The sequence below is a fragment of the Dasypus novemcinctus genome, chromosome 1, assembly GCF_030445035.2.
Source record: "Dasypus novemcinctus isolate mDasNov1 chromosome 1, mDasNov1.1.hap2, whole genome shotgun sequence".
NCBI classification, from domain to species: Eukaryota; Metazoa; Chordata; class Mammalia; order Cingulata; family Dasypodidae; genus Dasypus; species Dasypus novemcinctus.
The window spans coordinates 46,673,780-46,734,727 of NC_080673.1; the positions used below are offsets into that span (position 1 = coordinate 46,673,780).

At 38.8% G+C, this 60,948-nt stretch overlaps 1 non-coding gene across 1 annotated transcript; it reads right to left on the reverse strand.

Moving 5' to 3' along the window:
- Positions 1-37,645: 37,645 nt before the first annotated feature.
- On the reverse strand, positions 37,646-37,803 carry LOC111758966 (U1 spliceosomal RNA). The gene has a single exon (XR_002793077.1). It is a non-coding gene; the product is annotated as a U1 spliceosomal RNA (small nuclear RNA).
- Between the last annotated feature and the right edge of the window lie 23,145 nt (positions 37,804-60,948).

Below are 60,948 nucleotides of genomic sequence, written 5' to 3' on the forward strand. Positions count from 1 at the left end.
ATTAAGATGTTATTTAGCCAAAACTGTGGTTTTAAAATTTGACTTCACATTAAAATGATGTGGGAAGCTTTTTCTTAATGCTCATTCCCAAGTCTCTCTCAGCTGCTTAAATCAGAATCTGTAGATAAGGCTCAGGCGTCTGTATTATATATGAATATACATATATGAATAGACTGTCTAAACGTGGCTGAGAATAACTGAATGAAAGATATTTTTAAAATGTAAACAAATACTTGATAGACTTTACTCCAGTGACGGTTGAGAGAAGAAATGCATAAATAATTAAAATATAGTTTATTTCATTCTAGCACAGATAGCACTATCTATGATTGCCTTTGTCTGGAAATATAATTTTAATCACCATTATGAGCATAAATAAGATGACTATTTTGGACTAAGCAGTTTCGGCTCAAAATCATTCAAAGACTTGCCATTTTCTATAAAATGAGGGAGGTAAATGGATGTAATAGAAATATATGGTGATGTGGAAATGGATTTGAATTCCAGTTTACCACTATCTAGCTAAATTACTTTCTAAGAAAGTTACCTACCTTCTCTGAGACTTTGCTTCCTTCTTTGTAAAATAAGATAATCCTAAGTGGTTCACACTGCTGCTTGCCTCCCTTATGTTCATTCCTCTTTTTCTTCCTATTTTGTTGGTATGACAATGTGTTCAGGAAAGAACTTGATTTTCCAGGCTCCCTTGAAGCAAGGGGTAGACAGGTGGCACATTTCTGATGAATGAGTGAGCAACGAAGAGAGAAGTAGACACTGAGGTCAGGGGGATATTGGGGATAGCAGATCATATGAAAACTTGAAACTGTTTTAAGGCTTTGGATTTCACTCTGAGTGAAATGGAAAACAGAAGTGTCCTTAGGAGAGGTCCCTCTGGATGCCATGTTGAGGCTAGACCTGAGAAAGGCAAGAGTAGAAAAAGAGAGACCTGTTAGGAGGCTATTGCAGTCATCTAATGAAAACACATGATGGCTTAGACTGGGACGGTGAGCTGCAGAGGTGACACAAGGTGTTAGATTCTAGATATATTTTGAAAGTAGAACCAACAGGATTTGCAGAGGGAATGGATGGATGCGAAGAGTGTGGTTAAGGGAATTAAGGAAGAATCCAAGGGTTTTGTTTTGCTAAGCAATTGTAAGGATGGGATTTCTCTCGATTAAGATGAGAAAGGCTACCAATGAAATGCCTTTGAGAAGAAAGAACAGGAATTCAGTTCTGTAACTGTTGAATTTGATATGCCTATTGGAAATCCAAGTGAAGATGTGTGGTAGATAGTTTTATATACAAGTCTGAAGTTGAGAAGTCTGTGCTGGAGAAATAAATTTAGGAATTCCATGTGTTTAAACCGTGAGATTGGATGAGCTCGCCAAAGGAGTAAGATAAAGGAGGAGAAAAGTGTGCCATTAAGAAATCAATCTCAGTCCCCAGCAAAGGGACTGAGAAGGAAGAACCTGTGATGTAACAGGAAAACCAAGAGGGCGTTTTGTCCTGGAAGTGAAGAGAAGAAGGGAACCAGCATGTCAAATGCCACTGAACAGTGAGTACAACACAGGCTGAGAATTTACCATTGGATTTAGCACCATGGAGGTCACTGGTGACTTTGGAGAAGGCATTTTGGTGGAGTGGTGGGAGAAAAAGCCTGCTTGAAGTGCCTTACAGGAAATGTGAGGGGAGGAATGGGAAATAGCAAGCAGTGATGTTTCAAAGGGTGTTTTTTTTTAATACCCTCCCCACCCCCGGTGGTTTTTTGCTTGCGGTCTGCTCTCTGTGTCCGTTCGCTGTGCGCTTTTCTGTGCCTGTATTTATTTTTAATATATCCCTCCCCCCACCCCCTTGTGCCTTGTTTTTGCTGTGTGTTCTCTGTGTCCATTCGCTGTGCACTCTTCTGCATTGTTTCTTGTCCCCCTTTTTGCTGAGTCGGCTCTCCGTGGTGCTTGCAGGCCAGGCGGCACTAAGCAATATGCGGGCGAGCCTGCCTTCACAGGGAGGCTCCGGGACACGAACCCAGGGCCTCCCATAGGGTATACAGGAGCGCAACTCATTGAGCCACAGCCGCTTCCCAATTCAAAGGATTTTAAAGCAAAGATGTATTAATAAGATGATTACTAGTGGGGAAGAGGGATTGGGGCAAAAGAAAGTTGGGTGCGTGTGTTTGTGTGCACCCACGTTCTTGTGCCTGCACATTTAAATGTTGGAGAAAGAACATCATGACGGTATGCTAATGGGGATAATCCAGAGAGAGTGCAAAACATTGGTGATGTGAGGAAGAAGAGAAATCGCTGCAGTGATAGTTCTAAGTAGGAGAGAGGGGAGGCAATGCAGGGCATATTTAGAGGAAAATGGAGTTCTTTACAGAGGTCATTCACAGCATAAGGCACCATGGAGGATATGGAAAAAAACAAAATACAAAGTGTATTTTCTCAAAGTACTTACATTTTGGCTAAGGAAACAGGGCATTTTGGACCCCAATGGCCCCTTGGAGGATGCCCCATCAGATCCTCTTTGTTGTCTGCATTGTAAAGTTTCACTAACATTGATAGCAAGATGGATACACTACTTTCCTTCTTTGTTATGTTCATTAGACTGAGAATTCCACATGAGGTTTCATTCACCATTTAAATTCACCAAACCAGAGTACTACCAGAATCAAACTATATTTTATGGTTGATTCATGACAATTGTATCATTTGCCTTCAAGGTTTCAATAAACATTTTCCAACTCCCTATAATTTCAGGTCCTGTATATTAGGTGCTGGGTATGGTGAAATGGAAAACAAACTCCCTGTACTTAGGTAAAGAGAGACTGAGATAAGGCTGTACTGTAAAATAGCCGGGCTGGCGAGAAAGGGCATTTTAAATTGAGACTAAGAAAGAAGAATCAGCAAAATTTGGTCATTGAGGGGAAATGGAAAATGGGTGAGATTGAGGTGTTCAAAATTATTCTTAGAATGAGGCAAATGCTAAATCTCAAATTCTTTAATGGATATCTAAGTAGTGATAAATTATTATTCAGATATTTGACTTCTTAAATTAACTTGATATATAGTTTTCCTAGAAATTAATCAGTTTCATAGAAATTTCTCAACTTTTAACATAGAGTTGTACATAATATTCTGTTTTTGATTAATTAATGTTGATTCAGTTTAGGCCTTTACTTTGATCAAATACTGGTTTTAACACTTGGTCATTTGGCATACTATTAAAGTATGTATTCAGTGCACCTGTATTAAATATATTACTTGATTTAAGAACAATTAGCATACATCCAATATTCCTTCCTCTCATCCAATGACATTGTATGGTTTTCATTATTTATATTTGTCTTACATGGTCTTCCATAAAACTCTGATAATTTGTTTCACATAGAATTAATTCAGTCATCTGTTCTCCATTTTTTTCTATTTTAAGGGGTTCTAAAACTGTCCCCCTCTTTCTTTTCTTTGCCCTTCTCCATCCCTCTTTAGTTTGTTTGTAATCGCCTTTATGGGTCCCTGAAGCCCCAGGTCTAGAAGCAGATACCATATATGTGTTTTGTGGCTTCATTCTGTGATGATAATAGAAATACCACAGATATTGTCTCTGAGCCAGGTACAGGGCTTCACCTAAGCAGTATCCCAAACAGCTCCGGTCGTAGCATTCTTTTCTAGCTTCCAGTCACATGGCAGAGAAATCCCCATGTAATACTCAGTTTCGTGTACTAAGCCACCTCCCTTGCAGTACTTTTGCTTAGTCATGGTGACAACAATCAAGAGATGAACTCCCAGCCTCTCTCCCTGCCTCTGGAACTCAGGAGAAGCACAGATTCAACTCCACTTTCTTACTTTACCCTTCATGGTTTGGATCCATAGAGATATATCTTGTTTCTGATTGTGACAAGACTATTTTAATTTTCCCTTTATAATTTAAGTATCATTCCTATGTTTTTAAACTACGGAACTGATTTTATAATGCCATTTAGAACAGAAGAGAAGCAATTGTTCTTATATTTCTCCATTGTAATTGATTGCCTTATTGAGCTGTCTTATTTGTTTTCATATTTTTCTATTGATTCTTTTAGGTTTTCCAGGCAGAACGTTTTCACCTGAAAACCTCACCAATATGGTCTCTTCTTTTTAATATTTACATAACTTATTATTAATATTATATTTTCTCCCTTGCCACAACTAGGACTGTATGTGTGAGTGGCCTTACCTTTTCAAAGTACCTCAATGAAGCCAGATGGCTGGAGAGAGCTGGAGGAGGGCATGAGGTTGGACCATCTCTATGGGGGATACTAATCTAGTTGTAGGTATCTTTTATATCTGCATAAATGAATGAATGATTGTACAATTCATGAGACCCAAACTTTTCCTTAAAAACTCTGTAGACATGTCACATTATCATTTGGTGTTTAAGGTTAAGGAAAAAAATCTAAGAACAGATAATTTTTTTCCCTTTTTCTTGATTCTCTTTGTGCTCTCTCTTTATTCTTAGAATTAATTTTTTTCCCTGAAATATATCTAAAGGCTGGTCTTTCTTCAATAATACTATCTCAAATGTGGTAAGTCTCTTTTTTTTTTTGCAGGTTCATACCTTTTTCCGTTCAGGAATATGTCTGTTATCTCATCTTTGATTATTACTTCCTTTCCATCTAGTCTAGGTACTTTTTAAAAAATCCCCACCCCCCACCCTGCCATGGCTTACTTGCTGTCTGCTCTCCGTGTCCATCTGCTGTGCATTCTCCTGTGCCTGCTTGCCACCCTTTGTTGGGTCATCTTGCTGTGCCAGCTCTCCACAGGCATGGGCTGTCAGCTCTCCATGGGCACAGGCCAGCTTGCCTTTGCAAGGAAACCCTGGGATGTGAACCCAGGGCCTCCCATATGGTAGACAGGAGCCCAATCAGTTGATCCATGGCCCCTTCCCTCGTCTAGGTACTTAAAAAAAAATCATTCTTATGTTGGAGCTCTGTTTTTGAGTTTTTATATCATTCATCTGGTCTCATTTTCTGTCTTATCTACTCTCTTCTAATGAAGATTTTTAATGTCTAACAGATTTTCTATTTCCTGGGAGAAATATTTTATCTATGCCATTTAACCATTCATTTTTCATTTCACTCTGTTTTTCTTAAATGCATATTTTATATCACATTCTGCCTTCTTGAAAGCATAGAGTATCTTTCTGACCAATTTTTTCCTCTAATACCTTTATCAATATTATTCTCTTCCTCTGTATCTTACATGATACATTCTTTCTTTTTTAATGCAGAAGAATTTTTCTTTCTCTAATTAACCCTGAATGAAGAACAGGCTGTCCAAGTAAATAGTATGGGAAACTGCCTTGCAATCTCTCACTATCTCCTTTCAACTGGCTGGTTGATAAAAGTTGACAGTATTTGTTCAGTAGGCAGGCTGCCAGAGAAGAAGGTAGGAAGGAAATGGTGGCCCTTGTTCAGTCCTAGCAGGGGAATATTTTTTCTCTGGTTTTGGAGGAGCTGCTTTCTGTATCCATCTTTCCACTAGGTCACTCCACACCAGCTACATTATGTGTCTGTGCATAGCCTTCTTTATAATGTGACCATCCACATCCAGCGATGAAAGTCTGCTCCTCACAAATCATGTAGAATTCTTGCCTATTGCAGGTGTACCCATTTTACAAGCCCTTGGGCCTTTCTGCACCATTGCTTTGGATGCTGCTGATTTCAGTGGCAAAGGAGCTTTCCAAATGGTATGTTGCTTCTTTCCCAAGATGCTTTCCTATTACCAGACCTTGCCCCTCTAAGTTAGGGGGCTTTTGCAAGGATCTAGTCTATTCTTTCTAAGGTCACCTCTACTCATTTCTACAGTACACTTCCCTACTTTCTACCACTGATGCCACTTTTCCCTCTATGTTATGTTCAGTGGGAGAGTTACATGCACTTAAGTCACCATTTGTCACCATTTTCCCCAGAAGTCCAGATGTTATTTCTAATAGAAGGAATCATGTCACTTTCTTAGGGAGAGTTTTCCATAATTATAATTATACATTGATTATTAAAATTGCAATTATTCAAGTTATATTGTCTCTATCCCCCCTACTTCATGGATTTATCACTGTCAGGATTGCTCCTAAAATTTTCAGTGTTCAGGAATTTCTTTTCTCTTTGGCATTTCTAGCACAGAATGGATAATAATAGGTGAAGGCACTAAATATAGTCAGTTTTCATTATCACATAAAAAAGTGAATTGGGAAATAGGTAGAAATTTTCTTATAACAAGGTGCACTCTAGGGAAACTCTTTTTATTTTTCTTTTATTGAGCACTCAAATCTACTTATTCAATTCTTTTCACACACATTTTCCATTAGACTTGAGCTCTGGTAAATATTTGGAGGCTGTCACAACTTTGGACAGTCGCTAAAGGAAACTACTGAATTTTATCTAGTTCTTTTTGCATTCATTTGATGGTGTGAAAACCAATTTTATTCTACTTTACATTACTTTTGATAAAGGCCAAAGGTTTAAATTTCTATAAATAACTTCTTTCAGTTCTGTCCTAGATATTAGGATTCCCATGGGCATCTTTTATTTTTTTCTCTCTCACATTTCTACATTTTCCAGACTGTAAGGTGTTGTTGTGTCTACTTATTCTCCAGGGATGAGCTCTCCAGAGAAGTTGCAAAATTATTTTTTAATTAAAAAATCTCTAGGTAGCTTATAGTAATACCTCAGCTCCCTCCCTGTATTCCTTAGTTCAGACAGCCAGAAGAATAAACTGTCCCAAATGGCAGTAAGATAATATATGTAAAAGAATATGAGCCTGTTTCTTTATTGCCAATGCATTACAATATTAATTTCTTTGGTTCCCTCAGAGTAGAATTCACTTAGATTGGAGTCATTATAACCTTTCCTTTTATGTACTTAATGACCTAGATTTTTGTTTGGCTCCAAAATCTAAACTCTGTTTCAGATCTACCAGGGGTCTAAGCTTCGTGCTGACAGGACACCGCATGTGCTAGCATTCAGCTTGGTCATGCCCTAATTTAAAGTCTGCTGGTTAAAGTTGCTGAGCACTGCCAGCCTTATCGGTGTACTTCTGTGAGGCGTGTGGCATTTCAGTGACACCAAGCCAGGGACCAAACCGTTCAGACATACCATTCAGCACCTCCCTTCACAGGGCCGGGATTCACATTCCAGCTTTGGATCGGTACTTATATGGTCTTGGGGAGAAGCAGAGGGGTTTGCTGCTCCAGAGTAGAGTAATCGTTCTGTCCAGCAGCTGTTGAAGTGGTCATGTACTAACCGCCTTCATAGAGATACGTTGCTCAAGAAAAATTAGGGATGAACAGTGGCCCGTCATGTACAGTAAGACCTTCACAAACCCTTAGGTCTGAGGTTTCAGAGGAACCCGTGGTTGAAAGGGGTGGCAGCCCAGTAGGAAACAATTTGAAAATAGGCCTTGCAAGCATCTGCCTTAATATTCCAAACTACACATACAAACGATGGCATTCAGGGGCCACCTTTATCAAAATCTGACTTGCTGTGATCAGACCTCACTGTATTCTTGAAACTTCAGGGTGTGAGAGAAGGTAAAGGACTGGCGCTCTGGCCCTGATTGGCTCAGGATGGGTTGGTCATGACCTGTGGCAGTGGCCCTATGCCTGCCAGTGGTAGCTCTAGCTCTCTTGGAAAGAGAGGATCTCCTAAGTGTCCAACCAAAGGTTTTGATTAAATGAATGATGTTTTATAATGAAATGGATTATGAAGTAACCATTAAAAATCACATTCTCTAAGAATATTTAACAACATGGTAAAATGCTCATTAATACCAAAAAGGGGGGCAGCAGGATACAAAAATTAATAAAATGTACCAAATTTTTTTTCAGTATTTACCTCTGGAGGTTAGCATTATCATCCATTTTCAAAAATTGCATGCTTTTTAAAATGTTCCTGAATTTTGACAAGACCATATATTCATTAAAATCAAGAAAAGTTACTTTGAACAAAGAAAAATGTTTAAAGCAAATATTCCAGGTATGGATCTACCAGTTCTAAACTATTGAATAAGACTTAAAGTGATATAGAAAATATTTAATTCTGATTTGGACTTAACTGGACACGCAAAAGGTTGGTTGAGTATACTTGCAGTGGAATTTAGTTCTCATTTTATTGTGTCAGTTTTGAAAATACTATAATAGTTTCCAATAACATAAAAATATGTTTTAAATTTAATAGTTTTCAGTTGGAAAATGAAAGGTTTAAGCTCATGTAATATTACAAAAGAGTCATTTTATTTGCAAAAGGAGGAAAAATCAGCTATATTTGGGCATCACTAATGGTTTTCTAGAGGTTTTGTGAATCACAGTTAAATTTTATTTGGTGTAAGTGATTATGGGAATTTTGTTATTTCACAAACAAATTACCTAAAGGACTCAATAGGTATTTTTTTTCTTGATGAATGAATGAAAGTCTATTTTAAGTCAATTCATTGCAGAACCACTATTGTCAGTGGCTAGAGTCATTGTTTGTTAATCCTTGGACTGAAAGTAATAAATAAACAGAAAGCTGAACTTACCAGTATGCAGTTTTGACCTATGAGGATGTGTATGAAGTCCTCATATATTTATTTTTTAGCATTATTTCCAGACACACAAAAATTCAGGATGTAAGTTTTTGAAATTCAGCTTTTTAATTTTTTTCCTTTATGGTACAGAGAGGATTGGGAATGAGATATCATAAATGAATAATAACAATCTCTTAACCTAGAGAAGGCAAAATAGGGCAATGCTATAAGAAAGCATTGAGTTAGGAATCAGATTATTTGGATTCTTGCTATGTTTGTGATTAATTTCTGCCTGTCAGACACTCTGTGGGCCTCAGATTTTTTATGGGTAAACTCAAAGAATTGGTCTAAAATTAGTGGTTGTCCAGTTGCAGAGGCATAGGAGAATTATAAAATCTGGCAATGACGATGGGGGAGGGGGATGGGAACTGGGGAGGGGGGTGAAGGAAGAAGCGGGGGTATCTCTGAGTCACTCCTGCTCTTTCTGATCAGATTGCCACAGTGTTTGTCTGGCAAACTTCATTTTTTTGGCTGTTTCCAAAGCAAAACAAACTCACTACTGTTGCAAACCCATTTATGAGGGAGAGGCAACTGAGCCACATATTAAAATAGGTAGAGCTTATCCAAATTTTACTTAAATATATATGATGATGTTTGAGAATTATTTTTAAAGGTTTGCTTCCTCTACAATATTGCAATTATTTTGCTCATCCTGCTTTGTTCTGGAGATGTTATTTTACTTAACATGTTATTATTTTATGTGGTTACTGTAGTTAGTGTTAGGGTAAAATCAACAGGATCAAGTTATGAGTGGTAAGTGTCCCTATAAATGAATGAGATCTGATGGCAGAAAAAATAACCCCTCATGGGAACCAGAAATTATGCATTCTGTTCTCATCACTCACTGGCTAGGGAGAGAGGAACATTATAATAGGACTTTGTGCATTTTACTTTTCCCATCAGCAAAATGGAACTAGCATCAGTCTTCATTGGGATTATTCTTAGCATCAATTAAAAGATCTTCCAGGTGCTCTCTGAAGGTGACATAATTTATCAGGATTTATTTAAAGGGCTTTGATGGCCATCTTGGGAATGCCATTCACTTGGCATTCAAGCAAACAAACCCAGATCATTTGGAATCACTTTTACCTACATGTAGCTGAACTAGCCATAACTGTTTTTCATTTTCCCAAAGAGTTATTTTCTTTGTGAGCTTAGGTGGAGAAGAAATAATGGAATTATGACCATGCTTACATAAGACACCCTACCTGAATGTTTAAAATAAAGCTTGATGATTTGGCTTCTTGTATAAGGTGACTAGCTAGTGTAAGATCTGGAGAGCCTGCCACGACCCAGGTCCAAGACCTGCTGACCTTATTCCCAGGTTTCTGCCTCTCGTGGACCATCTGACTTACAAAATGAGAGACCAGTATTTTTTAAAGACTCAGTAGTTTTCCTTGGAGAGTTAAATTTGTTGTGCACAGGAGACATATGTCCCAATCAAATCATCAAAGACCTTCTTATTAATAGAATGTAAAGTGTAAACTAACCACATTTTTTCAGAGGAACCAACTAGCTCCAGCGTTGCAGTAACAACTTCCTCAACTGCAAATAAAAATGCCCCCATAGTGTGCTGCTATACCAAAGTCATGGTGTCCATTCTCCAGGGGAGCTGTACTGTGCTCCTTTTTTTATGCAAGAGTGTTAATTCCCTTTCATTAATTGTGTAGAAGTCAAAAACATGTTTTTTCCTAAGGTATAAATTGGCTTTTCAACAAAATGTGGCAGGGAATCAGTGACAATTGTCTCTAGACAATTGAAGTGTTTAAATGCTTTGCTGTGAGAGTAGAAGTCACTCTCTGAAAAAGAGCAGATCATTTCTTGGCTGTTTCGACTAAAGTTATTTTGAGTGTGCTCATTTTCTTCTCTAGAGATTTTCTCATGTCTCTTATTTCTTCCTCTTTTGAAATCCTATGCATCATTCCAGAGCATGCTCAAATCCCACCCTTCCAGGAAAGCGTTTGAGCCATCACAGGACCACAGAGTTCCCTCTCTTCTATGAACACTTCCTCTTAGTACACAGGTAAGCATTTCCTTGATTTTTGTTTTTGGGGGAGTCATTTTATCTTTTATGTCTGTGGCAACTCCTACACCATCTAGCTCAATGCTAGGATGGTGCCAAGCAACAAGTAAGTGCTTAATAAATACTTACTGAAAAGTATTTAAAAATGAAGGAACGAACAGGCCTTCGACTGGTACACATTATCTTTACTGGTTTTAACTACATTTTCCTGAGCACCAGTTGAGGCAGGTATTATGGAAATCAGGGAGTTGCTTCTGGAATATAGTTGCGATTATGTAAACAGAAATCTAATCTTTATTAGATTTTATCAGAAATTAGATTAGTTTTATAATATTTTGAGATAGACTGGATAAATAGAAGGGAGAGATTAACTAGAAACAAGAGGTTAACTCACAGAGTCAGAGGTTGGCTGTCAAGGTTTGGGTGTTGGAGGGGTGGACGCTTCCCTGACTTCCTGATATGGGCACTCTGGCCTCCAAGGTCAAGGTGTTTATCTACTTCTTCGGAATGTCTAATTTATTCCATTGTGCTCTTCACTTTCTGAGTAACTTCCTGATTATAATCTGGTGGCCTAAGTATCTTCCCTAGAGACAGACAAAACATTAATTCAAGCATTTCCAGTTGATTGACAAGTATGTTGCTCACTGTTAGTGAATAAATTGGCACTTTGATTTATTTCTAAGTCTGTATGAACTTGTCTAATGTGAGTCAACACCTGAGAAGAAGTTCATGCTCAGTTTTCTAAGCCTTAAAGGCCAGGCTGAGAACCAGACTCCTGATTATGATGACTTTAATTAGAAAACCACTTACAATTGACACTTTGTGTTTTTTGTACCACATACCTTAATATTAAAAGCAGTGAAAAGAGGTCAAACCTTTTTCTCAGGCACTTTTTTCCTGTCAGTTTTTTTAAACAAATCAATTTTATTGATATATGTTAACAAAGCATTAGTCCATCTGAAGTATACAATCAATGGTATTCAGTGTAATCACATATTTATGCATTCATCACTTCATTCTTTGAGCTCTTTCATTATTCCAATAATAATAATAATAAACAAAAAACAAACAAAACTCATCACCTCTCAATCTCCCTATGTTTCCCCTGCTGTATATAGTTGCTATTCTTTTTCCTTCTCTCTCATATATTTGTATTTATATTTCATAAAAAGTCTAATATATGCAATATCACCCAAATTCATGTTTTACATGTTTTACATGAATTTACTATATTATAATCCCATGTTACATTTTTTAGCTTTCTTCTATAATATATATGTCCTTAGACTTTCCCTTTCAACCACTGTTATAACCATATAATAGCTCTGCTATTCACAAACACCATGATATGCTTTCACCATTTCGATTCATTTCCAAAGATTTACAAACACCTTTTTACCAGTTCTGCACAGATTAAGCCTCAGGTTTCCATTCTCTATCCACCTTCTATTTTCTGGTGACCTATATTCTAATTATTAACTCCATCAGTTTCCACAGTATATTTAGTTCATGATAACATAATCATATAGGATTTGTCCTTTTGTTTCTGGGTTGCTTCACTTGACATGATGTCTTCCAGTTTTATGCTTCATGACTTCATTTCTTCTTACAGCTGCATAATATTCCCTTGTGTGTATACACCCAATTTATTTATCCATTTATCAGTTGATGGACACCTGGGTTGTTTCCAACTTTTGGCAACAGTGAACTTTGGTGTGCAGATGTCTGTTCGTGTCTCTACTCTCAGTTCTTTTGGGTATATATCTGGCAATGCTATTTCCAGGTCACACGGCAAGTCTATATTCAACTTCCTTAAGCACTGCCAAACAGTCCTCCACAGTGGCTGTATCATTCTACATTCCCAGCAACAGTGAGTAAGCATTGCTATCTTACCACATCTTCTCCAACATTTACACTTTTCCAACTTTTTAATAGCGACCAGTCTAATAGGTATGAAATGTTATCTCATTGTAATTTTTTTCTTTCTTTTTTTTAGTCTTTTATTTTTAATGAATTTTTAAAATTTTTATTTAACCCCATTTTTTCTTCCCCTCCCCCACCCCACTTGCTGTTTTTGCCATCTGTGTCCATTCACTGTGTGATCTTTTGTATCTATTTCTCTTTTCATCGTTCTCTTCTCGTATTTCTCCTCTAGGATTCACCAGGATTCCATCCTGGAGACTTCTGATGTGGAGAGAAGTTCCCTGTCAATTGAGTCACCTCAGTTCCTGGTCTCTGCTGTGCTTCACCTTCACTCTCCCCTTCATCTCTCTTTTGTTGCATCATCATCTGGCTGCATGACTCACTTGTGTAGGCACTGGCTTACTGCAGGGGCACTCAGCTTGCTGCACAGGCACTTGGCTCACCACATAGGCACTAGCTTGCCACACAGGCACTGGCTTACTGCGCAGGCATGCTTTCTCTTCCTCTTTTTCACCAGGAGACCCCAGGGATTGAACCTGGGTCCTCCCATGTGGTAGGCAGAGGCTGTATCACTTGAGCCACATTCGCTTCCCTCATTGTAGTTTTGATTTGCCTTTCCGTAATCGCTAGCGATGTTGAACATCTTTTCGTGTGTTTCTTCACAATTTGTATTTCTTCTTTGGACAATTGGGTCTTTGACCCATTTTTAAATTAGGTAGTTTGTCTTCTAATTGTTGAGTTGTTTGATCTCTTTGTATATCAAGGATATTAAAACCTTTATCAGATATGTGGTTGCCAAATATTTTCTCCCATTTAGTGGGCTGCCTTTTCGCCCTTTTGGTAAAATCCTTCAAGGTACAAAAGTGTTTAATTTTGAGGAGGTTCCATTTATTTATATTTTCTTTTGTTATCATGCTGTGGGTATAAGGTTTAAGAAACTACTGCCCACCACAAAATCTTGAGGATGTTTTCCTACATTTTCTTCTAGGAGTTATATGGTTGTCCTTGATCCATTTTGAGTTAATTTTTGTATAAGGTGTGAGATAGCTGTCTTCTTCCCTTCCTTTGGGTATGGATATCCAGTTTTCCCAGAACCATTTGTTGAATAGACTGTTATGACCCAGCTGGGAGGACTCAACTGTCTCAGGTACTTTAATCATATTTTAAACATACTGAACACAGCAGCAGAACACAACAATTTCCTCTCAAATTTCCAGGAACATTCTCAATAGGGAGTGTGGTAACCTTCTGAACACAGTTCTGAGTGATAGCACTTAGTTTCTTGTAAATATTTGAAGAGACGTATTAAAATAAAAAGAAAAAAGAAAAGGAAACTTCAGAAAAAGTTAAAATGTACAAAAGATTCCACATTTTCTCAAATAAATTAAGTCTCAAAAACACTAATTTACTGATTTAAATTTCGATCCAAAGTTTCTTTTGTCCATGGGGTGTGCTTAAATGGACAAGGAACATTTGTGTAAAAGTAAGAATCAGAGAAAGAAGCAGTAGGTAATTATGATGATTCAAGTGTTAAAATATAGGAATTTTCTTTTTTAATTTTAAGTTTTAACACCTTCATACCAGAGGACTTAGATCAATTGGCTACTGCAGTCCCAATTTATTTATCAAGTTTTTACACTAGGTTGGAGGAGTGTGGGGGAACCCACCGGCTCCCCAAAGCAATTAGGGAAATCTGAGTAAGAGCAGAGATGAGATCTGGAGCTGTTAGAAAGGGAGGCTGGGAGACTACTGTGAAGGATGTTTTGGTCCACAATACAGCCTTGCCACACATATGCCCGGGCCCTTTAAATTAACCCCTTGTTTACCGAGAAGTGGCAAAATCAGTTCCTTTTAGTGAAAATGCTTGGCGAGGGCAGTTTCAAATTCTGATGGTCTCAAGGAAAATTGCAATGAAAAATATTTTTAAGTGTCTTCTCAAAATGTTGATAAGTGATGGCTTTGGTGGAAGAAATGCACCAGGGTCTCACATTTTCCAATTTTCTCACAGAAATTATCCTTAGAGCAGGAAATTTGAAGTTTGTCCTCTTTTTGGATATATGTGTTTTTTGGAGGCTTTTCATGGACATTTCCTCAATCCTTTTGAGAAAGACATAAATTTGGACAGTATCTTTAAAGATGTTAATTTCTTCAGATTCTTCAGGATTTTACTTAATATATTGAAAACTAATCTTTCCGAACGTTTATCATGTGGTTAGGAGTTCTATATACAGTATCCCTTTTGATCTTCTCCTCACCTTTGTGAGAAGTGTATGTATATTGCCCCTGATTTAACTTAGGTGGCTTGAAGTAGTTGAGTGAATGTCCAGGACATTCCCACAGCACATTTAATGAGCCTAAGAACTTGAACCCAGGTCTGCCTGATTTCAAAGCTCAGCCTCCAAACTCTCTATTGTTTCTTGAATAAAGTTATCGCATCTCCAGACCAAGGATTTGAAAACATTAGGACTTAAAAATAACAATCTCATAGCAGTGTGTTAGAGAAGTTTTCAGGCAGATGATTAGAAACCTTTTTCATATTTTTCAGGAAGCAACACCCAAATCATTGCTTTACAGAAGATGTAAATAGTAGGTAAACTAATGGGCCTTGAAGGTAGAAGGGTATGTTTTGGAGTTGACTTCTGACTCAGTTAGTATCTATTTTCTTTTGCTCTTATCTGACCATCAAGGACACCAGGGCATATCATGATGAAATGTTGATTTAGCTCCTTAATTGCACTGTATCAGTTATCTCATCTCAAAGAACATCTAAAGGTATGTTCGGTACTAAATGTTCAGGGAAAGTTCTTTGACTATGGAAGAGACTTTCTGCTTACCTTTCAACACATAGTTGAGCTTACTTTTTCCTTATTTGGGAGCCTTCATTTTCACGGTGTTCACAAATCAATTCCATATAAAGTAAGAGCTTTTCCTTTAAAACTGACAATTGAGGGAGTGGCTGTAGCTCAGTGGTTGAGCACATGCTTCCCATATTAAAAACAAACAAACAAAAACCTGATAATCTGGGAATCAAAGGACCTTGATCCATGTGCCAAAATTACATTATTTTGGAATGAAACTGTCATCTTCTTCAGCCAGTGACTTTGCAAACCTGAATATATTGTTTGACCAGTGAGGGAAGAGACCTGGCAGTAGCACAGGTCTCATTTTGGATTATTCCTTTGATGTGGGAGCCATAGAGTGTCAGTTAATCATTCAACAGGTATTTGAGTGTACATTAATGTACGAGGCATTGTAAGTGCCTGGGCTGTTCCTCGGAAAGACAGGAACCTCAAAAAGTCAGAAGCTCCAATAAAAAAGGAATTTTGATAAAGAAGTATTTTTTAAGAACACACTTTCCAGGTTTTTCAGGAGCAGATTCTTGACCTTAGTAGACAAGAAGATTCTACCCAGTAGAGGTATCTCTGTGTTACAATCCCTGGAAGGGGCTTTAATTAAGAGTTTTATAAAGCTTTCAGAAGGTCATGGTCTAGCCTAGGACTGGACAAATAGTAGGCACTCAATGCATTTATGAAGAGGATAAATGAAAGAATGAATGATAACGAGTGACAAGGAATGTGTGAATGTGCTGTGGAGTGTTGCTATAATATCCCATTCTCTTTTCCTGTGGAATTGTCCTGGAGTAGGACTAAAGTATATATTCTTTCCTGGTCTAGTTTGAATTTCTCTTCTTGCATTGTCCAAATTTCTGCTGGAATGTAAGCTCCACAGGGACAGGCACCATGCCCATTTTGTTAATTCATCTATCGTAACCATCTAGAACAGTGCCTGGTGAATAGCAGATGCTTAATAAATACTTCTTGAGCCAATGAATGAGTGCAGCTCCTCTTTATGTATGCCAGAGTTGTTACCTAATGCTCTCTGCTCTCCTCAAATCTGCTCAGAACAAAAACAGCTTTATTTAACCACATAGGACTGCCTATTGCTGCATTTTCTGCTCTTTCTGATCACCAGGCTGTGACTATGTTCTGGATTTATTTGCCATAATGTGGTAAAGAGTAACTGCATGTGTTCAATGTGGACAGCGTTTATGGAAGTATGAAGAAGAGCAGCTGTGAATTCTGACCAACAACTGGGGGTTGCGTGGATAAAGTAGACTGCTTATTTTGTAATTGGCAGGTAATTTCTTTAAAAGGAATGCTCAAGGCCAGGGAAGAACTGCAGCGGCTTGCTCGGTCGGCAGAGGTGGGGTCTGGCTGCAGACGAGGGGTCGGTCCAGCTCAGGACGAGGGGTCCGTCCCGCTTGGGACGAGGGATCGGTCCCGCTTGGGACGAGGGGTCGGTCCCGCCTGGGACGAGGGGTCGGTCCCACTTGGGACGAGGGATCGGTCTCACAGGGGTTGCGCGGTTCGGCTGACGGGGTCGCCCGGCGAAGCTGGCGATGATGGGGTCGCCCGGAAAAGCAGGCGATGAAGGGGTCGCCCGGAGAAGCAGGTGACGAACTGGGGACAAGGGAGGCCAGGCCCTTTTCGGGGGCTCTCAGGACTAGAGGGCGCACGGCAGAAGAACTACCGCGGAGACAAGGTAAACACGCAAGTCCACTTTATTGAGGGAGAGGCAACAGTTTTATAGGGGCTGGGGAAGGCTGATTGGTCGAAGCCACGCCCTGTTCTGATTGGTTGCTGGAGAAAGGTCAGTGGGAGGCACTGGACGGGGGAGGGGTGGTGATTAGGGATTGGCTGTCGCTGTTGCTGGGGGAAGGGGCAGGGTTTAGGGATTGGTGGCTGCTGTTGCTGGGGTGGAGGGCAGACCTGAGTCTCCCGCCCACGCCTGGGTGTTGCTGCTGTCCGGGGAGGGAAAAGGGCAGACTGGATTTCCCCGCCCACGCCTGTGCAGGGAGAAAGAAGAAGAAGGGTGCCGCCCCACAGGCATCGTGTGGCGCCATCCGGGAGGAGGGGCGGCCGCGGAAGCATGGCTGCCGAGAAGGGGAGACCCGAGCGCCCATGCCGAGCTTCCCTCAGGGGTGGCGGTGGGCCCGACCAGCCACCCTATTATGGGGGCAGCGGAATTAGGCCTACCGCGGCCGCTCCCTTCGCCAGGCCAGCAAACCACACTTCAGCCCGAGGGGTGACCGCAAAGAACCTATCTAGGCATGAGCCGAAGGGCAAAACTTTAAAAGTGGGTCAGCTTTCTACCTCTTTGACTTTTCTCTCGCTCTAAAAAAAATAAAGATAGCAATTACTGAGACTTTTAAAAGCTGGGGAAGTTTTATAAAATACAGTTTTTGAGGCCCTGCCCTGATTCATTTGGTCTGGAGTATAGCCCAGGAATCTGGGTATTTATCTGCAGGTGATTCTGTTGATAGGTTATTTTGGGGAAGGTTAGGATAGCAAAAGGAATTCAGTGAGGAAAGGGAACCTGATGCCCTTTGTAAAAATGCTCCTTTGAGACATTTCTCTCAAATCTCAGTGTGTTGTATCTTTGTGACTTGGGGTGCGATGGAGTTTTCTAGAAGGCCAGATGATACTGTGCTTTGTGAATTTCACAAATTGCTCCTCTGTTATGGAATCCCATATCCATCAGAATTTCTTTCATTGCTCTCCTCTGGGATTCTGCCCGCAGTACCAGGGGATTTTAAATGGCAATGTTTGCTCATAAGGAATTGGACTTGAAATAACCTAAGCAAAAACATTATTTAAAACTGTGATTGATTCAACTGTGTTGAATCTTGTAGTCCCTTGAGGGATGTACTTGGCCAACCTGGACATGGAAAGCAGAAAGGCCTGGGGTGTGGGTGGTGAACCGACCTTGGGTGAGCACCAACTATGTGAAATAAATTGAGTTTTGCTTATACTTTCAAGTCCCACAAGAATAAATTTTTCACATTGTATCCTTTGGCAATATGTTAAAAACATGTTCCCAGATTTCTACTTTCAAATTTTTTTTTGTACATAATCCCTACAGTCCTACCCCCTAACATATAAATTACTTTTATATCTGTTTTCTTTCTTTATCCTTATTCATATATGGATGTATTTTACATAATTTTATTTATTGGACAAATAAAATTATTCTCAATGGTTTTTTTCCTTCTCACTAAACATTTTTCTTGTTGCTTTTAATCTTCATCATTATACTTGTAAGGACTACATAATATTTACTACTTTATTTGGTTATTTAACTATTATTAGATATTAGGTTGTTTCCAGATTCCGCTGTTATAAATAACTTAATATAATGTCTTCATGTCAACAGCTTCCTCCTCCCCCACTTGAATTCTTTTCTTTGGCCAAACTCTCAGATGGGAGATTATAGTCTCAAAAGATAGGAGCATGTTCCAGGCTTCTCATAATTATTAGAAAATCCTCCATGCCTGGTTTCCTCATCCTTAAAATGTGGTTATAGTCTGTAAAGGGCTTAGGCAGAGCACTCAACCCCTGTGCGCTGCCGCCACCCCGCCGTCACCACCGCCACTGCTACTGTAATTATTTTTGTTGTTATTTTGATAAAGGTTGACTTTACTTCCATGAACGATGGCAGATATCCTAATACAGTTTGATCAGCAGAATGCTCAGACAAGTTTTTTGCTTTCTCCTTGTTCTTTCACAAGGATTTGTAGGGCTGCTTGGCGCCAGGGCTCTCTCCTTGTAAGAACTATCTTGTTAATTTCCACCTTTCCCTTTTATTTTTCTCTTGAAGCCATTTCCACCTGGGAAAGCAAAATAAGTGTTTCTTCTATTTCATAGAAGAATATATATTTTAGAGTCATAAAGCTAAATTGGAGAAGAATTGGGTGCTGGGAAAACGAAATAAAAACCATTGTCTTGAGGCTCACCTTTGGCTTCTATTTGGGTCAGATGTAAAACTCTGACCTCTGGTGGCTGTCAGCTGCAGCTGCAGGTCAGATGTACCGAGGCTGAAATGGAATCATAAAAAATGTATCCCCAGCAGTAAATAAACTGGTATAAGGTGAATGATTTTTAAAGATCTTTGTATCATTATGAAGGTTGTTTCTTACATCATTTAAGACATGATTGTTCTTTTCCTTACAAAGGAATTATATCATAAATCAATTTCTCAGAATACAGGGCTTTAAATGGTGTGCCAAGTATTGTAGTCTCCAAAATACATTTTCCTAAAATCACCACTAACACCTCTACTGCCGCTCCACCTACGCATATCTAGAAATTTTAGGGAAAGCTGGATTCCCACATTTTAGCAAGAGGGGATATTAGAGGGATTGAAATGCTCATTTTTTGTCTTCAAAACATCTTTAAATGGAGATTTATGTAATCTCCTAGTCAAATACTTTCAAACTATTTACACCCCGGGATTTAATTTAAAACAAACGAATAAAAACTAAAAGTCTCAAAAAATTTTACTAACTGATTTTCAGATATTTGTTTATCATCAAGTAAAACATGATAAACACATCATTAAAACATGCCTTAAGGGTCACAAGGAGTTATTATGAATGCATGTAGGATGGTTTTATGCTTTGGTGGTTGTTAAAATTATGTGGGTATGGAGCTCCTTTGTTTATGCTTGAGAATAAATGTTTATATTAAATTTTAATTATTTCCTTCGTGAAAATCTCAGTTTTCAAGGTGACTGAATGAATTGACAGGGCACAACTGAAAGTTAAAAATTTGGTGTTGTGTGTTTGCATGCATTTATGTACAAATATTTAAAAACTACTAGTTCAGAAATGTAAGCATGTACCTAATTGTAGCTGTGTGTTTGGGCCACACAAAAATATAGAATTGGAGGCAATTGATATTGAAAATGAAAGGGTTCTATTATTCCCAGATGGATGACATTCTTATCTGGTCCCAACCTTCAGCTGGTGCCTGTGTCTAGTTCTTGTTTCTAGTCAGGAAGTGAACTGTTAGTTGTGACATGTCCTTTGCATATTGGTTCATCAACCCTTCCCAGCATTTGTACTGGCGACCTTGGCTTCAAATAAACAGGATAAATGCCTTCCTGTTGAATAGACTCTAAATTTGGTTGTGTCTCTCAATCTCTTCACAACCAAAGTTTTAAAGCCTGACTGACCTCCTAAAAGCTACTAGTGAATTGTTATTTGAGTATATTTATTACAATTATATATTACAGTAATACATGATTTTTATATTTGCATTCTTATTGCAAAAACTCAGAAAATACCAAAATATATAAAGGAACAATAATATCCCATTTTAAATGTATTTTGACATTTTAGTTTATTTTCAATGGCCCATGGTTGTTTTTTTCATCATTTGAGCAGAATTAACAAAACTAATTAGCTAATATTTACTATAATTCAATGCCAACCACCTTCCTAAGTCTTGACATGTGTTACTTCATATAATGTTCATGACAATCAAATGAGGTAGGTACTGTTATTATCTCCAATTTTGCTGATAGAAAAAATCTAAGGATTAGGGAGGTGGCCCAGGATGTGCCACTGTAAGTGGTTGAGTGAGGATTCAAACCCGGGCCATCTGATTACCTGTCTCTTGATCGAAATGCAAATTTACAATGTCTAGATCTGCCTATGGTCTGCTAATCTGCCCATGGACCAAGCCCTAAAACCTTCACGACCCAGACATCTAGCACAGCTTAATTAAAGTCAGTGGAGAATAATTGCAAGATATTCCATACTATTAGTGAATTCCACTAATATATATTAAATTAGTATGCCTATTTTGATAATATGCATTTAACATTATTTCTTTCATATTGTAATTTAGCCCGGTAATTTTGAGCAAATAGCTTAGGGGAGGAATTTCTTCTTACTTAAACTTTATTCTAGTTCCAATCTTTTCAACTCAGTGCACTTAAAAAAAAAGTCAGTATTTTTCCTTTACTGGAAAGAAATTGCACGTCTGGAAACGTTTTTAAGCGGCTTCATTATCTTTTACTTCCTGCTTGCCTTTCCTTTTCCTAGTTCATCCCACACCGAAACTCCTACTCCCACTCAACAGCAGAACTTTTAGCTTAAAAAAATAATAATAATAACGTGTGTTCACCAAGGAGTTTTGCAGGAACTAAACTACAACAGCAGGACATTTCAGGAAAGGGGAGAATTAGGGATGGGAGGCGAAGGCATGGGCAGCGCGCCTGGTTCCCTCTGATCCTGCCTGGGGTCTGACACCAACTCGTTTATCCCCTCAGGGTCAGGGGGCTGTCAGCGAGCCGCCCATCCGTCTTCCTGAGTGACAGGCCCAGGGAGCCCGCGCTCCCCGCGGACCCGGTCGGCGCCTGCCTGCGGACCAGCCAGCACTGCCGGCAGGGCGCCGCGGTGCCGCCTCCCAGCCAGCCTGGGGCGCGCAGAGCTCTGGGGCGGGGGGCTGCCGCTCAGAGAGCCCCCGAGAGAAGGCAAGGGGCGCGGGCGGTGAGGGGAGCGCGTTACATGGTGATGGATGAGGCAAAAAAAAAAAAAAAAAAAGCCAGTGACACAGTCACTCCTCAGTGAGAACACAAATATTGCCCCAGACTGACGGAGCAGAGAATAGCTCTGTGTCTGTTCCCTACGTAAAAACTGGAACTCCTGGTCACAGGTATAACGTAAAGCCTGTGGGACCCAAGGCAGGAACTGAGATTATTTAATTGATTCAGCAACCGATGCCAGATGCTGTCCTAGATACTAGGGATGGAAAGCTCTCGTGGAGTTTACAGTGTACAGAACTGGTCTTTTTCATCTTACTTTTCTCCCACAATTAGCACAGGGCCTGCTGCCTGTCATGGGTACTTGCTAGTGTTCACTGAATAAATGAATTCAGTGGAAAGTGCTAGGGAAAAGGAGTCAGGATGATGAGGGGGTGGTAGCAGTTAAGGGGTTTAGCAAAGTAGGTTGCCTCACTGTTTCCAGGTTAAAGAGCAGCGCTGAAATGAGGTTTCCTTCCCCACAGCTGCTCCTTCACCCTTCCAGGGATTTCTTCTCCACAATCAAATGTTTCAGGTAAGCCTCTCCATTCAGCAACTAAGGACCTTCTTCAGACCTGGATGAGTGCTATCGTGTCTGCCTCTGAAAAACCATCCCTAGCTCTGGTGAAGTGGAGGACTCGTATCTAGAATGCCCCAAAAGGAGAGAGTTGGGCCAAATAGAGGTGAGTGCCGCAACGTTGTAGGAAGTGGTAGGAGTGATGGATGAGGAAAAACCTGTACCCCAGAGTCAGATGGCTGTGCCACCTTCCTATGCCAGGGAATGGGAAGACAGTGGGAAGAGAAAAAACAAGGTGTGCCCCTGAAATGTATAGTATTTAAAAGCGTTTCTGTTGCAGAGCCAGTTTCTGTACCTTGTTGAGGTACAACAAGGTGGATGGTTGTACCTCAATGATTAAGGATGCCTCTGCCCCCCACCACTTCAGGCCCTTTCTCTAAGATGGGGGCTGCAGCTGCTTCCTACACATCTTGCTCTTTCAAACTATTTGGGCAGGCTGGAATTGCTACTATTGACGGTGCAGTTGTGCAGGTTAGGGTCACTGAGACTATTAACCAGTTGCATTTGGTGGCAGGAAAGTGTCGTAGGAATTTGCCTTGACTGCAACCACAGAAAGATCTCTCTCTCTCTCTCTTTCTCCCCCCCCCCCACCCCCTCCCCCTGCCTGCCTGGGGGAATGTAAGGACTGGTCTTCTCCAGCCTTTTCCTGGCAGTTCCTGGCAGTGTTTTGAATGGGGTCAGGGATAATGAGAACCATGTTTGCTGAAGGAGAGAAGCCAATTTCCTTTATGGTGGCCTTTCCCTGCTCAGAACCTGGTGTGTGTTTGCAGCCACCTTCCTGCATGGCCCTTTGTAGTGACACATGGCCTAAAGCATTAAAACTGCAGAGTGTAGGGATGCTACAGCACAAAGTTCATGTGCAAAGCTTGGAACTGTGGCATGAGTGAGGAATCTGTTTTCAGACACCAGATGCAATTCCTCCTTTGTATACATGGATCACAGTAAACTCTCAGGCTAGTTAGCTTATCTTAGTCTTAGTGCTTTAATCTATATATTATTTCAAAAATCTTGGCTCTACAAGCACACCAAGAATGTTACAAAGTTCTGACCCATTTTTCTTGACAAGTAACAAAAGTATGTGGGATGTTTAAAATTTTGTTGTTATTCTATTCTTTGAATAGTAGCCAGGCTCCTCATTCTGAGTTCTGCATGGCCCGGCTGATTAGGTCTAATGAGGTCTAAAGAGCACGTGAGGTCCTTCGTAAAGTCACTCACATACTTTAAGCAAATGACCTTTCCTAGCTGGTGACACATATGGGATGTGATCAGATTAAATGAGTTGCATTCTGTGATTCAGTACCAAGATGGATTTTTACTGAACTACAGGAATAAGGGAGCACAGTAATAAAAAATTTAAAAAATTTTGAAAAGGTTTGTATAGGTTGGGTCTAAGCAAAATAAGGAAAGAGGCAAATTTTACCTTTATGTTTTTCCTTTTTGTGTATCTATCACTTCCTTTGCCTAAGTAAAGTATAAGATATGTGCACATACATGTGTGACTGTGTAGAAGTCTGTGTGTGTCTCCCAGGAGATCCAGTCCTAGTCTTCCAAAAATGATAGTAATTAGCCTTTACCTTCTGTGTCGTCATTGGTGAAACATCTGAAAATCCTTAGCCAAGAATGGTTCTGTAGTGCTACAGGCAGTGCAGTTTCATGCAAGAAATGTGTCATATTTTTTCTGACTTACGTCATATCTTTTTAAGAATCCTCAGTCTGATATGTAGTGGCTAATTTTAATTAGTTTTCCTTCAGAATTTCTTTCTAAATGACATAAGCACTACTTCTAACCCTTTCTAAAAAGGAAATATTCAAGTATTGCCCAAAGGAAAATATTGACCAAGACAAAAGGTCAAAGGGAAAATATGTTAAACTCTCAAGAAAAGCTATTGATTTATCAGAGGTGACCATTATACCAGGAAATTTAGTCAAGAAAGCACTTATTTTTAAAAAAGTTTAAATTCAGATAAAATATGATTTATTTTTAAAACTTAGTGAAACAAGCAAATTATTTTAAATAGATAATTTAAAATTTGCTCTGTAATTATTTGCACGTCTATATTACCTACTTCTGTTTCTATAATGGGTATAAGATACGTCAGCATTTCTACAAGTGTATTCCATCTGAAAGATTCTCAGGACAATATAATTTCATAGTATAGAAGTTTGGGAATCCCTACAAATTATATATTTCTCTCTTTGAGCAATTCAAAGACCTCTCTTCTATAGAAAAGTTCGAGGAATTCTGCAGTAAAAAGTCAAAAGTATTGAACTTTTTTTTCAGTCCAATATTCCTCAGATTTACTTGACTCAGACCCCTCCTTTTTCAGTAAAACCTGTTTTGCATTTTTGTCTTTGAAAAATGCAACAAAATAGGCAAATCTGTTCTAATGGGAAACTAAAATATGCAAAAATTGAAGTTAAAGAAATTTAAGAAAACCTAAAAATATTATAATCATGGAATGAAATTATTTACCTTATCAAAATTTCTTATGATACATATTCCTAGGTTACATATTTTTGTGGTTATCTTATATGAATCTTTAAAGAACTGATATTTTTTATACTATATATTTTTAAAATAGATGTTTCAGGGCATATAAAATGATAGACAATATCCCTGCTATATACACCTGGAAAGATTCTCCTCTCTCCATCCCTAGCTCCTCAAAAACATTGCAATCATTATTAGGAATATGAAATGTGAAAATTTCTTAAATTAAATAAGAAATCATATCCATTGGTATAGTTAAAGAATAATCTACCATTATTAACTAGGGTTAGCCAGGTATATAAAATTATTTTATTTGTTGGATACATTATTACCATAATTATTTCAAAAGGCTAATAATAATAGCTATATGATCATTGAGAAAAATTTGATAGATTTTGATAAATTTAAAATTCTGTTTTAGTATAAAACTATCGGCAAGTTGGAACTTGAAGGATACTTCAAGAGGATAATAAATTCTCACCTTTACTCTATTGTCAACATTATATTTAATGGTTAAAAAAAATAGTGATTCCCTTTAACATCAAAAATGAGATAAAGAAATCTATTACCACTAATATTTATACTTTAAACCAATGCAATAATATACAGAGCAGAAATAAGTCTACTAATAGTAAAATATAAAGAAAATAAGGTTAATACTATTTTGAGATAATATAAATTAATCTAAAAAAAAACAAAGTGATTCATCTTCCCTAAAAAAATCACAATATTTCGGAATTGACTAGCATAGATTAAATGTGAAAAAAGTCAAGAGATTTTTTCTAAATACCTAAGTATTCTATTAGCTGAGAATAAAGATACATGAATAGTATTAACAACAATAAAAAATAAAATGAAACTTATATGAAGATAACTTTAACATTGACTGAGTGCTTTGCTCTACCAAAAATAATGGCTGGAGCAAATGAAGACATGACCTACTCTTAAAGAGTAGTTTTAGTTAAATTAAAATTCTTCCTATTAATTTAAAGTTTCAGTATTCTAATACAAATCAATTTTTTAAAAACTTATTAAAGAGTTAAGCATTAATTTAGAAAAATAAGTGGGCCAGGAAAAGCTTAAACATTTTGAAGATGAAAAGTAATGGCTGAGATGATTTTACTCTACTGGATATTAAAATGAGGTTTGAGTCTGATAATTAAATGTTAAAATAGTATGGTCTCAGAAAAGAAAGGATAATCAGATGAATGGAAAAATATACTAGTATTTTTTTTTTTTTTACTGTGTATTGTAAAAGTAGTGTTACAGGAAGTTATTAGGGTTAAATACAGGAAGTCATTAGGATCAAATAAATGAAACAATTTTGAGCAGGATTTTGAAAGCTGTATAACATCATATAACCTTAGTTTTGCTTACATCATTGTGACTCTCCAAGATGGGGATTTTAAAATGCCACATTTTCATACTCATTTGAATATGAAACTTCTTTTTTTAGAAGTTATTTTAGAAGCATTATTCTTTGAAACATCTTTTGCAAAAGATTGGCAAAAATAATCTAGAAGCAGAAAATTTCGCTGAATAAGAAAGCCTTTAGGCCTCACAACACGTTTTCTGTTTATCCATTGAGTGTCCCTTGCTAACTTCTAAATGTTTCTCTTAGTCTAGAATGGCAACCTTCTCTATAACTCACAGTCTCTGCCATCATCAGAGCACCCAACTTCCCATTTGTGTTACTAGTTGGTCACACGGGGAGATATTGTAGAGCAGCATATCCTATTAACTTGTTAATAATTTTTGACTCTTAGCTGAACTCATATACCATGTAAATAGCAATGGAATGCAATTGTACAAGAGGGAATCTTAACTTACACATATCTCCTGAGGAAGTTAAAAGGCTATGCCTGAGGAATTGGTTAATTCATTCTAGCAGTCATGGTTTATTAGGAGGATCTAGAGAACAGTCCATAGAGCTGTGAGTTTTTGGTTCCTCTAGCTGTGTGTCCATGCTCTAGGGATGAGAGTTTAAAATCAATGGAAGGGTTTGTTCAGAATTATTAGCTTCTTTGTTTTGCAAATTTAATTTAGACTATAAAATGATACCAAAGTATGATGAAGGGCTAGTCTTATAAGTAAAAAGATCCTCTCTGACTGCATTTCCCAGTCCCCAACTTTACCTCCATATATGTAATTTTTTGACAATTGGTCAAAGGTGACAACCTTTGTCACCTCTGCTATATCATGTATGCCGCTGTTGAAATTTTATCTCTTCCTGCCTTTTCCCAACCCCTTCCCTTTTCTCTTTTTCCTCCTTTCATTCAAGTCACGACAAAATCTTCCAAGGTTGACGAAGTTCAACATTCACTAATGCTCTGTCCCACTTCCTAGTCCGTAAACAGGATCACTGCTAAGAAGCAGGAGCCATCCCTTCCCTCTCCTTCACAGGGTTGCCTTCAAATTCACACATCTTTTGTTTAACGTATCTCTGAACTGAATGCAGATCGAATGTACAGCGATGCAGAAAGCTTTCTCGCATACCTTATGGATTTAAAGGCCATACCTTACAGTGGAGTTTACTGCCTATAAGGCAGTTTGATTATCATGTCCAATGAGTGTCAAACAGCTGACTAAATGGTTCTCATTAGCATAACTCGACCTTTCCCTATTTGTGTAGAGCCTTACTCAAGTTTTAAAAGATGGAGTTAAGTCAGCAGTTCAACATACTGGGCACATGTATTATGCAAATTTTTAAAATTAGCTCTAGCTCCTACATAGCTGCTTGCTCTGTAAACCTTAAGCAACATTGTTCCTCAAGTAACATTGAGGAAAAAATGTTTAATCCCCATTGAAAAGTTATTCATTTGAGTTAAGGGAATAAAGATTCAGAAGAAAAGGAGGATATGTAATAGACATATTTTTCTGGTAGTAGTACTATATTTCACCTGATTTATTCCAGGTACTGCAAAATATTTTCCAGACTTAAAATTAGTTTAACATTTGCTTTAAATTACTGCTTTTCATAAACTATTACAGTCTACATATAACTTTGGTTAAAAAAAAAACACAACTATATGCATACTTTAATTGTATTCTGTTTTAGGTAGAGACATCAGGGTATGACAGTATTTTTATGTTTTGCATTATAAATGAAAGGCAGAATTTTGGAGCAATTCATTAAAAACAATTATTATATTTGGTGATTAGATTGATAAAAGTGTTTAAGCACTCTAATTGAAAAAAATATATTATTATAAATTAGCCAAAGTAAAAGCTTCAATAGAATGAAAAACAATGATAAACGGGTGTATTTTACATTTCTCCTTGGACCTCGCGTGGAGCTTAGTGGCAGACTGCTTATGAGATTTGCCATGTATTCCTGATACCCACATGACATGAGGTGTGTATGAAATTGAGTGGCCTGAAAATATGCTTGCAGAGGTAAGAAAACTGACAAGTCCAAAACTGTGACATTATTAAATCATAAACCAATGCAGGGAGGGAGTACATTCATTTTCATTTTGTAATGCAGGCAGATAAAATAAAATTACCTCTGGACCCCACAATATAAGACTTATAAAAAAGTGTGTTGTTGCAAGATAAGAAGGAAAAAGGTAAGATAGGAAAAAGAATCAAAAGAATGTCTAATGAGGTTGGTAGCTGATGGATACATAGTCATCTTTCCCATAATCAGAGTGGTAAAAGGTGAACTCATTAGCAAAACTAATAAATTATAAAGCACCTTGAATAGTTTAGTATTTATTGAAATCTGTACTGTATGTTACATTGCAAAATCTGTGAATTTAGTATATTCTTGTACTTTTTTTAAATAATAGATTTATGAAAATTGAATCCAAGCAAAATATGTTGCTAAGCTCACTGCTGTTTCAGCATTCTTGGGAAAAGAAAAAGGCATAATATAAATATATTTATATAGGTAACCATCAGAAAAAATAATGATTTTTAAAAATTCACATTTGGAAAGAAATTACCTTGTCCTTATTCTTGGAAAAAAATTGACATTCTAGTTTGGCCACAGTTGGATTTCAAAATAGCTTATTTTAGGAAAGTGGATGTGGCTTAACTGATAAAGTGTCCACCTACCATATGGGAGGTCCAGGGTTCGAACCCAGGGCCCCCTGGCCCAAGTGGTGAACTGGCCCATGCGCAGTGCTGCTGTGCACAAGGAGTGCCCGGCCATGCAGGGGTGTTCCCTGTGTAGGGGACCCCGTGCACAAGGAGTGTGCCCCACAAGGAGAGCTGCCCCACACAAAAAAAGCACAGGCAAAAATTTGAGGTACAGGAAAATAAATTAAACCAACAGTTTTTTCAACTGGCTATTACTTAAACATGTTCATGATATCAAAGAAAAGGTGAAATAAAGAATTTGATGGTACATCTGTTGTATGGTTAAATACTGAGTGACCAGAATGAATATGCTTTGACAAATGTGAAAACATTTTAAGGAGTTTAACATGATATGTACTAAAACACAAATATAGAGAGAAAATTTGCATGCTGATACATATACCTACATACATTAAATTTCTAAACAAAATTCGACAGTTAACATAATGAAAAAATGAGTTCTTATTTAAAGCTAAAATTTTAAAAATCAATGTTCTGGTTGACACCAACAACCAAGAATGTGCCTTAAAATATGGAGAATTGAAAAATGGCACTCCCCAGTCAGTGACTGTAGTTCAAAGAGCTGATTCTACCATGTTTTTAGTTTCCTTGTTGCTAAAGCAAATACCTTGCAATGGGTTGACTTAAACAATGGGAATGAATTGACTTGCAGTTTTGAGGCTAGGAAAAAGTCCAAATCAAGGCATCACCAAGGTGATGTTTTCTTCTCCATGACTGGCTTTCTGCGGCAGGGTGCCAGTGATCCTGGGTTCTTGGCTGCTCTATCACAGGGCAATGCACACGGCAGCTTCTTCTGACCCTTTCTCTTCCATGTTCCATTGATTTTCACCTTCTGTCTGCTCCCTCTGTAGCTTTACCTCAGTCAGTTTGAATTTCATTTCACTTATAAAGTACTGAGCTGGGTCACTCCTCAAATGAAGTAACATCACTGAAAAGTTCAATTTACAATCACACGACACCCTCAGAAGTGGATTAAGTTTAGTTTAATAACATGTTTTTAATAACATGATGGAAGTCAGACTTTCCTTAAAACTGTGATGATTACAAAATGAGAAGCTGGGATTTTTCATGTTATAGAATTAATTATGCTGCAATTGCCATAGACTTGAAATTCTCAAAAGTTTCTCAGGCCGTAGTCTTATGCAATAGGGCAAGAGATACTGGGGCTGACCTGCTCCATCTGCTCATGAGCGTTAAGTATTGGATAAAATGTTTCTGCAAAATTATTGGTTTTACATCTTATGGGATACCACTGAGATCATTGAATTTTATTCTATGTCTTAAATAAATTAGTAATTCATAAAAATAATAAAAATAGGTAATCATATTACAAAAGTTAAGATAAAAAAGTGATAAATCATGAGTCTATAGACATCTTGAAGTCCTTCATTGTTCATGTTAAAAGCATTTCAGAGCCCTTCACCTCCCTTCTGGAAAAATTCATCCTAAAACCATTAAGTGGGGAAGAGCAAAGCAGTTATTCCAGGTATGTGTGCAGCAGACAGTGAGAGGGGCAGTGGCCCAGAACAGAATGAAGATGGTCCACACTGGGAGGCCAGGGAGTCAGAGGCTAGGCAGGGTAAGGTGGGCATCCTTGTGAACGTAGGGGCAGCTTGGTGTGATGCATCAGAACCCGATCAAATTGAGGAGCATGTCTGTGTAGAGGGGAAGCTAGCACTCCTGAGCAGGGTAAGGGTGAGTCCAGTATGGGGAGTTGGAACCTGAGCAGGATAGAGCAGCTCCACAAAGGAATAACCTGGCATGGGCAGAGCTCCAGTAGGAAGAGTGGGATGTCCACATTGGGGTGGTCTATTGTGGAGTGTTGGAAAGAGGACTGGGTAAGGGATATTAGAGTCCAAGGAGGATAGGGAAGATGTTTTCGTTTTCTAGCTGCTATGACAAATACCACACATGGGCTGATTTAACAACAGGAATTTATTGTCTAACAGTTTCAGAAGTTAGCAGGCTTGCTTTCTCCTGGGGTGGGGATTTTAGCTGGCCAGCATTCCTTGGTTCCTCAGCTGCTTTCCTGCCATACGACTATGTCCACTCCTTTGCCTTCTGCGTTCCCTTGATGCCCAGGTTCTGGCTCCTCCCTGTGACTTTAAAAGAAAATAAGGGGAAGTAGGTAAAGTTCAGTGGTTTGAGTGCCTGCTTTCCATGTTTGAGGTCCCAGGTTCAATTTCTGGTACTTCCTTAAAAAATATTAATAATAAGAACTCCAGTAATAGGATTAAGACCCAATTTTATCAACCATTGAGGGCTCTATGAGGTGTCAGAGCCTTAGGGGGGTGATGAATTTTGCACGTGGAGGGCCACCTCAGAATGAGGAATTAGAGCTGTGGTGGATTGAATTATGAACTGCAAAAAATGTTCTTTATCTTAATTTGCATTCCTGTGGGTGTGAACCCCTTGTAAATAGTACCTCTTGAAGCTGCTATTTTTAATTAAGATGTGGCCAAACTGAATAAGGGTCTTTTTTTTTTTTTTTTTTTTTTTTTACAGATTCTTAGATTATACAGATGTCACATAAAAATTATAGCCCAAGGGTGGGTCTTAATCCAGATTACTGGAGGCCTCATAAAGAGGACCCAGATGCTACAGAAGTGAAAAAGGAGAGGACATTGCCATGCAATGGGAGGCAGAAATATAAGCCAAGGAACCCCAACAGTTGCTAGCAGCCAGAACCAGAAAATACAGACTCTGGTAGAAAGAAATTATTGCTAATATCTTGATTTTAGACTTGCTGTCATCTCGAAACACATGAGCCAATAAATTTTCATTGTTTAAGTCAACCCATTGTGTGGTATTTGTCACAGCAGCAGGTAAAGTCAGACAAGAGCAGTGGCAAAATAAGAAGGAACCACACAGGAGAAGGACTGGTGACAAGTTCCATACAGTGGATTTATTAAATAAGTAAATATATTTAAAAAGTAATTGGAAATAGTTTATTACTCTTAGAGAAGGGAGTTACAAATGCAGAAAAGGAGGAAATGAAAATGAACCCTGTTATGTTGGATTGGAATAGGAGCTATCCATGTGAACTCGTGGTCTTTGATTAGAGATAGATAGATAGATAGATAGATAGATAGATAGATAGATAGATAGATAATTAAAGATGTAAGTGTATGTATGAGTATGGAAATTATTTGGCTATGTATATGCATACATGTATTTCTTGGCTCTCCCCTCCAAGACAGTCCTGGGAGCAGTGACATACCAATAGAAATGAGCACATGTAGCATGCAGATCTTGGGTTTTCAATACTATTTTCCACTCAAAGAATCCAGAGCTCCTTGAAGGAATGGCTAATTTTAGGGCTGGGGCAGAGAAGGTACAAAAGGGCATGATATGCCAGGAAGCAAAAAGTGCTAAAAAGATGCTGGGGATAAGTCAAAAGGACATGAAAGCCAGCTGAACGGGCTCCTTCAGGTCAGATCTGGGACTATTTGAGCATCATAATAATGATAGTAATGGATTATCACCACATTGATAAATTCATGAGTAAATAGAAAATTTGAAGATGAACAGGATATTAACATAGTTTCAAAGTCTCTCTCTACAAAATAATTACTACTTTCTAAAGAGAACGGAGGAAATTTACAGTGGAGAGGACTGGCAGGCACCAATTCACTCAAGAGATTAAAAAACATTATCAGTAATGGAGCAAATTGAAATTGCTTGCCATCTGACAAAATCAAATGAAAATAACATGTTGTCTCTGAGATACTCCTGCCAAAAATGCATAATTGGAATCTAATCAAGAGAAGCATCAAACAAAGTCAAACTGAGGGATGTACTACAAAGTAACTAGGCTGTAACCTAAAGTGTCAATGTCAGTAAAGTCAAGGAAAGATTGAAAATATGTTCCAGACTGAAAGAGGCTAAGGGGATGTGACAACCAAAGGTAATGCATAATTCTGAACTGGATCTTTCTTTAAAATATATTTTCATTAGAGAGGTTGTGAACTTACAAAACAATTATGCACATGTGTAGAATTCCCAAACAATGCCTCTTCCACCAACACTGTACATTGTTGTGGAACATTTGTCACAAATTATGAGATAATATCATCAGTCTATTACCACTCACTATGGCCCATAGGGCACATTTGGTATATTTTCCCCATATCCCACTATTATAACCAAGTCCATCTTTGGTATTGATGCAAGAATATTACAGTATTGCTATTAATTATAGTCCAGTTTACACTAACTGTATTTTTTCCATGCTTCTCCACATTCTTGCCACCTTGCAATAGTGATGTACATTTGTTCTAATTCATAGAAGGACATTTTTGTGTTTGTACTATTAACCACAATTCTCTGGGTTCACTATGTTATTCAGTCCCTAGAGTTTTCTCTAGCTTTCTTTCAATTGATGTTTATATCCCTAGACTACCCATTTCAGCCACAGTCTCATTTATAAATCAGCTGTGTTTGTTCTACTCCCTACACTGTGTTACCATCAACTCTATCGATTTCCACACTTTTAGTCAAGTTACCTAAAACCACTACATACATTAAGCATGAGTACCCCTTCGTAGCCCTCTTCTTTTTTAAATATATTTTTTATTTATTTTTAAAAGATACATAGATGACATAAAATATTATAGTAAAAAAATATAAGGGATTCTCATATGCCCCACACCTCCCACTTTTCCCACATTAACAACTTCTTTCATTGATGTGAGAGGAGTGGGGTGGGGAGGTGGGGGGTAAATGGGGACCTCATATTTTTTGAATGTAACATTTAAAAGAAAATAAAGAAGAAAAATAAAATAAAATTGACATGGAGAAATACATCGATCTAAAGTGTACAGTTTGGTGAGTTTTGACAAAAGCATATACTAGTGTAATCCACATACCTATCAAGGATATACCTTGAAGGCAAGGAGAGGGAAAAAGGGGTGTGATATGCGACTTTTTGGGACTTAGCCCTCTTCTTATCTCATAATAACCTATACTTTAGGTTTTTAACTCCATGCATTTATTGTTTGTATTTAGTTCATATTAGTGATACCATGAAGTATTTGTCCTTTTGTGTCTGGCTTATTTCACCTAGCATAATGTCTTCAAGGTTCATGTGTCTCCCAATTTCATTTCTTCTTACAGCAACATAGTATTCCATCATATGTATATACCCACATTTTGTTTATCATTCATCAGTTGATGGACACTTGGGTTCTTTCCATCTTTTGGCAATTGTGAATAATGCTGCTGTGAACATTGGTGTGCAAATGTCTGTGTGCATCACAGTTTTCAGTTCTTCTGGATATATTCCTGATAGAGAAATTGCTGAATCATATGGAAATTCTATATTTAGCTTCCATTTTACATTCCCACCAACAGTGAAAAAGTATTCCTATTTCTCCACATCCTCTCCAGCACTTACTGTTTTCTGTTATTTTTAATAATGGCCATTCTATGTGGTGTAAGATGATATCTCATTGTAGTTTTGATTTATATTTCCCTAATAGCTAGTGATAGAGAACATTTTATCATGTTCTTTTTGGCAATTTGCATTTCTTCTTTGGAGAAATATCTGTTTAAGTCTTTTTCCCATTTTAAAATTGGATTGCTTGCTCTTTTATTGTTCAGTTGTATGATCTCTTTATATAGAATGAAAATCAAACCTTTATCAGATATGTGGTTTCCAAATATTTTCTTCCATTGAAGGGTCAAACTTTATATCTTCTTGGTGAAGTCCTTTGAATCACAGAAGTGTTTAAGTTTGAGGAGGTCCCATTTATCCATGTTTCTTTTATTGATCATGTTTTCGGTGTAGGTTTTAGAATCCATGTCTTGGGAATTGGACTTGGCCCAGTGGATAGGGCGTCCGTCTACCACATGGGAGGTCTGCAGTACAAATCCCGGGCCTCCTTGACCCGTGTGGAGCTGGCCCATGTGCAGTGCTGATGTGCGCAAGGAGTGCCCTGCCACCCAGGGGTGCCCCCCACGTAGGGGAGCCCCATGCGCAAGGAGTGCACCCCAGAAGGAGAGCTGCCCAGCATGAAAGAAAGTGCAACCTGCCCAGTAATGGCGCTGCACACACAGAGAGCTGACGCAGCAAGATGATGCAACAAAAAGAAACACAGATTCCCGTGCTGCTGACAACAACAGAAGTGGACAAAAAGAAGAACACACAGCAAATAGACACAGAGAACAGGGGTGGGGAAGGGGAGAGAAATTTAAAAAAATAATAATAAATCTTAAAAAAATAAAAAAGAATCCATGTGTTACTGCAAGGTTTTGAAGATGTTTTCCTACTTTTTCTTCTAGGAACTTTATGGTTCTAACTTTTAAGGTCTTTGATCCATCTTGGTTACTTTGTGTAAGGTGTGAGATAGGGGTCTTCTTTATTTTGGCTATGGATATCCAATTCTCCTGGCATCATTTGTTAAATAGACTTTTCTGATCCAGCTGGGTGGATTTGATGGCCTTGTCAAAAAATCACTTGACCATAGATGTGAGGGTCTCTTTCTGAACAACTGATTTGGTTCCATTGATCTAACATCATTCTGTTTTTACCACTGTAGCCAGGTAATATAATTTAAAGTCTGGAAGTGAGAGTCCTCCAACTTTGATCTTCCTTTTTAAGATGCTTCTGACTATTTGGAACTCCTTACTCTTCCAAATAAATTGATAGATATGTTTTCCATTTGTTTAAAAAATGCTGGTGGGATTGTTATTGGGATTGCTTTGAATCTGTATATCAGTTTGGGTAAAAATGACATTTTAATGATAATTAGTTTTCTAATCCATGAGCACAGAATGTTTTTCCATTTATTTAGGTCTTTTCAAAATTTCTTTTATCAATGTATTGTAGTTTTCTGAATATAAGTACTTTATGCCCTTGATTAGGTTTACTCCTAAATATTTGATCTTTTTAGTCACTATTGTAAATGGATTTTTTTTCTGATTGTACATTATTAGGGTGGCAGTTTCGTATTGTTTATGAATTCCAAAAATAGATATTGGATTATGTTTGTGAACTGGTCTCTTCTTCTGGGCATGATTAAATTATGATTAGGGCTTTGAATGGGCCACATCAGTAGGAAATTGAGTCCCTGCCTACCAAGGGAGTGGGGACTCACAGAGAAACTTCAGTGAAGAGAAGGGAGGTTGGAGTTTTGAGCTGGAGCATGGGAAGTTAATACATGGAAGAGAGCAAAGCAGCAGAGCCCAGAGATAATCGAGCCCTGGGGAGAGAGACAAAGCCTAGAGAGTGTGATAGTCTACAGTTGACCTTGTGAAGAAAACAAAGCAGCTGAGCATGGAGAGAAACGAGCCCTGGGAGAGAGACAAGACTTGTCCCAGCCTACAGTTGATATTGGAAGAAGCTGGGACCAATGGAGCTTTAAGAGGAGGCCTGAACCCTTGCAGATGTCAGCAGCCATCTTGCTCCAACACATGACAACAGACTTTGTTGAGGGAAGTGATTTATGCATTATGGCCTGGTAACTGTAAGCTCCTATTCCAAATAAATACCCTTTATAAAATCCAATAGATTTGTGGTATTTTGCATCAGCATCCCTTTGGCTGACTAATACAATTAGTGTATAGAAATACTACTGAATTTGCATATTAATCTTGTATCCTGCCACTCTGCTGAAATCATTTATTAGCACTAACAACTTTGTTGTAGATTTTTCAGGACTTTCTAGGTAAAGTATCATATCTGTGAATAACAAAAGTTTTACTTCTTCCTTTCTGATTTAGATGCCTTTTATTTCTTTTTCTTGGCTGATTGCTCTAGCCAGAACTGCTAGTACCATACTGAACAACAGTGATAACAGTGGGCATTCTTGTCTTGTTCCTGATTTCAACAGGAAAGATTTCAGTCTTTCACCATCAAGCACATTGTTAGCTATGGATTTTTCATATTTGATCTTTATCATGTTGGGGATGTTTCCTTCAATTTCTATGTTTTGTAGTATTTTTTATGAATAAAGGATGTTGTATTTTGTCAAATGCCTTTTCTGCGTCAATCAATTGATCATATATATTTTTCTTCTTTGATTAATTAATGTGGTGTAGTAGACTAGTTAATTTTCTTGTGTTGAACCACCCTTGAATGCCTGGTATAAAACCCATTTGATCTGAATGAATAATTCTTTTAATATGTTGTTGGATAAATTTGCAAGTATTTTGTTGAGGATTTTTGCCTCCATATTCATTAGGGAAATGGGTCTGTAATTTTCATATTTTGAAATATCTTTATCTGGCATTGGTATTAGGGTGATATTAGTTTCATAGTTAGAGTTAGAGAACAAGAAGTAGCAATACTTATTGTTCAATTTTTTGGAAGAGTTTGAGTAAGAGTGTAGTAAATCTTCTTTGAATATTTGGTAGAACTCACCTGTGAAGCAATCTGACCTGGGCTTTTCATTTTGGGGAGTTGTTTGAAGACTGTTCCTTCATTTTTTTTTTAAGATTTATGTATTTATTTATTTCTCTCCCCTCCCCCCCCCCATTATCTGCTCTCTTGTGTCCATTCACTGTGTGTTCTTCTGTGTCCACTTGCAAAGATTGTTTTAATCTCTTTCTCTTTCTCCCTTTTTTTTTAATAAGGGAGAGTGGTAGTCCCCCACTACCACAAATTATGCAGTTGAATTTCCCACATTTGGGAGATCACAGGGGTCAGCATATCTGGAGTGCAGTGGATGACCCTCACCCTGGGAAAACCATCTTTGTGATCATGGTATTTCCCCTGCCAGGTGAGCATTGTTTTAATCTCTGTAATTGTTATTGGTTTGTTGAGGCCTTCTGTTTCTTCTAGGGTCAGTGTAGATTGTTCATGCATTCCTAGGAATTTTTCCATTTCATCTACTTTGTCTAGTTTGTTGGCGTACAGTTGTTCATAGTGTCCTCCTATGAGCTCCTTTATTTCTGTGTGGTCAGAAGTTATGTCCCCATTTTCATTTTTATTTTACTTATATGCATCTCTCTTTTTTCTTTGTCAGTCTAGCTAAGGATTTGTTGGGATTTTTTATCTTATTGAAAAATCAACTTTTGATTTTATAAATTCTTTTTTTCCCCTCAATTCCATTTATTTCTGCTCTGAACTTTGTTATTTCATTCCTTCTACTTGTTTCAGGACTAGTTTGCTGTTATTTCTGTAGTTTATCAGCTGTGTAATTAGGTAATTGATTTTAGCTTTCTTCTTTTTTTGATGTAAGCATTGAGGGCTACGTATTTCCATCTCAACACTGCTTTCACTGCATTCCATAGGTTCTAATACATTGTGTTCTTGTTTTTATTCATCTCATGATATTTATTGATTTATCTCACAATTTCTTTTTGAACCACTGATTATTTAAAATTGTGTTGTTTAATATCCATATATTTATGAATTTTCCCTTTTTCCTCCTATTGTTGATTTCCAGCTTTATTCCATTATGATCAGAGGAAATATTTTGTATAATTTCAATCTTGTTGAATTTAGTGAGATCTGCTTTGTGACCCAATGTATGGTCTATCCTGGAGAAAGATCAATGAGCACTTGAGAAGATTGTATATACTTTTGTTTTAGTGTGCAATGTTTTACATATGTCTATTAGGTTTAGTCCATTTATCATATTATCCAAGCCCTCCATTTCATTATTGATCTTCTATTCTCCTAACACTGACAGTGGTGTATTGAAGTCTCCAACTATTATTGTAGAGACACTTATTTCTTCCTTCAGTTTTGCCAGTGTTTGCCTCTTGTAATTTGGGACATCCTTGTTAGATGCATATACATTTATGATTGCTATTACTTCTTGGTGAATTGCCCCTTTTATTGATATATAATATCCTTCCTTGTCTCTAATAACAGTTTTGCTTTTAAACTCCATTTCATATGATATAAGTATAGCTATTCCAGCTTTTTTTTTTTTATTTTGTTATTGTATATGTGAAATACCTTTTTCCAATATTTCACTTTCAATCTATTGGTATCTGTATTAGTCAGGGTTCTCTAGGAAAACAGAATCAATAGGATATATCTGTAAATAGTATGAGATTTTATAAAATTCTCTCACATTACCAAGGAGATGCACAAGTCCAGAGTCTGCAGACAGGTTGCAAACCAGGGGCTCTAATAAAAAGTCCAGTGAAGGTCCTTTATGAGTTCCTGGGAGATGATGGCTGTCCAAAGACAAGCTGGGAAATTCTCTCTAAATGCTGAAATTACTTCCCCTCTTAAGGCATTTAACTGATTGAATAAAATGTCACTTATTGTTGATAGCAATGTCCCTGGTTGATTTTAGATATAACCAGCCATGTATGCAGTAAACTCACTGATGATTAAAGTCCGTAAATGCCCTTATATTACAATTAGCCAGTACTTGCATGACCAAACAATTGGGCACAATTACCTGGCTGAGTTGACACATTAGCCTAACCATCACAGCATCCTTGGGTCTAAGATGAGTCTCTCATAAACAGCATATAGATGGCTTACATTTTCTTATCCATTCTGCAAGTCTATGTCTTTGATTGGGGAGTTTAATCCCTTAACACTCAGTGTTAGTACTGAAAAGGCAGTTCTTATTTCACCCTTAGTTACTTTTACAGATATTATCTTCATTTCTAGACTCGCTCCTCTTTTCTTTTCAGGCTGTAACACTCCTTTTAGTATTTCCTGCAAAGATGGTCTCTTGGTTATAAACTCTCTCAATTTCTTTTTATCTATGAATATTCTAAACTTGCACTCATTTTTGAAAGACAGTTTTGCCAGATAATAGATTCTTGGCTGGAAGTTTTTCTCTTTCAATATCTTAAATATATTATACCACTGCCTTCTTGCCTCCATAGTTTCTGATGAGAAATCAGCACTTAATCATATTGGGTGTCCCTTGTATATGATGCATTGCTTTTTTCCTGCTGCTATCAGAATTCTCTGTCTTTGACATTTGACATTCTGCTTAGTATGTGTCATGGAGTAGGTCCCTTCAAGTTTTCTAGATAGGGGTATATTGGGTCTCCTGGACATGGATATCTTATTTGTAAAAAATTTCTCAAAAAATTGAGAAATTTTTACCATTATTTCTTCAAATATTCCCTCTGCCCCTTTTCTCTTCTCTTTCTGGGACACCCATGACACTTAGGTTAGCATGTCTCTTGTTGTCATTTAGTTACTGGAGACCCTGTTCAAGTTTTCCATTCTTTTCTTTAGCTGTTTTTTTTTTTTTTTTTTGTATGTTCACTTTTCAGGCCATGTCTTCAAGCTCACGTAATCCTTCTTCTGACTCCTCAGATCTGCTGTTATAAGCCTCTGTTGTATTTTTAATTTCATTTATTGTTCATTTCATTACCATAAGACCTATTATTTTTCTATGTATGCTTTCAAATTCTTCTTTGTGCTCACCCAGTATCTTCCTAATATCCTTAATCTCTTTTGCCATCTCATTGAATTTATTAAAGAGATTTGTTTGGACATCTATGATTAGTTGTCTCAACTCCTTTATGTCATCTGGAGGCTTATCTTTTTCCTTTGACAGGACCATATCTTCCTGTTTCTTGGTCTGGATTGTAAATTTTTGTTGGTGTCTTGGCATCTGGCATACTAGATATATTTATTCTGGATGCAGTTTCTCTCTTTAGTTTAGGGCTTTCTTGCCCTTTCTCCCTTGCTGGTTGTGCAGTAGGAGCCAAGGATATATTTGGTACTCTAAGCTGTGGAAGCTGAAGCTGCTTGAATTGCCCCAAGATCTGATGAAGCTTCTCCCACCTTTCTCCTCTGTCAGGGGTAGGAACAGAGTGGCAGCTGTGTGTAGTAATCCAAGCTATGCAAGATAAGACCATCTGTATTTGCCTGGAGAGACTGATAAAGCTTGATACTCCTTCCTTCCCTGCCTGGGGCAGGCATGGAGCTGCAAGTATGGGCAGCAACCTAAGCCATACAGGTTAAAACTGACTGCAGTGACTAGGTAGAATAATGTAGCTCATCTCATGCCAGGGATGGGGATGGACCCTCTAGTGTGGCCAGCAACTTAATCCATGTAGGCTGAAATTGCCTGCAGTTTCCCTGAGAGGTTGATGGCGAACTGTCACTTCTACCCTTTAAGGGGTGAGGATGGAACCACAGGCACCCAATAAATAGTCCATCTGAGCTGAAAATACCTGCAGTTGCCCAGAAAGGCTGAGGAAACACAGATTCCCTCCTATCCTATTTGGGGGCATGGATGGAACTACAGGTGCCTGAGTATCCAGTCTGTGCTGGCTGAAAGCACCTGCTGTTGCCCAGAAAGACTGAAGAAACACAAGCTTCCTCCTATCCTGTGGGGGATAGGGATGGGAGGGATTGAAGGCACTGAATAAACCAGTTCTTGTAAGTCAAAAGCACTTGCAGTTGCTCAGAGAGGTCAGGGAAACACAGTTCTCCTCCTATTCTATTGGGGTGCAGGGATGGAGCCCCAAGTATCTGACTATTTAGCCTGTGCCAGTTGAAAGTACCTGCAGTTGCCTAGAGAGGCTGGTCCCCCCAGCTTCTTCCCTGCTCGAGATGGGGCAGGGGCCTAAGCTAAGCTACAATCCAATCTGGGTGAAATGAAGCTGGTCTCACCATTACTGTGATTTTCAGTCAGCCCTGCTTCCCTCATGCTGGGGGTGGAATTAAAATGGTGGCTACTAGCCTCTTTCTGACATGAACAGGATCAAACTTTAGCTGTTCTTAGGATTATAGTTGAACCAGCCCAGTTTACTAATCAGTAGTTGAAGTTGGTGTCCAACCATCTCTTCCACCCCAATTTTGGGAAATGGAGCTTCCAACTCCAGCCATGGAATAGTTCCTGAAGCAGCTTGTGCCACCTGTGGTGGATGGGTATCAGCATCTCAGGCATGGAATGTTCTACTCATGAGTCTTCACTTCAGATGGGCAGTCTCCTACTTCCATTCTTGCAAGGATGTGGCAGGGTGCTCTTTTGGTCTCCTGGGACCCCAAACAGGTCTAAATTGAATCTCTTTGCTATAAAGTATATTATTGGGAAAATAAATATACAAAAATTAAGTGAAGTCTGAGGTTTAGGAAGTAGCATAATGGTTAAGCATCACTGTTAATTTCTTGATTTGATGGGTATAATGTGATTATACAGTAGAATATCCTTGTTTGTAGGAAATACACACTAAAGAATCCATGGATAATGAGGCATCAGTTTAGCAACTTATTCTAAAATGTTTAAGTAAAAGAAAGTTTCTTTGCACTTTTTTTGTCCTTTGTAGAAAATTTTTGTACTGTTGAATTTTCTGTAAGTTCATGATCATTTGAAAAATATAAAGAATCTTAAAAGACTTAAAGCATTTAGGAATGGCCAGAGTCTACCCAACCACCAGATGCTGCAGCTGTTCCTAAGCTATGGTGATACTTCTGAAACCTACCATTCCCATTGGTAGCCTCTCCTCAGGGAGCTGCGAGGCCTTTCTCTAGAAGCCTGGCAGTATGAAGTCTTGGCTCTTGGAGATAATTAGAGAAAACCCAAAATGCAGTGAAAGAAGATTTCTCTATCTTCCAGAGACTAGTGCCTGGTCAAACACCAAGGCCTCAATTTTCAAAAAACACAACAAAGTTGGTAGACTAGTACTTCCTAATTTCAAAATTTATTACAACGTAACAGTAAAACAGTAATCAAGATATTGTGATACTGGTATAAGGACAGACATATAGATCAATGGACTAGAATTGAGATTCCAGAATAAACCCATGCATCTGTGGTCAACTGATTTTCAACAAGGGTGCCAAGACCATTCAGTGGGGTGAAAATAGTCTTTTCAATAAATAGTACTGGAAAACAGGATATCTACATGTAAAAGAGTGAAATTGGACCCATACCTCATTTCACACACAAAAATTAATTGGTGCTGGGGTTGGTATATACTCAGGAGACCTGAATCTCTGGACTGTCCTTGTGACAGCCAGACCCTGAACCTCAGCAGACTTGCAACTCCTACACCCTGGTTTATTGGACTTACCCTGGCCAGCTAACAGGGAGGTTAAGAAGGTCAACCACCACACCATGGAGCCAAGAGTGCCTACAACTGCAAGCAGGAGAATTGCATCCATCATCCATGTGGTATCTAAGTCCCCTCTTAATGTAGAGGTGGAGTTGACATAACCATCCCAGGGTCCACAGGATGGAGGAATAGAGTATGGATTAGAGTGGACTTACTGATATTCTATTATGGAACTATTGTGATTAGTAATAGAAGAAATCGTATCATTGATGTGGAGAAAGTAGCCACGGTAGCTGCTGAAGGTAGGTAGAAGGAAGAAGAGATATGATGTGGGCATTTTCAGGACTTGGAGTTGTCCTGGGTGGTACTGCAGGGACAGATGCTGGACATTGTATGTCCTGCCATGGCCCACTGAGTGAACTGGGGGAGAGTGTAAACTACAATCTAAACCATTATCCATGTAGTACAGCAGTGCTCCAAAATATATTCACCACATGCAATGCCATGATGTTGAAAGGGGTTTTAGAAGAAAACATAAGTATAAATCTCCATGGATTCTTAGGTATGACACCAAAAACGCAAGCAACAAAAGGAAAAATAGATAAATTGGACTTCATCAAAATTGAAAATTTCTATACTTCAAAGGACACTATTAAGAAAGTAAAAAGGCCACTATTAAGAAAGTAAAAAGGCAATACACAGAATGGGAGAACATATTTACAAATCATATATCTGATAACAGATTTGTATCTAGACTAGCTAAAGAACTCTTACAGTGGTCATGGCCGTTCTAGGGTCCACAGGATGGAGGAATAGAGAATGGCTTAGAGTGGACTTACTGATATTCTATTCATGAACTATTGTGATTAGTAATCAAAGAAAATGTGGCATTGGTGTGGAGAAAGTGGCCATAGTGACTGCTGGGGGTAGGGAGTGGGAGGAAGAGATGAGATGTGGGGGCATTTTCGGGACTTGGAGTTGTCCTGGGTGGTGCTGCAGGGACAGTTACTGGACATTGTATGTCCTCCCATGGCCCACTAGGTGGACTGTGGGAGAGTGTGGGCTATGTTGTGGACCATTGGCCATGAGGTGCAGCGGTGTTCAGAGATGTATTCACCAAATACAATGAATGTATCATGATAATGGAGGAGGTTGTTGTTATGGGGGGAGGAGTGGGGTGAGGGGGGTGAGGGGTATATGGGGACCTCATATTTTTTAATGTAACATTAAAAAATAAATACATAGAAAAAAAAGAACTCTTACAAATCACTAGTAAAAAGACAACCTAATTTTCAAAATGAGTAAGCAGTCTGAATTACACATTTTTCCAAAGAAGATATACAAATGGCCAATAAGCACATGACAAGATCCATGGCATCTTAGCCCTCAGGGAAATGCAAATCAAAACCACAATGGATCGCACTTCACACCCACTTGGTTATCTATAATTAAAGTCAGATAATAACAAATGTTGATGAGAATGTGAAGAAATCAGGACCATCATGCACTGCTGGTGGGAAGGTAAAATGGTGCAAACAGTGCAAAACAGTCTGATAGTTACTCAAAGAGTAAACACAGAGTTACCATATAACCCAGCAATGCCACTGCTAGTACTCAAGAGAAATGAAAACATATATCCACACAAAAATCTGCAGACATATGTTCAAAGCAGCATTATTTATGATAGCATAAAAAGTGAAAACAATCCAAATGTCCATCAATTGGTGAATACATAAACAAAATATGATATATCCATACAATAGATTATTCAGCCAGAAAGAGGAGTAAAGTACTGATATGTTCTACAATGCAGATGAACCTTGAAAACACTGTGCTAAGAAAAATAACCCAATCACAAAGATCACATATTATATGATTTCATTTGCATGAAATGTCCAGAATAAGCAAATCTAGAGAAACAGAATAGATTTGTGGTTGCTTAGGGCTAAGGGAAATGGGGAGGCAGGGGGTGATAGCTAAGGGGTTTGCAGTTGCTTTTTGAGGTGATGGAACTTTTTTAAAAATTTACAGCGTTGATAATTATACATATCTATGAATATTACTAAAAACCCCTGAACCACTTTATTTATTTTTTCTTCTTCATTTTCTTTTAAATGTTACATTAAAAAAATATGAGGTCCCCATATACCCCCCACCCTCCTGCCCCACTCCTCCCACATCAACTACCTCTCCCATCATCGTGGCACATTCACTGCATCTGGTGAATACACTTTGGAGCACCGCCACACCACATAGATATTGGTCCACATTGTAGTCTATACTCTCCCCCAGTCCACCCAGGGGACCATGCAGGACACACAGTGTCCAGCATCTGTCCCTGCAGCACCACCCAGGACAACTCCAAATCCTGAAAACGCCCCACATCACACCTCTTCTTCCCTCTTCCTACCACCAGCAGCTACCATGGCCACTTTCTCCACATCAATACTACAATTTCTTCCCTTACTAATCACAATAGTGCCCCAGCAGAACACTAATAAGTCCACTCTAACCCATACTCCATTCCTCCATCCTGTGGACCCTGGGATGGTTATGTTCAGTCCCCCTCTACATCAAGAGGGAGCTTAGATTCCACATGGATGATGGATGCAGTTCTCCTGCTTGCAGTTGTAGGCACTCTTGGCTCCGTGGTGTGGTGGTTGACCTTCTTCACCTCCCTGTTAGCTGGCCAGGGTAAGTCCAATAAACCAGAGTGTAGGAGTTGCAAGTCTGCTGAGGTTCAGGGCCTGGCTGTCACATGGACAGTCCAGAGATTCAGGTTTCCTGAGTATACACCAACCCAAACGCCAACCACAGGTCTGGTAAAAGTAACAAAAGAGGCATGTGTAGAAAGGTCATATCCGAGTCCAACTCCATCACACTCAGGAACACAAACTCCAAAGTAGGGCCAACTGACATGGCCCTGAACTCCAGAGCCATCTGCCATGACCATAGAACCTGTTGGTCTCTGTAGCCCTCAGGAGAACCAGTACCTGGGTTTCTATATACTTTGGGGGTCACTGGTACCCTGCTGAGGTGTGTGTAAGCATCACTCCTCTGATGACTTCTTGATTCTTTTTTAGAGACTCATAGCTGTATAAACTCATTTGCCCTTTCCATTTCCCCCTTTTATCCAAAGTCAAAAAGCAGTTTTTAACACCTGATATTACATGTAGGCTGAGATATTCTGCCGGTCTGAATTGACCCTTTTATTCAAGGTCTTTTTCTAGTTACATCATCAGCTGGTGCTTGGTAGTAATCCCTTGGTGTCAGGGAGGCTCATCCCCAGGAGTCATGTCCCATGCTGGGGGGAAAGGTTTGGCTTAGAGAGTGGCCACATTTGAGCAACATGGAGGCTCTCAGGAGGTAACTCTTAGGCACCCTGCAGCTCTAGGCCTAGTTCATGTTTCAGGCACACAGGCTCATAATCAAAGCCATCAGTATCAAGGACTCACAGTTGGACCATCCATCTTTATTGGTCTTTGCCATTGCACTTGGGGGATTATTACTGTTTCATTGGGGAATGTGATAGAGCTCCCCTGGCTAGGAGCTCAGCACTCCCTTAGCTGTCATTTCCAACTGAAACCACTATGAAAATATCCAAATATTTTTATGTACCCTGTATACATGCCCCGGAGAACTACCTCCCAACCATGTACCCCCCCATAAATAACACCCCACACCAGCATTCCTCCCCCACCCCAGCTGAACCCCTCTGTAGTCCAAAACTTCCTCAAAAAGGAAGCCTAACATATTGCCAGGTTCCGTTAATAGTAAAATGGAATATAGTGATGGTCTCAAAGGTTAGATATAGAATACATAGTAGCTTAGAAAAATAAAATAAAGGAAAAATAAATTGGAGTATCAAAAAATGAAAAAATGAAAAAGCTTTGTTTTTGACATTTTGCTTTTCATCACTGCTATAGGTGTTGCCCTGTATGTACAGTGGCAAGGCAACCTCTTCCATCTCTTTCCCAGTGTCTACACCCCTTCCCTTTTTTTTTTCCTAATTATTAAGTTTGTCTTCACATAAGTTTTAGATCACAGTAATTCACATATATACTATATGGTACTCCCACATATCCAGCACCAAACCCTTTGTCCCTTCCCCAGCAATGATCTTTTTACATGTTCATATCACATTTGCCACAGCTGATGTACAGATATTGAAACAATAGCTTTTGAACCACTTTAAACATGTCAATTTTATAGTATGTGAATTATATCTCAATAAAGCTGTTATTAAAAAATTTCCAGTCACAAGTGACTGCTGCAGACTCCAGTGACTCTTGCCATCCTTAACAGGTGAGTCTAGAGGATCAAATAATCATTTCGCTAGACTGCTCACCTTGACTGGATTCCTTAGTAAAGAAAAATGAATCCAGCCCATAACTATATCCTTCTATGAAGAATAATGTGTTCAGGAAAGTTTCGATCAATTCTTTGGAAACCCTGAGGCCAGCTGAACTCTCAAGCTCAGAGATGTGAATGCCTCAGGCCTCTAATGTCCTTGATCAACATTCAAGACAAAAAAACAATCCTTCTTCCCTGGTCAACCTCACACCGTTCCCCACCATTCCAGACTTTCATCTGTGATTTTTAGAAACCTCTTTTGTAACTAGCCAACATCATTACATTTTCACCCCTTCTCTGTTGGTTCTAGATACTTCCTGATAATGGGCTGCCTCCTGAAGCCCTCTCAGGAGGGTTATTTGTCCACACCTCACCTTCCTGTAGTAAGTAGAACATCCACCTCCTTCCTTTTTTGGTTTCTTCCAAACCACTGCTCATCCTCCCTCACATAAACCATTCCGCTTTGTGGCTCAGGCCATCAAACCATATCATTATTTATTCCTCTTCATTAATCTTGCCTGCCCATGTATTTTACCCTTATTCACTGAAGTTTTAACAGCTGCTTACAGTCTTTCTCTCTACGTCAAGTTCTGCCTTTCTCCTGCATGATCCATAGATGACCCACCAACACTCTGGCCTCTCAATTCCTTAACAATCTGTGTTGGTTTGCAGCTTTATGCCTCAGGAAAGCATGTTCTTAACCTTAATTCATTCCTGTGGGTTTGAACTAGTTATAAGTAGGACCATTTGATGAGGTCACTTCAGGTAAGGTGCACACTAGATGAATAGGGATAGTCTTAATCCTATTACTGGCATCCTTAATAAGCAGAATGCAATTCAGACATATAGAGAGAAGACCATGGGAAGAAGCCAAAAGTCAGTGGAATCCAGAACTCAAGGAGAGGCTGCCATGTGCACTGCCATGTGACAGGAAGCCAAGGACCAAGGGTTACTGGCAGCCAGCCCCAGAATGCTACAGTCTTCTGGGAAAAAGGTGTCTTATTGATACCTTGATTCTGAACTTCTTCTAGCCTCAAAACCATGAGCCAGTAAATTCCCATTGCTTAAGCCAACCCACTGTATATTTGTTTTAGTAGCCAAGAAACTAAAACACAATCTCAATTCCAGTGACCTTCTCCTCCATGCCTCTGTAGCTTCTTATTCCCATATTTATACACTAGATTTTCTCCAGGAACTACTCTCCAACTTTGAATACTTAAATTCATTTATGCTGCTCTCCTCTTCCTTTCTTTCTGTCTTTCATACATAATGACTCCTACCTTTTGCCTCAGAGATATTTAGTTTCTTGCTCCTTTTGCTATATTCATCAGTCTTCACCAATCCCATTTTCTTCCCTTCCAGCTCTGCTTCCCCGATTTATCTCTTGAATGATACTTTTGTTAGAATCTGCAGGCACTTTTGCCCTCCTATCAGTGCTCCATATCCACCTGACAACACTTTAACCCTCTGTCATTCAAAATGACTGGACATGTTTAACTGGTCTGTTATCCAGATTGATGTCACTAGAAATGTGTAGTTTTGATCTCAACCAAACACCCTATATAAGCCAGAGAGACTTCTATATGGATTTAGTCATCTCTCTGTGCCATTTTCCAATGTGGCTACTTCAGATCCCCCAGTCTTCTCAACTCCTTATGCTACCTCCTCCCCTACCACTCAGCAAAATATCTTGCCAGCAATCTTAGAGAAAGCAAAAGCCACTAGAAGAAAACTTCATCCATTCCTGTCACCAAATTTAAAACTCACCCTGCATCCACACTGTCATTTCTTCTTTCCTCCTGATCCAATAGCCAAATAAAGTTATTTCCTCAATCTACACCTTGGAATATGTCCCTTCTAACGTCTGCAAGGACTGCTTTACTGATCATCTCTCCTTTATGTCTTCAATCTTCTATATGGATTTGCTAACATCAATATTTAATATGCTCAAATTGTTCCCTTCTTTCCAAACAGTCCTTTCCTTCACCTGTGACACCACTGTTTTGACCACCTTCACCTTGAATATCGGTTACTATAAGCCATATCTTGAAATTTATTTTTCAGTCTGCAGTTAGTATTAGTTTTCTAAAACACAAATCCATTTTTATGGCTCCTCTGCTTAATTGTAACAACCTCCAGAGGCTCCCATTGCCTTCAGGATAAAATGTAAAATATTTAATATGTTTACAAGATCCCTTACCACCTGTCTTCTGCTTACCTCCTTGGGAACCTGAGTGCCGTTTGCATCTTCTACCCTCCTACCCCTCTATCACACCATCCTCACTCTCATCTACACACTCCCACCACCAATATACACAGCCACAGACTTGTAATTTCTGGAATATTTCACTCATCTCTTTTTAAAAATACATCTCACTGTGATTGGACCATTCTTCACCCTCTATTCTTTACTTAGATAAATTCTTCTCATCTTGTAAATTCCCATTTTGATGCTTCCCTTGAAAATTTTTCCTGACATCCTGAGACTTTATCCAATAATGTGCCCTGGTAGTACCTGGCTCTTAACCCCCATCACAGCACTTACACACTATTGAGATTCTCTGTTTACTAGATCTTGTTAGTATGCACACTGCCCTGGGCAGGAATCAGTTGTACCTTGCCTGTCTTTGGCTGCCTTTTGCCTAATTCTATAGCTGGCACAAAGTATACACTCATTAAACATTTGTTGAATGAATAGATGATCAAAGAAGAATGGTATAATATTGGCAAATTAATTTTAAAATTAAATTTAAAAAATTAACCTATGTTTTGGAAAGAGAAATGATCTAAATGTGTCAATGTAGGAGGGTAGGCACTTCCTATTTAGTACAATAATAATAGTAATGAAAGGAAACCATGTCTTTTTTGGGGGGGAGGAAAGAATATGAGGATGGGAAGAAGATGTAGCTAAGATACTATTTAAAGACCTATCTCAAAGTTTCTTGCCTTGTCTTGAGCAATAAAAATATGATTAGAAAAGTGAAAAAAATGTTATTTTGGAAGCATTTACTCAACTGTGATGGAATGATAATTGAAAAAAAAATTCAGTCTTTCTTTTTAGAAATGACTTAGGGCTTTAAAATGCTTATATTTCTCCCTTCTTACCAAACAGTCCTTCCCTTCACCTGTGACACTACTGCTCTGACCACCTTCAACTTGTATATGGGTTGCCATAGTTTATATTTTCCCCAAATCTATTTTTGAGATGTGTAATTTATTTATCTTTCTTTCCACAGTGACTGATACAGTATCTGGCACAGAGTCTGCCTAATAAACACTTGTTAAACAAATGAAACACAGAAATGGCTTCTTTGATCAAGGTCTATAATTTTTCTTTTCATGTTGTTCTGCAAAAGGAATTGCCATCCTTTTCCCAATCATAAGCTTTCTCTTGTGAGATTTAGGGGTATATAGCTGCTTACCACTACCATCTCTTTGTATTTTTATACATTTGTATTGTATGACCAATGGTAGTACAACATTTTTATGAGAAGCTGCCTGCTGGGTGCATATTTTATCAGATTCAGATTCTCCTTTGTTAACCTCTTCGGGAACATGAATCTCAGAAAAGCAGTGCCTTTTAAAAATGAAAGTGGGGTCAGGTCAGCCATCTTCCTTGTTCTTTCCTTTCTCAATAAGTTTGCCATTGTCTGCATTCTCTCAGGAACTACCATGATCTGTCCCTTTTCTCTTATCCCCATAAAACATATTTTGGTGTGTTTGCTCACTCAGGTTCCTTCCCTGGTTTTCTTCCAATCATATCCCATTGACTGGTCATGAGAACAAAATTACTTAAGACTGAAACAAGTCAGCGCCAGCTCTGGGGCCCGCTGACCAAAAGCAGTTCACAGCCCTGGGGACTTCTCTCCCCAGTGCTCAAACCTCACATTCCATTCTGCTCATGCTTTCCTCTGCTAGTTCTGACCCTAGATTAAAACTGACTTAGAAGCCAAGGATCTGTTAAGCACTTTTCCAGTGACCAACTTTGGCTTTGATCTTTGATCATAGATATAATTTTCAACCTATGTACATGAATCATTTATGCTGGCTGTTTGCTAAGTGAGAACACTGTGACTATTTAACAGTATTTGTAAACTCCTTAGAAATTTGCGACAGTCTTTCAGAGAGTCCCTAGTGAATTACCTGAATATGTTAAATGAAATTATATTTCCTCTATTTAGGGGAATTTTTTTCTCAGGAGAGTGCCATAAAAAGTAGTAGCTAAATCTGTATGGAACATGTCAAAAACACAGACAGCTGCCTGGAGAAAGAAGTTCAGTTCCCCATGAGTGTTTATGTAACAATATTTCCTCTGGTTTTGTTGGTGAAAGCTCATGGTGAAAGCATACCCTGAGATATCTATCAGGATGCCCAACCCCTGACACATCCTTACCATGTAGTACCTGATAACTAACACAAATATAAAAAAAAATAAAAATAAAAAACAACAAAAACAAATAAAAACAAAAAATAATACCTGATAACTGATCGTGACATCTTCCAATAGTGGGCTACTAGAACTTTGGCACTAAATATTCAGTTCCTGTCTTTCTCATATAGTTATTCAGTACATATTTATTGTGTTTCTCCTATGTCCCATGAACTATGCTAGGGACAGGAGATATAGCAATAAACAAGATAGATATGATGCTCCTGACATTTATTTACCAGAAGAGGGAGTCAGAAGATAGACAGGAGATTGAGAGATGAAGAGATAGATAAGAGATAGATAGATAGATAGATAGATAGATAGATAGATAGATAGATAGATAGATAGATAGAATATCAGAAAGGGAAAGTGCTATGCAGAGCATTTAGAAAGGGGATCTGATAGAGAGTAACTGAGGTTTGGAGAGGAGAGTTTTTAGATTGTGGTGGTTGGGGAATGCTGTCCTAGAGAGACACCACTTAGCAGAGAATTGAAGACAGGGAAAAGTCAGCCATGCAAAGATGGGGAAGGACATGCCCTATAAAGGCACTAAGGCAGACAGAATCTTGATGTGTTTGTAGGAAAGAAAGACATTATCAAGTATAGGTAGGTGGTAGGTGAGGAAGATGTTTTAAGAAGATGAGGAGAAGGCGGACTTGGCCCAGTGGTTAGGGTGTCCGTCTACCACACGGGAGGTCCACGGTTCAAACCCTGGGCCTCCTTGACCCGTGTGGAGCTGGCCCATGCGCAGTGCTGATGCGCGCAAGGAGTGCCCTGCCACGCAGGGGTGTCCCCCGCGTAGGGGAGCCCCATGCGCAAGGAGTACATCCCGTAAGGAGAGCCACCCAGTGCGAAAGAAAGTGCAGCCTGCCCAGGAATGGTGCCGCACACACGGAGAGCTGACACACAAGATGATGCAACAAAAAGAGACACAGATTCCCGTTCCGCTGACAACAACAGAAGCAGACAAAGACGACGATGCAGCAAATAGACAGAGAACAGACAACCGGGGCGGGGGGGGGGGGGGCGGTGGAGGGGAAGGGGAGAGAAATAAATAAATAAATAAATCTTTAAAAAAAAAAAATGAGAGGTTTTAAGAAGGGTCTTATAAAGCAGGCCAACAAGCTTATGTTTTTTTCCAAGGTACTGGAAACCCAACAGCCTGACTGTGGAGAATAGGAGCAGAGTGGAGGAAAGAAGGCTAGAGAGTCTATTGTAGGTATCCAGGTAGAAGAGAGTGGTGGCTGGAGCCAGGGGGTAGGGATTCAGGAATGAGGCAACACGGGAAATGTTCTATCAGAGATGCTGAGAGTACTTCCCTTGGATGGGGAATGAGGCTGAGGGAATGATTCCTAGATTTTTAAATTCCCTTTTCCCTTTAATATTGTTGTTAACTACAGGTTTGATAACCTTGAAAGCATCACGCTAAAGAATGAACAGGCATCTGGTATTCCAGGAAATGACCAGAAAGAGGCTTTCAAAACTGGGGCCCAAAAAGCCAGGTTGGAGTTTATATTCTTTTCTGGTCTGGAGAGGCTGAGTTTTAGTTTTACTCATTGACATCCATTTTAGGTTAGTTTTTTGTTAAAATTGTAATTAATATGAATAATTATTAAGAACCTCATTAAAAAAAACTTTTATGGAAAGTTTCTAACCTTTCATCTTAAAACTAAATTGACTCTGTCCTTGTCTCATTTTGATTAAGGAGAGAAGTGTGATTACCATTTGCTTGGGTCTTTAAGGGAAAAAAAACACAGCTATGGTTACAGTGTGATGGCTGAAAATGTTCTATCCAGCACATTATTAGTTATTCCATTTCTTGGTTAAAAAAAAACATTTAAGAACAAGGCAGGGGCTGGGAGTGCAGTTGGGGAGGGGGAGCCCAAACTCTGTGAAATTCTTAACCTTTTAACATAGTTCAATAAAGTTTAGATTTCTGGCAAAATGCCTAGACCTTGTTAGGCTGTTCATGGTTTCAAAACCCGACAAGACCCTGTTGGCTTAAATTATTCTGGCTCAAAAGTTGAAACAATATGAAGAGAAAAAAGAGGAACCCTCAAATCTACAGTTTGGCTCGTGGCACAAAGAAGCAATTTGGAAACTAGTGCTGGGAGGTACTTCAACTACCCCTGCTGACAGAATAAACTATACCCAAAGGGAAAGCAAATTTGGCATTAAAGGCAAAGAAGGATCTTAAAAACACCTGACATACCAAGTATACATAGATGAGAAAGAATTACTTGATTCACAGAATCACAGTGATTTTCCTTTCTGAGAGCAGTGACCAAGACTAATCGAGGCATATATGTCTCAAACATTTCATCTGGAAAGAATTGTCTTCAGCCAGAAATGCACATGCAGGTTATAATCACTGACAGTATCAGTAACAGCATCTTCCAGCCAAAAATGGGGAATTTGCAACTAGCCAGAAGTGATCACCTGCCTTCATTTGTTGTGTGTTGACATATCTGTAGTTTGAATTCTCTAGAAGTTTCTCTAAAAATTTTCAGAACATACAAATCACATGTAAATATGAAAATATAAAGTGATAATCATTAAAAAATGATGGATGAATGCAGTACAGTGTTTCCCACATATGGTCCTCAGAATCCTATACTGAGAGATGAACATTAGATGACAAAGGCATAACTTCAGGGGTCAATAAAATTAGAAAGCATCTGAACGTTATGCAGATTTCTTTACCATAGTACTTCTACTTCTCAAACTTTAAAAGTTTTATGTGTAATATGAAGCTCTAGAAGGGGAACAGAATGTCCAGTATTTTCCAAATATGTTTGATCACAAAATTTTCTCTATTCTCTGATCCCAACCCAACCTCCCCCCTTTCCTTTTCTGGTGGTATATGTCATCAGACTCATATTACATGGCACATACATAGGTAAACAATATGCATTATAGGAATGTCTGCAAAGTGGACATATTTCACATGTGGGTCTAAAAATAATGGAGAGGGAAGTGGATTTGGCTCAACTGATAGGGTGTCTGCCTATCATATAGGAGGTCCAGGGTTCAAACCCAGAGTCTCCTGACCCATATGGTGAGCTGGCCCACGTGCAGTGCTGATGTGTGCAAGGAGTGCCATGCAGGGGTGTCCCCTGCATAGGGGAGCCCCATGCACAAGGAGTGTGCCCCTGCAAGGAGATCCACCCCATGCAATAAAAGCGCAGCCTGCCCAGGAGTGGCACCACACACATGAGAGTTGACGCAGCATGATGATACAACAGAAAGAAACCCAGATTCCTGGTGCTGCTGACAAGAATGGAAGCAGACACAGAAGAACACACAGCGAATGGACACAGAGAGCAGACAACGGGGGGTGGGGGGATGGGTGAGAAGGGGAGAGAAATAAATCTTTAAAAAATAAAAACAATAGAGAAGGATTCAGACAAACCAGTAACTGAGGTTGGCAATAAACAGATTGTAAGAGTTAAGAATGCTTAGGTTACAGAAAAATCCAACCACGTTCTCGTAAATAAAAATAAGAAATCTGAGGTAGGTGGTTTCTGGGTTTATTTCAGCAACTTAACAATGTCAGATCCAGGTTTTCTGCATTTCTTTTGGCTATTCCCTCATAATTGCAATATGGCTGCTACAACCCTGACACTCACACCCACATCCATATCAGGAAAAGTAGGAAAAAGGAGAAGGTTTGGGGAAAGGCTGTGCTTTTAGTCAGGGAAATTTAAAAAATGTATCCAAGGACACCACAGAAAATTTGTAAGTATGCCTAATTGTGAAAGTATCACATAGCAAAGGGATGTGGAAGGGAATGAGTGGAAATTTTATATTGATCATTTGGGCTTTTTTTTTAAAAATAACTTGAGGCAATACCAGAATTGATGTAAGAAAAGAAGTTTGGAATGATTTGTGTGTGTTTCTACCTATAGAAATATGGAAGTAGATTGTGTTATTTTAGACACATTCCTATAGGCAAGTCTTTTTAAAGTAAACAGGCCAACAGGCCTTTCTTGAAAAAAAAGTGATATAACATGCCAACTTCTTTTGCCGTCTAGGATATACTCTCTTTAACACACACACACACACACACACACTCATTTAAAACCAGTCCATGAGTAGACATGCCCCCTATCCCTGGGAACACTCTCTTGTAGCTTGCCATACAGATCCAGGTAAGTACTTGCCAGGAAACAAAATGTTCTGAGCTTTTCCTTAGGTTACTCATAGATGTTGCTTTTACCAGATTGTGTCTTCCAGGCTCTAAGCCAGCTCTTGCTTGAAACCTGAAAGCATGTTAGAGACCTGTAAGATAATTGTCATTTTTTTACTCACTGGGTCCTTAATGGAGATAAACATCCACTAGGAAACAAATTATTTAGTTTGCTTATGAAATTTTCATAATATGTTGTTGCAACACTGTTCTCCATGGAATGGACTTTATTAAGAGAAGCACAGAGAAGAAATATGAATACTTAGTTTATGAACTACCAATAAAGAACATTCTAAAAAGTGGCAATTATGTGGACCTTAAGATCATGCTATAACAAAGTTCTGCTGATATCAATGTCCTTTGATACCACCTACTGATATTATATCACCTTTAACATAGAAACTCAAAGCTTACTTTATTATATTTTTTCATTATAAAACTAATATGAGCCTCATTTTCAGTTTTTTTTTAAAGAAAAATTTTACTCTGAATCCAATAATACTAATATATTAATCCATATTTTAAAATCCAGGTTATTTAATATGAGTTTTCTTTAAATACATAATTAAACTTGTCATATAACAGCAGCTTACTTTCTTCAGTAGTATATCATAAGCATCATTTTGATATTATTTAGTCTCATACTGCTATATGAACAATTAGTTTCTTTTCCATTTTTTCCCAATTTTAAACTGATATTATCATTCCTCATGTAATAAGATTTTGGCCATAGATGAAACTATTATTCATCTAATATAAATTTATTGGTTATCTATTTATGTAGGTAAAGAAAACAAACTTCAGGAATTTGTGGGTGAAAACTTATACATACACACATGTAGCAATTTGGTATTGTTTATGAATTCCAAAAATTGGTATTGGATTATGTAGTAAATGGGTCTGCTCCTCTGGGTATATTAGAATATTAGATTGTATTACATTTAGAGATTTCACTTTTACTTGATTAAATTAAGATTGGGGCTTTGATTCTGCCATGTCAGTAGGATGCTGAGTCCCTGTCCCCTTGGTGGGCAGACACTCAGAAGTAAACGCATGGAGAAGGAGAGCACAGAGTAAGAGAGAGACAGCTCATTAGACAGGATCTGTCGGGGAAGAGAGATGAGGCTGATAGTCTACAGCTGACCTTGTGGAGAGGACAGAGCAGCTGAGCCAGAAAAGAAATGAGCCCCAGAAGAGTGACAAGCTTTATGCCAGGTGACAGCTGAGATCAGAAGAAGCTGGGACCATGGAGCCTTAAGAGGAAGGAGAAAGGCTGAACCTTTGCAGATGTCATACACCATCTTGATCCACCAAGTGACCAATGACTTTGGGTGAGAAAGTACTTCTTTTTTTAAAAAAAAAAAAAGATTTATTTATTTATTTAATTTCCCCCCTCCCCCGGCTGTCTGTTCTCTGTCTGTTTGCTGCGTCTTGTTTCTTTGTCCGCTTCTGTTGTCGTCAGTGGCTCCGGAAGTGTGGGCGGCGCCATTCCTGGGCAGGCTGCACTTTCTTTCGCGCTGGGTGGCTCTCCTTACGGGTGCACTCCTGGCGCATGGGACTCCCCTACGCGGGGGACACCCTTGCGTGGCAGGGCACTCCTTGCGCACATCAGCACTGCGCATGGGCCAGCTCCCCATGGGTCAAGGAGGCCCGGGGCTTGAACCGCGGACCTCCCATGTGGTAGACGGACGCCCTAACCACTGGGCCAAGTCAGTTTTCCCAGAAAGTACTTCTTATAGTACCTTGAGTTGGACTCTTTAGGACCTTCTGACTGCAAACTTCTACCCAAATAAATACCCTTTATAAAAGCTGACAGAGTTCTGGTATTTTACATCAGCACCCCTTTGGCTGACTAATACAACCCATATATGTATTTATAAAGCTAGTCATTTATAGATGATAATATAGAAGTTAATTGGTGCTCCTGGGTTGACAGGAGTGGGATAATGCAGAGGTAGGAAAAGGAATCACAATTCATTGTGTATAAGACTTGGATTTAGAGAGGTGGATAAGAATATTCTGGGGCAGGAAGTATGTGTGGTCCTGGATTTGGTTCCCAGTGCCTCCTAAAGAAGACAAGCAGGACAGTGAGTTAATGCAACAGACTGGTGCGGCGAGCTGACACAAGATGATGCCACAAGATGATGCAACGAAGAGACACGAGGAGAACACAAAGAGAGACCCAACAAGCAGGGAGTGGAGGTGACTCAAGAGATCAGGTGCCTCCCTCCCACATGGGAGGTCCCAGTTTTAGTTCCCAGTGCCTCCTAGAAAAGAAGATGAGCACACAATGAACAGATACAGAAGACCAGACAGTGAGCACACAAAAAAAGATATAAATAAAGAGAAATAAATCTTTCATTGAGAAATACATAAATAAAATAAATCTTTAAAATGGAAAAAAAAGAATGATTTAGAGGGCTTTCCAGACACAGGCAGAGCAGTTGGTGAAACCTTGGGTATGACTGAGCAGTAGTTAGGTTTATGCTTGGTCTGCATGCAAGAGTTTATTTTCACCTCAATTTTCTACATCTCCAGAAGAAAATGGTTCAGAGCAGTTTTGTTAAATGCTGAAAGTTTCCTCAGTTCTCCTCTTCACTATATATACAAACTTCATCAGGGTGTACATGCTCAACTGTGAATAGATACAAGGCCTCCTTTTTCCAAGTGTGAACTACTTTTCCCAAACTCATCCTCCTTGCCAGTCGTCGCTTGCAAAATCTGAAAAAACGAAAGCTTCATTTAGAATAGCAAAAGCAAAGCCATTTACACTCTTTGCATGCTCAGCTGAAAAGAATATTCATATTGACTTCTATTTTGAGTACAAGTTTGAGTTATTATTTCATCCCAAGTTGTCTCTGCATTTTACTTTGTGAGAACAATATTGAAATGGGCATGGGCTCTGGGCACATTTCATAATCACAAAGTATGCGAGCTGAAGAAGGCGTCTCATGAATCACTAAGATCACCTACCCAGTGCCTTTTAAGCACTGTCTTTTTTCTATGTGGTGTACAATTGAATGGAAGTCTTACCAAATGTAAACCATGTAAAACCCGATCCCTCTCCTTAAGCACCTATGAGTCCCTACAGTTTCTCAGAAAACAGATTGAAAAAGCATTTCTTTAACCTTGTTTACTCATTTTATGGATGGAAGAATATGTCCCAGAAAACCAAGGACCCATGGACACCCCACACGTCTAATTCCTTTATGAGAGAAGGCAAATTCAGGAGCCAGTCATCAGGTTAATAAAAATTGAAGTTTGTCTTGGCTGACAGCAAGCCTTTCAACCAGAGATGAATGGATTGAGCTGAGCCATAGTTAGCATTTCCACTGCTTCCATTTTCCTATCTCCATTCTCCTAAGGGGGAAAAAAAAGAAGCTATATTTTCTTGTCCTGGAAATCAGAGGATAATGAGAAGGACATTTACGAAAAGTCAGCCACCCCCACCACTCCAGGGCTTCCAGGTCCCTGGGTTTGGGCTTTCCCCTCACTCAGCCCCAGGGGACACCAAATCAGCCTTTTCAGCCAGATGCTGCCCTACAGAGAGCACCACGTGAGACCAGAACCCAGTGAAGTAATTTCCATTTGTAAAGAAAGCAAAATCAATTTCTACTTTCCGAGAAACAGCTTGTTCCCAATGGTTCTATTACATTTAGACAATTGTAAGAAAAATATCCAAAAATGGACTGACTGAAAAGGCTAATCTGGTTGAATATTTCCACTGGTACTTAATGTGCCTTATGCTTTCAAGGGCAAAGATGCTACCACCAATACTACTTTTCCAGGCTTGCTGATGGATTTTTGCTGAAATACATCCACAGGACAAATGGCAATATTTACCAGGCAGCAGATCTATGTTATGTGTATCTTGAAGAGCCCACAATTTGGTGGGCTAGGAACCAAATGTGGCATGAAAATTTGTTTGGCATGATTGCATGGTGTTTTAAAATTTTTGACTGAGAAGTCAGCATTCAAAATTTAAGAAATTTCACATAAAAATTCCAGCTTTATTTGAAAAATCAGAATATTGACAGTATTGTGCCCAAAGCCTTTAAGGGATGATGACAAGGTCACTTTGAGCTCCCGCTGAGTGTTGTCTGCCCCCTTTAGATGGGATACATATTCCTTAGATTGCTACTGTTTCCTGTTGTGTAGCCAGCAAGGGAGGCCTGGTGTAGCAGTTTAGCATTAGTTCATGAATCTCCAAAATAGTTATTGGATGATATTTGTAAACTGGTCTGTCAGAAGTTTGACTTTTCCATGATTAAATTATGAGTAGGGCTTTGATTGGGTCATGTCAGTAGAGTATTGAGTCCCCACCTCTTGGTGGTAGGGACTCACAGATAAAAGACATGGCAAAGGACAGAGTTGGAGTTTTGATGTTAGAGTTTTTGATGCTAGAGTCTTGAGCTGGAGCCCCGGGAACCCTGAACGCTTGCAGACGTTGGCAGCCATCTTGTGGCAACAGACTTTGGTGAGGGAAGTAACTTATGCTTTATGACCTGGTAATTGTAAGCTTTTACCCCAAATAAATACCTTTATAAAAGCCAACAGATTTCTGGTATTTTGCATCAGCACCCCTTTGCCTGACTAATACACCTGGAATATTCCTTATGGTGTAGAATAGGCCTTGGTGTTCATACCACTATTAAAAGTGAGGCAAGAAATATTTGACATAGAGGGGCACATGTTTCTTATGTGCAGCTGGATCTATGCACATGGTTTCTCTAGGCCCATGGACATTTGAATTTGCTACCCCTTACAATGAATCAATAGATAATTCTAAGAAACACATTTTCCATGTTTTCACGTCTGTGAAAATGGGAAACCTGTTAGAATTGCTGCCAACCAGGCAGTGGCCACAGTGAAGTTGTTACTATCTGCAAACTTTGTCATAACTGTTCATGTTATGCTGTTATGTCCACTGAGTTAATGTGGAATGACTGGAATGGTGCGCAAAAAAC